Here is a 72,089-nt window from a genome sequence, read left to right on the forward strand (position 1 = left end):
TATCCCGACCTCAAGTCTATCTTGGAGAACCAAGACGCCCCCTGCAACTGATCGAATAGATCGTCGATCCTCGGTAACGGATAACGGTTCTTGACCGTCAACTTGTTCAACTCCCGGTAATCAATGCACATCCGGTGTGAACCATCCTTTTTCTTTACAAAAAGGATTGGCACTCCCCAGGGAGAGCTACTGGGACGGATGAACCCTTTCCCCAACAGCTCTTGCAGCTGTGAGGATAACTCCTGCATCTCTGGCGGTGCTATCCGGTATGGCGCCTTAACGATAGGCGCAACCCCGGGAATCAAATCGATATGAAACTCCACCTGCCTCTCGGGAGGCACACCCGGGAACTCCTCGGGGAACACGTCCGGAAACTCACGCACTATCGGCACCTCATCCATGGAACTTGGCCCCCCAACAGCTTCTCGTACATTCGTCACATAGGCTACGAACCCCTTGCAGCCCTGCTGCAAACTCCGCCTTGCTCATGCAGCCGAACAGAATACCGAACCACCACGAGCCCCCTCGCCATAAACTGACAGCGCTCCCCCACTAGGATCTCGGATCGTCACCAATTGACGCTCGCAATCTATGACAGCCCCGAAACGGCTCAACTAATCCATGCCTACTATAACACAAACATCCCTCATAGCAATCGGAATCAAATCAATCGGAAACTCCACCCCGAAGATCTCCAGCACGCACCCACGTATCACCTCGGTAGCACAGACCTCACGCTCATCTACTATGGAAACCCGCAGAGGTCGACTCAACGCCTCTCTCGGAATACTAATGTGTCGACTAAAAGTCATAGATATGAAAGACCGACTCGCACCCGAGTCGAACAACACTAATGCAGGTACAGAACTCACAAGAAAAGTACCTACGCATAACATATAGCTATTACAATAGCATAAACTCAATATAAAATAGATAAAGATTACATACCCGCCATGACGTCAGGCGCTGCGCGGACCTCCTCCGCAGTCAACTGGAAGGCTCTCCCCCTAGCCTTCGGTGCTTCGGCCTTCACTGGCCGGGTCTCAGTAGCTCGGACCGCAGGTGTAGATCCCTGCGCTGACCTCTGTAGCTGGGGGCACTCGGCCTTCCGATGGCCGGTCTGGTTGCAATGAAAGCAAACCGAGAACCCCTTAGGACAATTCCTCGCGAAATGTCCTTCCTTCCCACACTTGTAGCATACCACAATCTTGCGCGACCCATCATGGCTCTTGCCGCACTTCCCACAAGTGTGGCCCCTCGAACTACCCGTCCTTGAATCAGCGGGCTTTGCCTGCTTGGCGGCCGGCTGCGACTGCGCCGGTCGCCGATCACCCCTATGAGACTCGGTCTCCTCCCTCGCCTGTGTCTCAAACTCAATCTCCCTCTTCCGGGCATTTTCCTGGAGCTCGGCAAACGTCTGGTAAGTCGAGTTCGCCACAAACTCACGGATGTCCCTCCTCAGTATACTCAGATAACGGCTCATGCGAGCCTACTCAGTGGACACCAGTTCCGGGCAAAACAACGCCCGCTCATGAAACATCCTCGTAATCCTCGTAATCACTGTCACCGACTCAGTCCCCTTCTTGAGGGTCAGAAACTCCTGAGCTAAACGTTCCCTCTCCACCTGGGGAACATACTCATCACGAAACATCGTAGTAAACCTCTCCCAGTTCACTGCAGTCAGCTCAGCTGTCGAATAGCTCGCGGTTACAAACTTCCACCAGTCCTTCGCCCCCAAGCGAAGCTGGTTGACGGCGAACCGCACCCTCAAGTGCTCCGGACACGAGCACGTATAAAAACACCCCTCTATGTCTGAGATCCACGTCATAGCGGCGATCGGATCCTGTGTACCATCAAACTTTGGTGGTTTCGTGTTGCTGAACTCTCGGTACAACAACGAATCACCACCCTGGGGTCTCGTAGCAGCAACAGCTGCTGTAGCTGCAGCAACAGCAGCATCAGTCAAGGCAGCGTAACGCTCGTCAAACGTCTCGATCAGTGTGGTCTTAATAGACCCAAACATCTCCGGAATCTCGGCTCTGATGGCAGCAGCCACCTCCTCATGGATGATCCGACGGATCTCCTCATCACTCACCCCACTGCTCTCGGCGGTATGGCGTGTCCCGACCATGATCAACCTCTGAAATACAACATAAGAAATATCAGGGACACTCTCGAGTATACTCACACTCGATAACTCAATCATCCTCACTTCTGGTACCCCAAGGATTCTTAATTGGACTGCGCACCAATCCGGTGTTTTCAATAGTACGGGCCCAATACTATTGTCCACATCGAATCAATATACAACCCAAGTCCTCCACCTAGGATCCCAATTCGTAAATACTCTACTCTCGCTATACGCTGGCTACCCTCAGTAGACCTCTCACGAGCTCCTCACTGCTACCTACTCACTCTCAAAGTATCTCATAGCAGCATTAATCTCCTAAGCTAAGGCATCACAAATCAGGCCACTCTAGTCCTCATAGGAGTACCTAGCCTCTCTAACATGCATAACATAATATCTTATAACTCATAACATATAATGTAAGGGTATTTTAGGGATTCACCGTTCGGGCGCTGGCTGACCGTACACACCATCCACTCTGCTTGTTTCCAAAACTTCTTTTTCTTTTTAGAAAATTTGCAGTTTTGGTTGTAAAATTTCTCAAATCCTCGGTTTGAGTTCAAATACACCCGAAGGTGCATCCGAATCCCTCAAACCAAGGCTCTGATACCAACTTGTAACAACGTAAAATTTCCAATTAAATTTTAATTTTTAAACCACAAAATGTATATCATATCATAATCCCAAATCCAAAACAACAGTGTTTTCAAAACAAATCCCAAGATCTCTCTAATGTGAACTCCATCGATGTGGGTGTGTACGAGTCAAGCCGTCGCCTTCCCACGGTCCTCGCTGGTACTTGAGACATCAAACACAACAACTGTAAGCATAAATGCTTAGTGAGTTCCCCAAAATACCTCATACCACAAATACGCCACTCGAGGCTAAACCCGACCCTCCGGTCAAGATGTCTCAACGGGACCCTCCAGTCCCGCAGCTCGTCGGACCCTCCGGTCCAGTCATAGCTCATTGGGCCCTTTGGCCCGGTCTGAATCGTTGGACCCTCCGGTCCGGTCTATATAGTCATACAGCATACAAATAACACATAGCATGTAATCTCTAATATAACACATATTCTCATACATAGCACATAAGACCCTCTGGTCAACTTAGAATACCACTCAAGGTAACATATAGTGAGAAGACTCACCTCGCGTAACTCGGTAACTCGGAAAACCTCGAACTCGGTGAATAGGACCTAGCCTCCGCCTAATCATATGAAATATACACTCGTCATCAACATAATTTCCCAAGGCTAGACTAAACTCTCTAAACACTCTTAGGAAGGGTAAAAGACCATTTTACCCCCTGCTAGGCTCAAATACGCTAGAGTTGACCAAACCCTAAAATTCAACAAAAGTCAACCCTCTCCGGGTTACGTTGCGCGTACCAATATGTACGTTGGGCGTACCCGGAGCTTCCACAGAATCGGGCTACGCGACACTTTACACCGCGCGTACTGGGATTACGCCCAGCATAACACCCAGTTCCCTTATCCCACTCATTCAGACCTTAATCTGTTAAGACTTTCGTCCAAACTCCAGATCTGACTCCTTTTATACGGCTTAACCCATAAAGTCGAGACCTTTATGCCTTTGCATGGCTGTAGAGGTCACTTTGTGCTCAAAACACCATTTCTCTTTCCATAATGGGACTATAACTCATGCATGAAACTAGATCCACAACCAAGACTGGATTTTTATGAACCCTTAACATCAAACACACTAGAAGAGGCCAGATTCATGCTCATGGAGACTCTTTGCACACAAAGTCTCAAACTTTGGACCCAAAAACCCTAAAATGGTCCCAAAAAGCAAAACTTAAGAAGAACAAGGAAAGCTCTGAGCTTTTTACCTCAAAAGAGATCTCCAAATACTATAGAGCACGGATCTACACTTGTTCTTCCACTTCTAGCACCAACAATGGCTCTTGCTTCCCTTCTTCACCTTGAAAAGTTAGCTCCAAGCTCAAAACACACACACATAGGCTAAGGCACGGATCTCAGCTCTCAAGGGACTCACTCAAGGAATATGGTGGCTAGGGCAAAGGGCCACATGTTCCTTTTATAGTGCACAAGCCAGAATTAGGGTTTGCATCTGCGCTCACTACGCCTGAGTACGCCCAGCGTACTCGGTCAAGTCCGCGTCCAAATTAAGCGCGTGAGTACGCGCGGCGTACACCCCAGTACGCCCAGCGTACTCGCCAATTCAACATACAACTCAAAGGACTAAACTTGCCAACTTTCAAAATAGAAGGACCATAAAGCTTACCTGGATTTTGGGCTGTTACAAGAGAGTACCATGCAAGGATGACAAAGGTCAACCCAATTTCAAAATGGACTGGGTTCCAAAGACCAACTGATCCCACTCTGTGTCAGAGCAGCTATGGAGGCATATCATCAAACTTTGGTTTGTTGATAGTGGCTGGTCTAGGCACTTGATAGGAGGCATCTCTCAAATGTAGAAAATTTAGAACTTTGTTTGAGAGCATGTGTCCTTTGTGGGAAAGGAAGAAAGGAAGGGATCACACATGGGGTTAGTGCTTAATGACATGAAGAATTTTCGGATCTGTTATGAGATTATGCATGTTGTTCTCAAACCTTCTGGATGCAAATTCTATCGGTGAATTACGGTTTGCGTTTTCTTCTCTATAATCCTGAGTTTATCTTAAACTGATTCTTTTCAGAGACAATTTTCCATGTTCTTATAGTTGATCGTTAGTAGGTAATGTGTTGGGAAGTGATATTATCAAGTGATAATGGGTAATCTGAATCTGCGTAACATACCAGAATTGAATTGTCTATACTCTATGCTCGATGTGTCGGTAGGCACGGAAGATTCTAAATGGACTTGACTAAGAAGACTTGAACTTAAGGAATTCAAGGACTTGACAAATATTGAACTAGTTAGATCCATTTAGCCTGACAATACGACACTCGGATAGGTTGAGCAGAGAGATATACATGGGAATCTACTGGTCACACTAAAGAACCTGTATCTAGAACTGTGGATTAACTTTTCCTCGATGTGCGGATTCTGTCCTTAATTCCGGTTTTGATAGGGTGACTGGGGAATTCCAATAAACTAGGTCTATAGAAGGTTATTTTCTTGCTTTCCATCTGTTAGTCATATGTTGCCTCGTCTGCGTGATCAAGAGATCCGACCTAGACTGTAACATATGCAATTCTATATCTCTACATCTTCTCTCTATGCAATTATTTCTATCTGTTAGCCACATGCTGTCTCCTCTGCGTGACTCATAATCCGACCTAGTACACAGTATATGCATCATTCTCTTCTCAATCCCTCTAAAAACTTCAGTTAGTCATATGTTTCATCCTTTGCGTGATTGGAAGAGATTCGACCTGGATGTACAACATATGCATTCTAAATCTATCTTCTCTCTTAATAATTGTCTGCTCACCCGGTGTAAGGAGTATTTTGGAAGTCCTTGATGGCTGGAGCATATCAGGAAGCAATGATGAGAATTGTAATCGAGATTTAGAAAGCAATCATGGTTTAAATGAATGAGTAATGAAGATATGAACACCAAATGTAAATATTAATCAGCAAGTTTGTATTGAACAGAGAATTCGAATACAATACTGATTACAAAATAAGCAGAAAAACCTGTGTCCCTACTTATATCCTCAGCCCCTATTTATAGGAAACATGAGTATACAAAAAATACTAAGTCTAGACATTAAGCTTCGACATAAAATGACTTAGTAAATAAAATATGTGAAACAGAATAGACAACGCTTCGACTTTTACAACAAAATGACTCAACATTCTCCCCCTTTGTAAATAGTCGAAGTCACTCAATTACTGAGAACTTGAGCAACTAAGTGCATTGTCCTTCGAATTTTAGAGTACCAAGTGATTTTCTTCTTCAGCTCCTTCTTGTCTCCATCACTATTCTTGGTGCAGTTATTCATACGATCAATAAAGTTCGTATATTGCGAAGTTGTATATCTTTCAATATCAGCGACTTGAAACAAGAATCTCTTTGCCTTTCCCTTTGTGTCTTTCCCTGCGAACACCATGCCAAATGGTTTAAGACAAATTTCACCATCAACATATTTCATCAACTCCTGTTGTGTCTTCGTAGGTTCTATAGAAACATTAACCTTTCTTCCAACACATGAAGCAAGCTCTTCATCAGTTAAGGCCAAGCAATCATAGTAATTATCTATGAATATCTTGAGATGCCCTAAACCAAGTCTGAACACATCTAAATCAGTTTCCTTCCGTTGGTTTTCTTCCATATCTTTCAAAATTAAAGCCACTTGAATGAGATCATTGAGATTCATCAACGGAAAGTCAGCAATTGAGAAATAAAATGGTTTGTTGTCCGCTCGAACTACAAAGTAACGAAAGTTCTGAAGCAAATTCTCGAATATGACATCTTTCTTGATAGCCGTCACTCTTTTTATCTTTACCAAGGCCCAAACTTCATCTTGATTTTTCCCAAGCACATCATGAAATCTAATTTTCAAGTATGTGTACTCATCAGGATCTTTGAATCTTTCACTGACCTTGTATTGTGCTGTGATAAAAATCATTTCGTTAACTGGGAAGTCTAGTTGGCACATGTCTGAGTTCGAAGTGGCATAGCTTTTCCTTGGCTTTTTCTCAAATGCATACATGTGATTTCCTAATACTCTGGATTCAATTGATTCAAACGAGTATAACTTTGTAGGATCTCCTTTGTTCATTGTTGGTGGGTCATTTTCTCTTAGCCTCATTATGCTTTGAATATGTCTCTGTTTCTCTATCTCAACATCGATTTCAGCTTTCTTCTCCTCCTTCAACTTTTCATAAGCAATACCTTTTCCTTTCCCAATATTTGAAGTATCAGGCTTCGCACTTGAACTTCCTTTATCTATTGAAAATTTTAATTCCTTTAGGAATTACTTTTGTAATTGGTTTTGATGTTACTACTGTTGAAGGAATTGAGCTGGTATTCAAAGGTAATGTTGTTTTTAGTTGAGTCGAATACATTTTCCCAACAACTTTCGCATCCTCCCCTTTACTTCCTTTTACTTCTCCCCCTTGCACCCCTGTGAAAGCAGGTGGGGCATTCTTCAGCAAAAGCGAAGTAAAATTTGTTATGGGAGCCAAAGCCTTCTGAATTGCCTACTCCAACGAAGTCACTTTCAGCGTTAAAAATTCAAGAGTTAAAATTGTCTGAGAAGTAGGCTTCGACACAATGGCTTTTAGTTCAGCTAACAACTCGATGAGCTTAGCGAACTGCTCCTTGTCATCTTTTCTCTTGGCTTCGATAGTTGGCGTAGTAGATTGATAGTCTTTAACAATCTGTGTGAGTGCATCAGCCACAATATCACCACGTTGTTGTACTATCAAATTTTGCGAACTAATCTATTGAAGCTCTTTTGCAATCTCTTGCTTCAACTCTTCAACTTTCAAGTTCACGTCCTCCCTTACTTTCTTGACATCTTGGACAAAAAGAACATGACGTTCTTTTGTAACATTTTTCAGTTCTTGTAAGGCACCATCAAAGTTTTTCCCTTGAGCTTTAAGCCGAAGCTCATTGTTTTGATCATTACCGTCTATCTTCTCAAGCAGTCTTCTTTCAGCTGCTTTTATCATCGCATCAACCTCCATACCAGAAAGAGAATGCTTCGCACCAGAGTCAGCTTGTGACTCAAGAATGATATTTAACTTGCGATTTAGGATTTTGAATTGTTTACCCGACATAAGCATGTGGTCAGGTATCTCCTCCTCCTCTGAATCAAAGTGAAGTTCTTCAAATGTTCCTCCAAAACCACCTCCTTCAGTTTCATCATCGGAATGAGCTTGAGAAGTTATTGGTTGAGGATCCTTAGGAGATTGAGATGGGAATAGAGTCGTGAAAGGATGTTTCAAAACATGATCAAATATGGGTGAAGTTGTAACACATGGGTGTGGAATGGGAAATGGTGGTAACGAAGTATTTAGGCTTTCAGATGATATGGGTAACAAAGTGGATAAAATAATAGGTAATGATGTTTTGACACTCGTGATAGGTGACCCCGTATCAGATACGTTGACAACCATATCAGAAGTAGGTACCTCCTCATTAAATGATTCAGTAGAGACTACTTCGAGTGGAATTGTAGTTGTAGTAGAAACATGTGAAGTGATTGTTGAAGATATAAGGGAAGTGGTTACCATCGTTGAATTCGAAGCAATCGGAGTTTCAAGAACAACTTCATCTTCTGAAGAGCCATCGCGAACAACAAGCTTCCTTTTCTTATAGAATTTCCCAGTAATGTGCTTCGCAACATCATGGGCTCGCTTTTTCTTGGACATTGGAGAAGTAGGTGCAGGGATTTCTCTGATAACAATTCCCTTACTACTCACTTGAGTTTTGAGAATGGTTGGAGAATCATCAAAGGAAGTCCGCTTGTGAGACATTTTGCGGAGCTTCTTTAAAACTCCTGATTTTGAAAGTATAATCTCCTTCACAGGCTTGTCAGATCCAACCTCCTTCTGAATATCTTCACCTCCTGTAGACTTAGGTAACTCAGTCTTTGTTTGTTCCTCATTCTTTGACTTATTTGCTTCCTTGGAAGACTCACCTTCAACATTTAACAAAATTCCAGTTTGAACATCTGGATTGATAGTCTTCATATATCTGACGAGCACTTTATGAGAAGAATGTACTTTGTGAAGCATTGTATCAGGAATTCTCGCAATGTTCGTAAAGATATTTTCATCATCCTCCACTACCTTACGACATTGGTACTTAGTAAATTATGCAACCTCTGCACCTCCAAGAACTTGAATGCCTGCTTTTTCATAAACTTGTTGAAGAATCAAGCTCCAATAACAAGCACATGAAATCCCCTTTTCCACAGTTGTATTTTCAAGACTCTTAATAAATTCCTTCCATAATTAAGTCCCATAATCTACACTTAGATCATAGTATAACCCCATGACCATAGCATATACTTCCATCCTGCCTCTGTCAAGACCTACACTTCGACCTGTTAAACACCTGAGGAAAATTCCAAAGAGAAAATTCCACATACATGGAAAGCCTGACTTTCTGAAATCACTTATTTTGTCCAACAATGGTTGATGCCCCATTTCATTGAACATATGAACAATCTGTGCATTGTTAGGTTTGAAAAATGGTGTTGAGTTAGGAATCTCCAAGTAACTGATGAACATTGACTTTGTCAATCGAATCCTTTTATCATTCACCAAATTGAAAGTGATGATATATGTTGCTTTGTTTTATGAAGTTGTGGAAGCCGCCATTGATAACCAGGTAATCGGAATAGAAAAAGAGTTAAACATCACCGTGGCTAAAGGTGATCGTTTCAGAGCAACAATTAACATCTTCAACTCCTCTGGATACGTCGACATAGCAGCATCAACCTGATAATTTGTACTTTGGATTTTCATCAGAGGTTGTGAGACAATTTCTTCAGTGTTGGATTGATTTGCTGCCATTGTTGAAAATTTGGAATAACTTGAGAGAAGAATTCTAGGGTTTTTGTTCGTCTGAGAGTTATGAATCACGTAAAGATTGAAGTGAAAAATTCCCTTTTTATATATTGCTCCAAAGTTGAACCGTTGATGAATTATAGACTAGGTTACGTGTTCCTGAAAACTCGTAATCACTAGCCGTTGTAATGATCATGCCCTATTAAATGCCTTGAAACTAGGACCAACGGTTACTTTAAACCCTTCGCAATCTCATCTATCAAAAAAATGAACCCTACGTTTTTGAGGTTAGGCTCTTTCGTTTATGGGATGTTAAACGAAGTCATATGCCAGACTTGTGAAATCGTCAGCCTAAGTTGGTAATACTTAGAACCTCAAGGATTTCGTGAGTGCATGTGATTCAAACGAATTAGATAAGAATCAATTCTAAGAAAATTTTAGAATTCTGTGATGTCAAATTTCGTTGACGGAAACTAGTGAAACCCCGGGCAATGGTTACTTCGTTAATAACCAAGAGAGGTAAACAATTGCTTTCGTGTTTTCCCGTGATATATAATTGACTACTTGTAGAGAAGTATCAAAGGGCTTCTTTTATAGGCTTAATTTGGTGGTTATGCGAATTTCGTTACATAGCATCCTAAACATAAGGTGGGTAATTGTAACCAAAATTACTTGTTTGATCGTTTTGATCAGGGACAAGATTGCTTTGGATTAATTTGAAAAGTGACAATGGATTCAGATATATACTCACACGGAAATCATATTCATAAAAAAAATTAAGTGTTGGATCCTGTTGGGAAACAAACATCATGGGCTTCAAACATTTGATCAGGATCACTCATACAAATGAATATGATTTGGAGTATATGAAATACCAGGTACTGAAACAAATGTTTCGTATAATTCTGGAACATGGTTCCCCGTCAATTCCTTAATGTGTGAAGATTTTGGGTTTTGCTTACTTCACGGACTCATGAAATAAGATCATTAACATAGATTGATGACATGTCTAAATCACGATTGGTTTGATCAAGTGACCTCAAGGACATGTGTCTTCATGTGTGCGTTGTGTTAAGAAATCTTTTGATGAAAAAGATTGGTTGTAAGATCGAATGTACCTCTGTTATTTTTGGACCAAACAGTATACTCTTAACTCATGTGAGAAGAGTAAGGTAGCTCATTGGACTTATGCGAATTTAAGCCTAATTGGGAAGAAACTTTCGTAAAAAAATTTCATTAAGGCTTTCGTTTGATACACATAGAGTCATTTGAGGCTTGGGTCGACATGCAGCAGCATGCTTCTAGGGACACCCTAACTAGTATATAGTTCAAAGAAATGATACCTTCCCATAGAAACCTAAGCATGTCCTCTTCGAATTTTGCTCCAACTAGTACTGAAATACACCGATCTAAAAGAACAAAATTAAAAGAAAAAAAATCTTTTTGTATTTTTATATTTTTGAAAAGAAACAAAAATATTTTTGTGATTTTATATTTTTCAAAATAAAATTTAATAAAACAAATTTAAGAAAATCTTTTTGGAATTTTAAATTTTTAGAAAATGAAATACAAAGCAAAAGAAAATCTAACTACAAACAAATGAAAATATTTTTGGTTTTTCGTGTTTTCTCAATGCTTTACAGAAAAGAAGTAAAATGAATTCATGTTACCCAAAATGCGAATGCGAAACATAGTGAAGCCTCTTAACGCACAGTAACTTCTCAATGATTCCGACTCAGATCCGCTGACTGAACATTTCTTTACTTGACAAACTTCTTTCATCCTTGAGTGATATTATTTGGCACTGAATTCGCATCGAGCATTCCTAAACCGGCTAAAATTCTCACAAAAGATTTTTCATCAAGAGCTTTAGTAAAAATATCAGCAAGTTGTTCAGTGGTCTTAACAAAATGTACTTCAGTATTCCCTTCCTCTACATGATCTTTGATAAAGTGATATCGAAGAGCAATGTGTTTAGTCTTTGAGTGTTGTACAGGATTGTGAAAAATGTAAATTGCACTTTGAGAATCATAGTACAAGGGAATATTTTTCATATTTATAGCATAATCACGAAGTTGACTTCGGATCCAAATAATTTGAGAAGTACAGGAAGCAGCTAAAATATATTCTGCTTCAGCAGTGGAGATAGCAACATAGGTTTGCTTCTTCGATTGCCAACTCACCAGCTTCCCATCCAAAAGTTGACATCCACCACTTGTACTCTTTCGATCTAAAGTACATCCCCCTAGGTCAGCACCTGAAAAATCTTGAATGAAAAATCTCGAATTCGAAGGATACCAGAGTCCTAACGAAATTGTCCCCTTAAGATAGCGAAAAATGTTTTTCACTACAGTTAAGTGAGGTTCTCTGGGATTTGCTTGGTACCTGGCACAATTACACACTGAAAACATAATATCAGGCCTACTTGCAGTTAAGTACAATAAAGACCCTATCATGCTTCGATAAAGTGTTAGATCAACATCAGGAGTATCTAACGAAGGAGTTAGTCTTGTTCCCACTGCCATTGGCACTCTAAGCTTTATATTGTTCGTCATTCCAAACTTCTTAAGCAGACTCTTCGTGTATTTTTCTTGATTGATAAAAATTTCATCCTTATTCTGTCTTATATTCAAACCAAGAAAATTATTTATTTTTCCCATCATGCTCATTTCGAATTGACTTTTCATAAGATTTTCAAATTCAGTAGACAATTCAGGGTCAGTTGAACCAAAAATAATATCGTCAACATAGATTTGAACAAGCATTAGATGATTACCCACTTTCTTTCGAAATAGTGTGGGATCAACTGATCCTTGCTTAAATTTTTATTGTTTCAATAAATTGGTAAGAGTTGCATACCATGCTCTTGGTGCTTGTTTTAAGCCATAAAATGCTTTGTCTAGAATGTAGACATGATCAGGATGTTCCTCACTTACGAATCCGGGTGGTTGTTCGACATAGACTGTTTCTTCTAGCTCTCCATTCAAGAATGCGCACTTAACATCCATTTGATAAACATCAAAATTGTTATGAGCTGCATAGGCTAAAAATATGCGAACTTCCTCGAGTCTTGCGACAGGGGTGAAGGTTTCTTCATAGTCGATTCCTTCTTGTTGTGAATATCCTTTTACTACAAGCCTAGACTTGTTTCGAATAATATTGCCATCTTTATTGGTTTTATTTTTGAAAATCCATTTTAACCCGACAATTGAAACATCAGAAGGTTTAGGAATAAGTCTCCAAACCTTGTTTCGTTCGGATTCAGCCAGTTCGGATTGCATGGCAACAACCCAATCTGAGTGTTCCATTGCATTCTTTACTGTCTTTGGATCTATTTTCGAAATAAATACATTAAACATACACAATTCTTGATTCGCATTAAGTACCTCGTTTTTGGCATGAATCTGAGCTCTAGTTAGCACACCGTCTTGAGGATTCCCTATGACCTGTTCTTTGGGATGACTTTTTGTCCATTTTCCATTGGTGGATATACCGGATCGAAGTCTAATGGTGCTTCCTCATACACCTCTTCGTTTTCAGTTCCAACAACTGAAATGTTGTCTTCAAATTCATACTCCCCCTCAACTGAACCTTCATACCATCATTTTGAAACACTTTCTCTTCTTTTTCATGTGTAACCACCCATTTTGTGGTGGTTTTGGATGTTGAAAAACATAAGAATTTTGAGTTAAATTGTTTTCTACCGTGTTTTGATTTGCAAAGAAACCTTTGGTAGTTGTCCGTTTGTTATCATTTTCAACCATTCTGTTAAATTCAAGTTTGATTTTCTCAACATTTCCAGCAGTGACGACGACTTGGTTTGGAAAAACTGTTTTATCAGTGCATGTAAAATTTGGATAGACAACCGTGTTGGTTTCCAAGTAGTGTGCACCTTTGTCATTATGAACTTGGTTGAATTCCTTCGTGTCACCATACACTTGTTTAACAACAACGCATGTAGGTGATGTTTTAGTCCAAACATTCTTCTTTTTCTTACATTCACACGAAGTTTTCACTTTCTCTTCGTCATCATCAGTGTCATCTGTTTGGCTACTTCGAACTTCCACATCATCAAAGTCAAAAAGTTGCGAAGTTGATGGTTTGTCAGTGTCAACCTTCACTATCGAATCAACTAAAATTTCTTTACCTTTGACCTTAGACGTTATATAAATTACAGACAGTTTAGAACAATCAATCTCTTCTTCCTCTTCAATTTCACTAATTTCACTCACATTATTTGAATTATCATCGACATCAGCATAATTGAGTTGAGAATCAAGAGTCGAATTCTCAGTTTTCTTTAAAATCCTAATTTGTTCATTCTTCGTTAAACTATCATTTACAATATCTACCAATTCATCAGCATTCAGAAATTCATCAATTTTGACAATACCATATGCAAATCTATCATCATGTATTTTGTCAAACTGAGCAATAGTATCTTCACAATCATACGATATAACATCAACTTTTTCACGTTCATAAGCAAGAAAAGGTAGTAATTTTCTATGTTGTTCTTTGCTTATTTCGAATGAATGATGTAAAGCAGTTAATTTCGCATATAGTCTCTTAGTTGAATTACAGTAGATGTTTCGTTGAGCTAACAACAATCTAACATGTCTATCTAGACTATCTCTATCACAATTGACATTTTTTATCTGTAGTTCAAGATAATCTACCCTGCTTCGTTTTATGTCTAACTGTCTTCGTGTCTCAGCTAGTTGTGTTTTTAAATTTTGAGCCTCAGTATTAGCAGACACAATAACAACATCAAAATAAGCAACAGTATCATCGAAAGCAGTTATTTTAGCATCATAAGCAATTAAAGGAATATTAAAAGATTCAAGAATAGCACGTACCTTGGTGGTCATAGGAGACTTATCAGTGGATTTGGACACGAAGCAATGTCCAGAGATTTCTTCTTCTTCGCTGTTCTTCTCGAAACTAGCGAACATTCGCACTGTGTGTAGGGTGCCTCATTTCTTCATCATCTGAACCCGAAGACCAGATTTGGTAGGTTCCACTTTCATCTTCGTCTATCTTTCCCTTAGCAACCAAAGATAATCCTTTTGCTTTTGCACGAACTTCCTCAAGCTTTTTAGCATACTAAGCTTCGTCTTTGACTTTTGATTTCTTTTCATCCTTCTTCCTTAACATACAGTCAGCTGCGAAGTGGTTAGCTCCATTACAATAATGACAATTGACTCCTGAGTCACCTTTCAGATTTTTCTCTGCCTTTGACTCCTTCACATTTTCATCCACCTGTTAATACTTCTCATACTTCTTCTTCTCCTCACCTCCAGCCTTTACTCCAGCTTTCTCAAAACCACTCTTCGCATCTACTTGCATACCCTTTGGTTTGAATGGCTTCTTAAAAAATTTCTTTACTCTGTTGTTTGAGTAAAATGCAACTGCCTCATCATCAGAATTCATCAGGAACCCCTCATCATCCGAGCCTTCATTTTCAACAGACTCAACTTCATTCATTTTAGACACCAATGCCAGTGGTCCACCCAAACTTTGTTTCGATTCTTCTAACATTTCAGCCACTTCGTTTTCGTGTGTTTTCAACTGATTGTATAAGTCATTCAGACTCGAAGTATCAAAGCTCTGCTGATTCTTTATCATCATGCTCACACTTCGCCATTCTTTGTGAAGCCCCATGATAAATGTAAGATTGAATTCCATAGGAGACCTTGTGATTCCATATCTGTTGCATCGATAAATGAGTTCATTCAGATGATCATAGTAATTTTCAATCGTCTCAGCATCCTTTTGTCTGAACTCCTTAAACTCAACAAGACATTATCTAACAGAATTGATCTTTGTCTTTTCACTACCTTGGTATTTTTCTTTCAATGTGATCCAGATTTCTTTTGCTGTTTTACAACCACGAATGTAGTTGTAAACCACAGGTGGCAATGCACCTCTCAGCTCTCGCATACATCTCTTCTCATTCTTTTTCACATGACCACCTTGATTACTGACTTGATCTGAAGTTCCAGAGGCTCTTAATGTTTGAACATTCGCAGGAGGTAGAACTGGTCCATTGATATAGTTCCAAATCTCGTCATCAATCCCATTCAGATAATCTTCCATTCTGTCAGCCCATTGATCATAATATTCTGGAATCAACATCGGAATTTTAGTAGATGAACCAAGCAAATGAGAGTATGAGGTCATAGTGTTCATGTTAAAGTTCGCCATTGTTGAACACGAGGATTTTGATGAAGAACTTGAAAAACTTGATAAAATTTGTGAATTGATCAAATCAATTGATTACAAATTGCTAATCGATTACTCGACTAAACAATTCAGAAGCAGAATCGATTCAAATCTGAAGATCAGGAGATATTTTCAGAACCAAAAGCGCGGAACTATTTTGAATAAACTTGTAACTCAAAATGCAAATGATTCTAGAATGAAAATCATATCAATGCAGTTTGAATCCTGCTCTGATACCAATTGATGAGAATTGTAATCGAGATTTAGAAAGCAATCATGATTTAAATGAATGAGTAATGAAGATATGAACACCAAATGTAAATATTAATTAGCAAGTTTGTATTGAACAGAGAATTCGAATACAATACTGATTACAAAATAAGCAGAAAAACTCGTGTCCCTACTTCTATCCTCAGCCCCTATTTATAGGAAACATGAGTGTACAAAAAATACTAAGTCTAGACATTAAGCTTCGACATAAAATGACTTAGTAAATAAAATATGCGAAATAGAATAGACAACGCTTCAACTTTTACAACAAAATGACTTAACAAGCGGGAAACACGTTCTAGTACAATTAAAATTGAACACATATAGATTGTCTGTAGATCTCGCTGCTCAATTTAGGTGGAAAAAAATATCCCTGGTCGTCGTCAGCTAAATGGTCCCTAGGAAATATATCTAAGAATATAGGATCAAAATGTCTTGTCATTATTAGTCTGTTCAAAATTGTCACAAATTTTTCGTGTTTAAGTGGACCACAATACCGACGATCGATCAGACATAGACATGAAGATAAAGGTACCGACAAGTAGACTAAGGCTGTCCCACAACTTTGATCCCAAATATTTTTCTTTTTGTTAAATTTGTTCATAGTTTTCCTCTATGCACAAATTTAGGGGGAAAATTAAAAAAAATAAAAAAAATTCAAAAATCAAACAAAAAATAGAAAATTCAAAATCCAAAAATAATTTTATTTATGTTTTATTTCTTGTTCAGAAAAATCAAAAATCCAAAAATATTTTTGTTTCTGTTTTAATTTGTGTGCTAAGTTTTCTTTTAGTTTTGTTTTGTCTTGAAAAGTGAATTCAGGTGTAGATGAGACTCATGGAGTTTGTGTCGAAGATTTCTGAGCCAATGCTTCATCCGTGAGCATCGAAGAATTCTCATTCGAAGGAGCAAAAAATGAAGATTATTCTTTCAAATTCAATCTTTCAACCCCTGAAGCAAGGTGAAGCTGAAATTGAAGATTATGTGACGGATTACATTGAAGCCTCCACAATCAGTCTGCTGCTATCTTAGACCTGCTGAAACGATCCAGAAGATTTGTTCTCTCTGAAGATTCTCAAGCTGAAAGCACTATCTTTCAAGAATATCTACATCAAGCATCCTCACCCAATGTGCGTTCAATGTTGAATTCTGAAGAAAAGCCCAACTGCTCAAGATGAAGTCATTTATTGAAGATTCATCAAGTTTATCTTCAAGCTATGAATTCATCGAAGATAAACGCTGAAGCCAATCTCCAACTGAAGACTAGCAATAAAAGCCAGCTACTTTTTAGGGGGAGCTTGTTGGGTCAATTAAGAAAAGAAAGTTATAAACCAAGGGGGGGATTGTTGGGTCAAAAATATGGTTTATACTTTACTTTCCTAGAAAAATGTATTTTTGCGTCTTGGACCGTAAACAGCTTGGTGTTTATAGTCGTATACGTGTTTACGGTTGTGTTTACGGCCGTGAACAGGTTTACGGCCGTAAACCCATTCACGACCCATGTTCACCAAACCCATGTTTCTTATGTATAAATATAGGTGTAAGGAGTGAGGAGTAGGGATTGATAAACAAAAAAGGAGTGTACGACCTAGAGAGAGAGAAGAACAAGTGTGTTAGTGTGTGTGAATCTCTTGTATCCGGATCATCAATCTACTCATCAATACATTGAGATTCATATTATTCTTCTTCTCCTTCTCTTCTATTTGATCTGACATCATCCGTTTGATTGGGATTCCGCACCATCAAACGGATTTGATTGATACACAGGCAAATTAGGGACTTACAACCACCCCCATCAATGGACAATGTTGTTTTCCAGGCTTCCATAACAGCTGTTGTTACAGCAGCAATGGCACAAATGAGTAACAACGGGTCGGGAGGAGGAATAAATAGCTCTACTAATGGCCAACACCAAGGTCGTTCTGGGGAATGCACTTACAAGGACTTCACCAAAAGCAAACCCATATCCTTAAATGGGACTGGAGGAGTTATGGCTCTATCCCAATGGATAGAGAAAACGGAAGTAGTATTCGAGATCTGCTTATGCCAAGAAGGGAGCAAAGTAAAATTTCCTGTCTGTACCTTCTCCGAACGAGCCCTAACGTGGTGGAATGGCCACTTCAAGTCACTAACTCTGGTAGTGGCTAAATCCATGGGATGGGAAAACCTGAAACAAATGCTCATGCAAGAGTACTACCTAAGAGGCAAAGTGTAGAAGCTTGAACAAGAGTATTGAGGCCTTACCATGGTAGGCTCGGACATCACAACCTATACCAATAGGTTCGGTGACTTGGTAATACTTTGCCCGGGAATGCTTGCTCTAGAGAGCAAGAATATCGAGAGATATATCTGGGGGCTGTCCCCCCAGATTCAAGGAAGTGTACTAGCTTCCAATCCAGTTACTTTCGATAGTTCCAAACAGCTGGCACAGTCCCTTGTTGACCATGGTGTCTGCCAAGGATTCATGAATGCTATTCCGAAGCAACCCATAGAGAGCAACAACAACAACAACAATACCAACAACAACAAGAAGAAGTTTTGGAACAAAACGAAGGGTCAATCTTCGCAAGAACCTTCCAAGAAACAACAGATAGTGGCAGTCCATGCTGCTAGTACTCCCACCACTGTTCATGTCACCCCTACACCGGCAAAGCAATATGCTGGAAACCTACTGAAGTGCAACAAATGCAATTACCATCACAATGGAAATTGTCGGGTGATGCACTGTAATAACTGCAACAGGAAAGGGCATACTGCCCGTTTCTGTAAGGCACTGGCACAACCAATCACCCAAGTTCCTGGAGTCGAGGTAGGCCAGTCGTGTTATGGGTATGGCGAAGCTGGGAAATACAAGAGAGATTTCCCTAAGTCAAGGAATGTTGGCGGTGTAAGAAGAGTGATGGCAATAGGGCAGAACGAAGCAATAGCTGATCCCACGGTAGTTAAGGGTACATTTCTCCTCAATAGCGCTTATGCATGCATAGTCTTTAATTGTGGTGCGAAGAGGAGTTTCGTGAGCCATGAATTCAACACTTACATAAGCAAAACCCCCCAATCACTTAATAAGATATTTACAGTAGAAATGGAAAACGGTAAAACAAAAAGAACAAACGATATGTACATAGGCTGCACGCTAGATTTAAATGAACACTCGTTCCAAATCGATCTAATGTCGATCACTATAAGAAGCTTTGATGTCATCATCGGTATGGATTGGTTAAGCCTTCACCATGCCGATATACTTTGTCACGAAAGGGCCGTTCACCTTAATCTGCCAAATGGAGAAACTCTTATCATTTATGGGGATAAACCCGATACCAATTTACAAATCATCTCTTGCGTCAAAGCCAAAAAATACCTGCGCAAGGAATACCATGTTTTCCTAGCCCACGTGGTAGATAAGGAAAAAGAAACGAAATATATCAAAGACATTCCAGAAGTCTAGGATTTCCCCGACGTCTTCCCTGAAGATCTTCCAGGAGTTCCACCAGAACGTCGAGTCGTGTTCAAAATCGACTTAATTCCGGAAGCTACCCCAGTAGCAAAATTGTTGTACCGTCTAGCCCCGGCAGAGATGCAGGAACTATCCAGCCAACTAAACGAGCTAGTCAATAAAGGATTCATCAGGATGAGCTTCTAACCTTAGGGAGCACCAGTCCTATTCGTAAAGAAGAAGGATGGAACTTTTCGCATGTGCATCGACTACCAAGAACTAAACAATCTCACGATCAAGAACCGATATCCCCTACCGTGCATAGACGATCTGTTCGACCAACTACATAGAGCAAGCTACTTCTCAAAGGTCGATTTAAGATCCAGGTATCATCAATTGTGAGTCCAGGAAGGAGACGTTCCCAAGACGGCCTTCCGAACTCGTTATGGTCATTACGAGTTTGTAGTGATGCCCTTTGGATTAACAAATGCATCGGCGGTGTTCATGGACTTAATGAACTGAGTATGTCATTCTTTCCTAGATAAATTTGTGATCGTGTTCATAGATGATATACTCATCTATTCGAAGAGTGAAGAAGAACATAGTCAACACCTCCGGCAGGTCTTGGAAACATTAAGGGCAGAGAAGTTACACGCAAAATTCTTGAAGTGCGAATTTTAGATTCGGAAGGTAGATTTCCTTGGTCATGTGGTCAGCAAAGAAGGGATACACATGGACCCTTCCAAAATCAAGGCAATCGAGAACTGGTCAGCTCCAAGAACTCCAACGGAAATCCGACAATTCTTGGGCCTTGCTGGCTATTACCAAAGATTCATACAAAACTTCTCAAAGATTGCCAAACCACTTACCACCCTAACTCAAAATGGTGTAACCTACAACTGAGGAGAAAAGCAAGACGCTGCGTTCCAAACACTGAAACAAGCCCTATGTAGTGCACCTATTTTGTCTCTGCTAGAAGGAATAGAAGACTTTGTGGTCTACTGCGATGCATCAAACCAAGGTCTTGGATGTGTTCTAATGCAACAAGGAAAGGTCATCGCATACGCCTCGAGACAACTCAAGACGCACGAAGTCAACTACACTACCAACGACCTCGAACTGGGAGTAGTCGCTTTCGCCCTAAAGATCTAGAGGCACTACCTCTATGACACGAAATGCAGAATCTTCACCAATCATAAGAGCCTTCAACACATTCTCAACCAAAAAGAACTCAACATGAGACAGAGACAATGGGTTGAAATACTGAGCGATTATGAATGCGAGATTCGTTATCATCCGGGAAAAGCTAATGTAGTAGTTGATGCTCTCAGTCGAAAGGAATACTCGGGACGTCGAGTGAAGTCCTTAACCATAACGATCCATTCACAACTATCCACGCAAATCAAGGAAGCTCAAATGGAATCCTTGAAAACAGAAAATGTGGCTGGCGAAGCCTTAAGAGGAATGGATAAGAATCTTGAAGTCAAGGGTGACGAAATTTGTTACTTCATGAATCGAATCTGAGACCGAAGTTTGGTGGATTCAGAGACGTTGTCATGAATGTGGCTCATAAGACTCGATACACCGTGCAACCCGGTTCAGACAAGATGTATCTGGACCTCAAGAAATTGTATTGGTGGCCGAACATGAAAGCCGAAATTGCTGCCTATGTAGGCAAATTTCTGACTTGCACCAAAGTCAAAATAGAGTACCAAAAGCCCTTGGGATTGTTACAACAACTTGAAATACCCGAGTGGAAGTGGGAGCGAATAACCATGGATTTCATAACCAAGTTACCCAAAACAGCGGGCGGACTTGACACCATCTGGATGATCGCCGATAGATTAACCAAATCCGCGCACTTCCTACCAATAAAGGATACTGACAAGATGGAGAAAGTAGCTCGAACATAGATCAGAGAGATTGTGCAACTGCATGGTGTACCAATATCCATTATCTTCGACAGAGATAGTAGATTCACCTCACGGTTCTGGCATTCGCTACAAAAATCCCTAGGGATAAGACTAGACATGAGTACCGCTTACCATCCACAAACCGACGGTCAGAGTGAGAGGACCATTCAAACTTAGGAAGATATGCTAAGAAATTGTGTGATCGATTTTAGTAAAGCATGGGATACCCGTTTTCCACTAGTCGAGTTCTCGTACACCAATAGATATCACACTAGCATCAAGGTTGCTCCATTCGAAGCCCTCTATAGTCGCAAGTGCAGATCACCTCTGTGCTGGGCTGAAGTGGGTGACACACAACTAGCTAGAGGAAAATACTCGACAAGACTCTCACAGACCCAGAAATCGTAAGAGAAATGACCGAGGGGATTGTCCAAATCCGAGAACGACTAAAAGCTTCAAGAGACAGACAAAAGAGTTATGTGGACAAAAGACGGAAGCCCTTGGAATTTCAGGTTGGGGATTGGGTGCTATTGAAGGTCTCACCCTGGAAGGGATTAATACGTTTTGGAAAACGTGGGAAACTAAATCCAAGGTATATCAGACCATTTGAGATCCTTGCTAGGATCGTCCCGGTAGCTTACAAGCTTCGATTACTGTAGGAACTCAATAACTTACATCCTACCTTTCATGTGTCAAACTTAAAGAAGTGCTTGTCCGATGAGACCCTCGTCGCCCCTCTGGACGAAATCGAAATCAATAAGAGTCTCCACTTCATAGAAGAACCAGTGGAAATCATGGATAGGGAAATTAAAAGAACAAAAGAAAGTCGCATATGCATTGTAAAGGTCCGCTGGAATGCAAAGCGAGGACCTAATTACACCTGGGAGCGCGAAGATCAGATGAAACAAAAATACCCGCATTTTTTTAACAGACTTTTCCAGTCCCATCCTTTAAAAATATAATATTAAAAATAAAGTCAAAATTTGCTGATGGAGTCTAAACGAAAGTGGTAGAGCATAATCTCACAAACACGTGGATATAAAGAACATCAAAATCGGAGCTCGTATGCGAAAGATATGAATTTATGAAGTTCGGGACACGAACTTCCACATCTGTCAGGATTCACATCGTGAGTCAAAGGAGGTTCACGTCGTGAACCAGTGATAGACGTTTACCAATAGTTGGGCTATAAGATGTTGAGCCTACGAAATGATCATGACATGATTCACGACGTGAACAATTCCAAGTTCACAACGTGAACTTCAGTTTTTCACCCTATAAATAAGATACGAGGTTGTCGAGTTTATTTGCCAATTTACAACCTCTCTCCCCAAATTTCTCACTTTCTAGCCCCTCGAGACTACCCTGACTCCCCGGTTACGTATCCAAGCTCCAACGAAGGTCTGTTACTCCCGAGAAATTTTCCACTTTCCGGTCGAAGTGCTGCCCGAGAAAAGTCTCGTTTTCTCCAAATCATCACACTTACCAGGTGAGTTCATACCCCTATATTTCCACGTTTTTACTATATTTTAGGGGGGGAAATATAATTGAAACGCAAGAAAAACTTATGTTAAAATGCAAATCGTTACATACAGTTTCTAATGCTTTATCTACATTTTGTGTATAAATGTTAAATAAGTAAAATAACGTTATTACAAATGTTATACTTTACATGCAAAGTTAGTAATACACTAAGGTGTATCATTTAAATGAAACACACTTTTGAAAAACTATAATAGGTATAGTTTACGAGATATTCATGATGTTTTACACTCTATGAACATTATAGAAAAGTAATACTTACATTTACAAGAAAAATGGACTTTCATATATATATCTATTTGATACAACTTTTGTGAGACATTTAACTTCATGTACTTTCAAGTACGCATTTCAAGTCATGTGTTATAAACCATAATCTCTTGTAGGGAGAGCATGATACTTGTGTATAGATCTATACGGGATTGACAATCCCGCACCTAAACTATTAGTTACAGTTGGACCGGCAGGTCTGGGGTGACAAACGTCATATAATTCCAACACCTGAAGAACGTTGTGACAGGCAGTCTGGGTCAATCGTACGGTTATAAAACTCACACGAAGTATTAAAACATTTGATTTACGGGGCTATCAAACGCCTTAGTGGTTATATATACATATATAAATCTACTTACACTATTTTAGGTATGGAAAATACTTATGCATTCTAGTTTTTGAAACTTTTAAAACTACTATTTATTTATGGAAAATATTAGATTTTCTAGAAACAAACTCGGTTACCTTATACAATAAGGCATATTATTCTTATACAAAAACGCTTATGAACTCACTAACTTAATTGTTGACACTTTTTCAAAACTACTTGTATTTGTCAGGGATTCAGTAATACAAGTATAACAACAGCTTTTGGGGAAGGGACTCTAAGGCGTCAATTTCAAACTTATTATATCATCATAATGTAATTTCTGTTGAAAAATGTATTACAATCAACAATGTAACTTTTAAAATTATATTTATGACGGTTGTGTTTGCTTTCTTTACTATTTACTCAACTGTTATGATACTATATGAAGTCATCCACCCTCGAACGATTTCGCCGTTCTGGTTTAGGGGTGTGACATTGTTGTTGTGGCTACATAAGATATTAGTACATTTGAGGTTGTTGGTAAATGGTTTGTTTTTCTTGTTGATGTTGAGGGACTTGATGTTGTTGAACTTGATGAACATTGTTTTGTCAGTTGGGTTGATTATGTGATTGTTGATAATTAGGTTGATTTGGGTGAGGAAGGGGTTGATAATAAGGTGACAAATCCACGAGAGGTTCTTGGTATTGTTGTTGTTGTCTTGGTTATTGAGGTGGGGTATTGACATCTTGATTTTTTAGGTTTGGATTGTATTGTGAGGTGGAGTGTGATTCATGGTTATGTAGTTTTTAAACGGAACGTCTTCAAAGAAATTACCAATAACCGGAGAACTCGACTCGATGTCGATATCACTTGAAGTATGAAGTTGATCTTCTATTTTGACTTGTTGAGAAGAAGAAGAAGAAGAAGAAGAAGAAGCTTGAACGAGTTGTTGTTTCACCTGTTTTGCGAACCTTTTCAACCTTTTTTCTTCTTTTTCAATCTCAGGATTGTAGAGTAGTTCACCGGTTCTTGTAGACCTAGGCATAAACAATCAAATAAACAATAAACCAATTTCCCCAACAACGACGGCCGAACTTGGTGGGATGTTAAGTCCACCAAAAAAATTACACCATTTTGCTTGCAAATAAGATGTAATATAATAGTAAAAAGGGGATCGATCCTCGGGGAAATGGTTGTATTCAATCACCAATGCAATCCAATTGAACAAGTGAAATAAAACAAACTGACTATAATTAAACTAGGGGGTAGTGAATTGTTTGAAAACTAAAAGACTTGAAGAATTAAAATGATTGCAATTAAGCAAGATGGTGAGATGCTCAAATATTGAAGAAAGTTGGTCAACTAAGGCAATTCAACACAATGAACATTTTTGTGTTTATCATTAGGATTCAATATGTAAGCCTATCATTCAACCCAAACTGGTTATAGAATCATGAAGCATGATATACCAAAATTCCTCAAATGTAGTATGGAGGTTGGGGAAGCCCACAACACACCTTCTTAATCATAATCAAGAACCCAATTGAAGCACTTGAACTCAATAAAATTGCTTAACCTTAAGAATGAAGGAATCCCTAATTCCAAGAGGATGTCAATGCCTACACATCATAAAGGAGTCACGACCCATATACTAGAGATGATTTTTACCACCGTAAAGCCATTGTTCTAAGCAAATTCAATGATTCATTGCTAAATCAACGAAATAAACCAACAATTGCTCATTTAAGTACCAAGCTCATGATCAAAGTATTAAACAGGCATAAGAATTATGAACTAAGAGTCAATAGCATGAGATAAATGACAATTAAACATGAATCCTTCAAAACTCACAATATCCAAAGGGTTTTATCCCAATTCAACCAACATAAACTAACTAGCCACTCATGGTAACAAGACAATAATCATAAACGTGTTTTAACTTTAAGAAATTACCAATTACCAGAAGAATGAAAAGATGATAGATATAGCTCTCCAAAATCGCCTCCAAGATGCTCTAATGGTGGAAAATTTGAAGTGATGGCTGCCAAACCTAACCCCTAAGGTAAATGATGAGCCAAATGACCAAAATTCCCCCGGAAGGGTAATTACATGGGTGGTCGTGCAAACGTGCGCGGGTGAGCTCCTCAACTTCACAAATGATGTTGAAATACTATTGTCTCCTTTTTCCACTACTCCATCCCACTACCTTAGATTATCTTAGTCCCCTTCACACCTCACATGATTCTAAATGGACCAATTATCTTCAAACTTCAATATAGATAGTCCAAGCCCATTTTTATGAGTCCATATCCCATCTTCAACAGTCCATCTCATCCAAGTCTTCAACATGCCAAACCCAGTTCTTCCAAAATGGATCCACAAAGCACAAAAACTCCTAGAAAGCCCACTAAGCCCATCAACAAGCTAATTCGCAACCGCAACGAGACTCCAAAAACCTACTAAACACCTTATGCAAAATAGAGAGCACCTTATACGATCCAAGATAAAGAAAATATAAAATATACAATGCTAAAACATTAAAAAAAACTAAAATGCTAAAATAAACTATATAAAATAAGCAAATGAAACAAACTATTAGTCCAAATATTGAAAAATAGGAACACTTTACCTTCTTATAAGCTAGATATTAGCTTTTTAACCAATATGAACACTTTCCCTCTTCATAAGCTTAATATGTGCTTACTTGATAATAGGATCACTTTTTATCTTTATAAGTTAGGTGTAGTCTTCTAGTAAGATAGATATGGGCTTACTTGACAATGAAAATATTTCCTCTTGTGTTTTATGTAAGTTAGATATGGGCTTACTTGACAGTGGGAACACTTGCACTCTTTATAAGTTAGATGTGAGCTTATTGTATGCTAGATCTGAGATTATACGATAATGGGAACACTTTCCCTTTTACCAAGCTAGAGGTGAGCTTATTTGACCATAGTAAAAAATGATTTTGTTTTGAGATTAGAGAATTGGGTTGGGAATCTAGAAGCATTTACATTGTATTTTAATTGATTTTGAAATAATAATCCACACGCTTCCCATTCCTCGGTACAAATGGTTTTGATAATTTTGGGTTTACTTAATAGGCTCCCAAGCCTAACGTTATTATTTGATATGTAGTAACCGTATGAACTACATACATGACAATAATTATGTTAAAAAGTAGAAAAATAATATGAAAAAAAAAAAAAAAAAAAAAAAACTTTAGAGATGAAAATTTTAAATAATAATATACATAAAAAAGAAAATGTAAAAATACGAATTATGTGAAATTAATGAAATTTGTAATAATTAATTCTTAAAAACCCAGTTGTAAAAGAAGATTTAAAAGAAGTTGATTTTTTTTATCAAAACAAACCGCAGTTTTAGAAAACGTACAAAAAAAAATTAAAATCCTTTTATAAAGAAAGTTTGGATAAATTCGAGAAAAAAAGGGTCAAAAATCAAAAATCTGAAAGTTGAGTGGAAACTGCCATGAATCTAACTTTTTTTTTTTTTTTTTGTAATAAAAAAAGGCACTATTTTTGTAACCTTTTCTCGCACATGAACCATTATGTCTAATTAAAAATTACATGGACCAAAAAGATTGAAGTGTTGTAAATGATCGGCTATAAGGAACATTAATACCATTTTGTGAAATGTTAAAGTATAATAATCCTTTCAAACTAAAAGGACGAATTGGTTTGGGTGCTTAATTCTATTGGAAATGTTTCAATCTCTTTTAAGTTAGAAAAATATTGGTTCTTTAATATATTTATCGGTTCCAAATATATATATATATATATATATATATATATATATATATATATATTATCCGTTGTATTTGCTTCTCCTGATGGTTGGTCAAGTAACAAAAATGTTGTATTTTCAGGTACATCATTATGGATTGGATTAGTCTTTCTGGTGGGTATCCTTAATTCTCTCATCTCTTGAACCTATTGTTCTAGATCCAAAACCAAAATGACCCCCTGAATTATTCTTGGTTGTGAGACGCATTCAATATAAGTCCCCAAAATCCAAATAAATATAAGAAAAAAATAAAAAATTAGAAGGGGGTCAAACTTCTTGTTCTTGAATGAAAAAAAAGGAATATAAAATTCAAATTAATAAAAAATTTGGGCTCAATCTGAAGAGAGTCTCCGGCCCAGCACTGCACAAATATGCTCCAGACATATATATCATATATGTGTGGACATATTGTGTATTATGGACATATTGTGTATCAAGAACGAAACAAAAAGCGGATATAGTCGAATGGTAAAATTTCTCTTTGCCAAGGAGAAGACGCGGGTTCGATTCCCGCTATCCGCCCAAAATGAAGTCATTTATTTAATATCTAATAATATCTAATATCATAAAATGTAAAATGCGAAAGGTATAGTTAGCCTTCATAGTGTAGTGATAGTGTAGTGATTCTATCCTTCCCCTTTTTGCCTTCTACCCCAAAACAAAAAGTGTTAACTAATTACTAGTTACCAGAGTAAAACATACAATTTTTTTGACAAAAAGTATTGCGGAGACAGGATTTGAACCCGTGACCTCAAGGTTATGAGCCTTGCGAGCTACCAAACTGCTCTACCCCGCGCCGAAGAGAAGAACTGAAAACTAATAGACAAGCAAGGATTGAATGCGCCCCTCTACCATATCTGTACAAATAGAATAGCCTATTTATACAGAATGGTAAAGAGTATATAATGCCACTTTAATTATAAAAGACTTTGCAACTAGATGATATAATTAGGATTTTTTTTTATAGGATCTGAATTTATAAAATCTTAATTTTTATGAGGTCTGGATTTTTAAGATGTTGGAGACGTGAGTGAGAGGAAAAAGGGAAGGGTAGTATGAAACAGAAAGAGAAGAAAAAAAGTTTGCTAAAAGATTAAGGTATTTTCAAAACATGTATTTTTTTATTCAATACAACCTTTTCTCTTAAAAGTTAAGAGGTTGCGGAGCAATTAAGAGATACAAATTATGAGACTATCAAACACTTTGAAAAATTAAGAATCTATCTCTTAATTGAAAATTTAAAAAACTACCAAATACTCCCTTAGTTTTTGTTTTTATGAAAAAGTACTATGCATAAAATAAATTGGATAGTGAGGCTACATGCTAAAAGTCCATAATACTGTCATTTCTCTATGTAATGTTCTTTTTTTATCTAGCACATTGCTAGTAGTTATAAAATCTCGTCCGTTCAAAAAAATAATAATAAAATAACAACCTATAAATTATTGCCTGGACTTGACAGTGGCCGAATATTATACCCAAAAATGTTTTTAACATATGTTCTAACACATGTCACAAAATTCCAGAAAACATTAGGTTAAGAGTTTCATTATAGTTTGAAGATCTCATGATAATAACCAACATAAATACTACTAATGTCACATATCATATAGTATGACGTTAAATAAAATAATTTTTCTATAGGTAAAGTCAAAAGATACTTTTATTCAAAAAGTCAATTATCAATATGTATGGGTGTTACATAGGCAAACAAGATGTGACATCATGAATACATATATGTTGATAGTACCAATTTCCCATATGTAAAATTAAGATGAACATGTGTTCTCTTAATCCATTAATTGTGATTTTCACATGGGATATTAACCAGACACCATTTAGTATACTTTTTGTTTTTGTTGTATAAAGGGATGTTATGACATGTGAAACACCAAAAAGGTACATGGTGTTGTCATATGATTTAGACAATACCTCGAATAAGCACACACATAATTTCATCTTTGTTTTTAACATCGTACTTGAAATAACTACACGTATATAGAAGTTATTTCATAAAAATAAAAGCATTAGTTATTATCTCTAAAGAGACTTGTTATCACAGATTTCTCCATATTTAATGAAACGTTAAATTTATTGAAAGATGGATTTGAAAACACGTAGTAAAACATAGAAGCATAATAACGTGTTTGGTTTGTGGATCGTAGAGGAATCCGACAAAACTGGAATTCAAGTTTCTATTTTTATGATGTTTTTGATTCATGAAATCAAATAAATTTGATATAATTGGAATTCAAAGATTCTATTTCATGTGATGTTTGGATATCAACTATACGGAATTCAATTACCACATATTCCTTCAAATCCTATGCTTGATAGATTTCATTATTCCTAAATCCTAAGTAATGTTTTAAAACCAAGGTTGATGAGGCCGGTCGAATTGGTTGGAGCGTAAACCGGTTTTACCATAAAATCATTTGAACCGTTAATCTAGACCATTGCAAAACCTGTTTTTAAACCTAATAAACAAACAATATCATGACCTTACATATTTATATTTATATTGATCTTTTTTTATTGTCAAGTGTACATATACATAAGTTATATTTTAGAAAAAATGGTTGTGAAACAAAACATCAAACGATTTTGACTTAATATTTTTTTGACTTTTATTTTGATTAGGTATTTTATAAGCCTCATATTGAACCCAGCATGAAACATCAATTATTTGATGTGAAGTAAAAACTTTATTAAATTTTTTATATTTTATTTCAGTAAAGTAGAGATTTGATGAATTTAAAGTGTTCGATGGACTCGATCATATATATTTCAACTCGAAAGTATCTTGACATTTAATAAGCAAAGCCTTTTACTTTTTAAACTAATACTTTCACTTCTTTTTTTGTCTCATTGAAGAAGATCATAACTCAATTTTGAAAGACTTTCAATAGTAAGTGAAGGTCCATTATGAAATATATCTGTCGGGGTAAATGACATAAAAAACATTTTTATTGCACAGAAATTCAATTTCGACACCGTGTTTTTTTTATGTCAATTTTGACACTGTGTTTTATAATTTGTTACAATTCTGACCACTTGACCGGTTAACCAGGTTGCATGCTGACGTGACATGATGACGTGTCAGTTTTGATGATGTGGCAGCTGACATGATATGCTAACGTGTCAAAATTGAATTTTTTTCTCACAAAAAACACTAAATTTTCATTTTTTTTTCGATTTTGACACTAAGTTTAATTTTTTCTTTTAACCTTGACACTATGTTTTTTGTTCCAAATCGAACATCATTTTTTTCAAATTTTGTTCAATGTTGACAATTTTCTATTTGAAAGTGTATAAATATTTTTTTAATACATTTAAACCGTATAAATATGTTTTTTTTCATTTAAAAACTATAGTTTTGTATACATACATTTTTTTTTACGTTCAAACCATATTTTTATGTATAAGTATGTATTAGTTATATAAAAATTGCACTTTATATTAAATATGCAACTTTAAAATGTGTTTGGAGGTTTGGAGACGTGTAGTCGATCAAAACTCGGATATCAAGTTTGCAACTCATCAAATTTTTACATCTTATTAGAAGCTTATGGTTAGTTGGATTCTCATTATATAACTAATGCTTTGAATGTAAGAAAAAAACACTTTGTATTTAAATAAAAATGTGGTTTTTAAACGAAAAAAAATGTTTATACGGTTTAAAATACAATAAAAAAATATATTTATACGGTTTCAAATGGAAAATAGACAAAATTGAACAAAATTTGATAAATGATGTTCGATTGGAACAAAAAAACTTAGTGCCAAAATTGAAATAAAAAATTAAACTTAGTGTCAAAATCGAAAAAAAGTGAAAACTTAGTGTTTTTTGTGGGAAAAAAAATCAATTTTGACACGTCAGCATATCATGTTAGCATGCCACGTCATCAAAACTAACACGTCATCATGTCACGTCAGCATGCAACCTGGTTAACCGGTCAAGTGGTCAGAATTGTAACAAATTAGAAAACACAGTGTCAAAATTGACACAAAAAAAATACGGTATCAAAATTGAATTTCTATGTAAAAAAAATGTTTTTTGTGCCATTTACCTTATCTGTTGTAGCTATAAAATAATCACATATATTCCATTGAATTTCGTTTTCTTTTGCTTTTTGGATTTCAATTCTCTCCTGATTCTATTTATTTGATTGATTAATTCCTTCTAAAAACCTTACATTATATTAACTAAGTATAGGCATCTATCTAAACACACTCTTCACATTTTATTTTAAAATTAGATGAATCCTCACGGTCAGGAAGATATTTAGAAATATATAAGACATTCTTATTAACTATGACATAAAAAAATTGTAAATCAAAAAGCTGATGTAAAATATTGTTATTAGCTAGAACAATATGATAAAATAAACACATCGACTAAAGTTGAAGTTCAAAAATATAATTCTTATTATGGTCGAAGTGAATAATTTTTAGAGTAAATTACACTGTATGGTCCTTATGGTTTGGAGTAATTTGTGCGTTTGGTCTTTAACTTATTTTTTTAACTCGTAAGGTTCCTACTGTGTGTTTTTGTTATGCGTTTAGTCTCTGTCTTACCTAAAAGGACTATTAAGTCATTATTTAAATAAATTAAAATAGTCTTTTTAGGTAACATAATGATAGGTGGGGCTAGGGGTGTTTTTTTAAATTGTTTTTCAACCTCTTAAATTACTGTTTTTTATCAAACTATATATATAATTAAGATTTAAGAGACTTAGAGCTATTGCTCTTGTCCTAGCTCATGTTCCTTGTTTGATTGTGGGCTTAGGGTAGCCGACTGTTAGTTAAATCTTAATTATGCATGCCAAATATCTATATGAATATTAAACTTATTTCAAGAACATTGTTAATCCTTTTGTATATGCCAAGCAAAGCGGTATTTCCTTTAATCATTTTCAGTACAAACATAACACTTGTAAACTATAATAGGTATAGTTTTGAGATCCATTGACACTATTTTCTAGTTCAATGATACATTACATAAATCAATACATAAGTACAAATTACTTTTCATTGCAAGTACATTATTCATTTACAAGAACAAGAAAATATGTACACACTATACGTAAACGAGTTAATACTAGAATATGAGCCACTACTTTATGGTACCTACTAAGGTACATTCTAAAGTCCTATTTTATAACAAGAGTCTCATGGAGGAAGAGCGTGAATTTGTGTATAAATCTATAAGGGACTGACAATCCCGCACCTCGACTGTTAGTTACAGTTGGACCGGCAGGTCTAGGGGTGACAAATGTCATAACATTTTGACGCCTGAAGAACGTCATGTAGGCCACTAGTCAGCTCAGTATGGTTATAATCTCATTCACATTAAGCATTAACTAAACATTTTGGTTTACAAAACAAACATTACTTCAGTGGTTTTATTCTAAGTAATAGGACTACCTATCATTATTTTCCAGCACTAATACACTATAGAGTCCATACAAGTGCAGTACACTATTTTCTATCAAAGATACATTTATGGAAAACATACACTTACAATATTTCATAGTACAATAACATACAAACATTTTGGTCTTAGGGCCTAAGACTACTTTTCATTTAAATAGAGAAAATATTGGATTTTCTGGAGAAATGCACTAACATTTTCATGAAACAAAGACAGATTTCTAATACTAAATGCTTATGAACTCACCAACTTAAATGTTGATACTCTCTTTTCAAAATAACGTGTATTCTCAGGGAATCAGTAGGCAGGTACACTTACTCAAGTTTTTGAGAAGACGTAGCTTTATTCAAGACTCTTCTTTTATTTTGCTATACATTTTTGGTGTCATACAATCAATTCTAAGAACATACATGTATTAACTATATTTTAAATACAATGGATGTTGTTGCTTGTTTTACTATTATACAATTGTTATGATATTGCACATGACGTCCTCCACCCCCGAACGTTTCTGCGGTTCTGGTTTGGGGGTGTGACAGATTGGTATCAAAGCATTGTTTTATAGTGAACTAAGTATATCAAACCATAAAAATATATACAACTATAAATGTAATGGGGCTGAAGCGCTCTGACTAAATGTTGGGTCAAAATATGGTTTATACTTTGCTTTTATGGGCATTTGTATTTTTGTGTAATAATTGTGGAGTTTTTGGTCATGTTTGCGGCTGAGTTTACGGCCGTAAACACCTTACGGCCGTAAACTCATTTACGGCCCATATCCAACATGTATAAATAGAGGTCTTATGGTGAGGAGTAGAGATTGATGATTAATGAACACGAAGTAGTTTACGGCCAGAGAGAGAAATCGTGTGTGTGAATCTTTTGTATCCGGATTATAATTCTAATCAATTCATACATAGATTCATCATATTCTTCTTCTCCTTCTCTTCTTATTTTGATCTTACATCATCCGTTTGATTAGGATTCCACACCATCAAACGGATCTGACTGATACACAGGCAGATTAGGGACTTACAATTGGTATCAGAGCCAAGTTGTATCAGTCAAAAGGTTTTACAATTCGTTTGGAATCTGAATATTCTGTGTTTACGGTCCAAGCTTACGGCCGTAAACACCGAGTTCTTGGGTCGTAAACTCTATTTGGAGCATTATTTGATCTTATTTTCGTAATATTTTTGCGTTTTTGGATAGATCTCGCAAAAATAAGGGGGGTTTGTTCTTCGTGTTTTTCATAAAAAAAGGTTTTTGATTGAATTTTGGAGCTTCAAAGTCGAATTTTCACGTAATCTTAAACTGTTTTCGGCCGGAGCTTACTGCCGGAAAGAGTTCACGGCCGGAGTTTACGGCCGGCGGCGCGTTTGTGTTTACGGCTAGGGTTTCCGGAGATCTCGGCTCGGCAGGGGCTTGCGACTAGGCGGCTTGCGGATTGAAACGGTGGAGTGTGGCTTGAAGAGCGGCTCGGTGTTTACGGCTCCGTTTGCGGCTTGAAGGCTCGGCTCAGTGGTCGGCTAAGCAGCATGTCACGATCGAGATTCTAGACTCTTCCGGAGTACTCAAGAAAAGGGGAGAACTTACAAGTATCACATATTAGAGCCTGGAACGTCCTAGATTTCTCTAGGACATCAAAGAATGATTTAGAACATTTCATGAAGACTTGTAAATATATGTAACTTGGTAGAATATTCTAGATTTGTCAAGAATATAGGACTAATGTAGTAATATCTAGAAACTTCCCAAGAAGGGGAAGGACAAGTATAAATAGGGAGGAGCTCATTTGCTCCAAACCATTGGAAGTTCTCTTGTATTCTCTTGTGCTCTCTAATAGAAGTCTTCTTTCGTTTGTAGAAACTTCGAAGCCTTTATTCTCTTGCTTACTTAGTCGTTTATACATCCAAAGGAAGCGTCGTAGCCTGACTTAGTCGAAGTTACACTAAGTGGCACACGGTGATTGTGTTGTCCCGTGACACGTGGTATCAGAGCCTGGTTCGTACAAGCAAGAGATCATGACTACGGAAGCAGGAAGTAGCGAAGTAGCTAACCTACCCCCTGTTGTCGAAGAGAGAGGAAGAAAGTCCAAGAAGAGGGACCAATCGATAGATGCCTTGGCAAGCTTAGAAACCAAGCTTACAAGGACGGAGATCAACGTCGGGGAGATCCTTGAATGGAAGGATACCGTTGATCAGTTCGTTGCGGAGATAAGTGACACGAGCGATGGATTGAAGGAGACCATCGGTGTCATCAAGGAAGAAGTCCTCGAACTTGTCAACACCTTGCGGAATGAGTTTCGCGAAAAGATAAGCACTTTAGAAGATGAAGTGAAGCTATGCAAAGCAGCGATAGCCGGAGGATCTGTCACGAAAATGACGCCACACACAGAAGCACCTAAGCCCTCGAAATATGGAGGTAAGCGTGATCCTAAACTACTAGAAGAATTTTTCTGGTCCCTAGAATGTTATTTTAATGCTGTCGGAGTAAAGGACGACAAGTACAAAATAGACACGGCTGTTCTTTATTTGAATGAAAACGCGGCACTATGGTGGAGGCGGAAGCATGGTGACATTGAAAAGGGCTTGTATGTCATAGACACGTGGGACGAGTTTAAGAGACAACTCAAGAAACAATTTTGTCCCCATAATGCTGAAGACGTTGCCATGAAGAAACTCCGAGGATTGAAACATGTCGGGTCTATCAAAGATTACGTAGCAGAATTCACAGCCTTGATGTTGGAGTTACCCGACTTACAGGAGAAAGACAAGTTATTTTACTTCCAAGATGGACTACAATCTTGGGCTTACAACGAGCTCAAGAGGAGGAACGTCCAAGATGTTGATGAAGCTATAGCAGTAGCGGAAGACCTTATGGACTTCCGAAGAGATACCCCGATTAGGAAACCTAGTGGGGGAGAGAGACCGACAACTAGGCCGCAACAGAAGGATGATAAACCCGCTGGAAGACCATCAACTTTCAAGGGGAAGGCGATTGAAGGGGGACCTCGAAGGGAAGTCAAGTGCTACTTATGTGATGGCCCTCACTTAATCAAAGATTGTCCCAAGAAGATAAGCTTCAATACGATGGTCTTTGAAGAAGAAAAGGAAGAGAGAGACGAGGCACAACTAGGCTCAATGCAACGTCTCAATTCGGTGGCAAAAGAAGAGCCCCACTCGAAGAAGGAAAGAGGACTCATGTTTGTGGAAGTTAGTATAAATGAGAAAGTCACTAAAGCCTTAGTAGACACAGGTGCGTCCCATAATTTCGTTTCTAAAAATGAAGCTGAAAAGATGAACATTCAATACACCAAAGAAATAGGCTGGTTGAAAGCTGTCAACTCTCCTTCCGAGCCTATTCTTGGAGTCGCTTATGGGGTAGTTATCGAGATCGGAGGATGGAAGGGTCCTATCGATCTAACCGTAGTATCCATGGATGATTATTGCATGGTCTTGGGGATGGAGTTCTTCGACCAGGTACGCCCTTTCTCGTTAGAAGATCAAACCATGTGTATCACCAAGGGTTCAACGATACACATCGTACCCTTGGAAAGAAGCAAAACAGAGTCCCGAATCCTGTCAGCCATGCAGCTCAACAAGGGACTAAAGAAGGGAGAACTGACCTACTTAGCAGCGTTAAAAGAAAAAACCACCCCTTTAAATGAAGAGATGCCGGAGATAGTGAAAAAAGTACTAGAAGAATTCAAAGATGTGATGCCGCCAGAGTTACCAAAGAAGTTACCACCGAGAAGGGAAGTGGATCACAAGATAGAACTCGAGCCCGGAGCTAAGCCACCCGCGATGTGTCCTTATAGAATGGCTCCACCGGAGTTGGAAGAGCTAAGAAGACAATTGAAAGAGCTACTAGATTCCGGATTCATCCGCCCCTCAAAAGCCCCATTCGGTGCCCCAGTCTTGTTCCAGAAGAAACATGACGGAAGTCTAAGAATGTGCATAGACTACCGGGCCCTAAACAAAGTAACAATAAAGAACAAGTACCCTATCCCACTGGTAGCTGATCTATTTGACCGACTCGGGAGTGCACGATGGTTCACAAAGCTGGACTTAAGGTCGGGTTATTGGCAAGTACGCATAGCAGCAGGGGACGAACCAAAGACGACGTGTGTGACAAGGTATGGCTCCTACGAATTCTTAGTCATGCCTTTTGGATTAACGAATGCCCCTGCCACATTCTGCACTTTAATGAATAAGATATTCCACCTATTCTTGGACAAATTCGTAGTGGTGTACTTAGACGACATAGTAGTTTACTCTGAGTCATTAGGAGAGCACGTTGAACACTTGCGGTTAGTCTTCCAAACACTCAGGGAAAACCAATTATACATAAAGATAGAAAAGTGCTCCTTTGCCCAACCAGAAGTAACGTTCCTAGGGCATAGGATCGTTGATGGGAAGATCCATATGGATAGCAACAAGATACGAGCAATCCAAGAATGGGAGCCACCAAAGAACGTTTCTGAACTACGATCGTTCCTAGGCCTTATAAACTACTATCGAAGATTCATATCCGGATACTCAGCTAAAGCCACTCCCCTCACCGACCTTCTAAAAAAGAAAGTTTCGTGGGAATGGACTGAGAAGTGTCAAATGACATTTGATCTTCTAAAGAAAGCTGTCACGGAGGAACCAGTCTTAAAGCTACCAGACTACACGAAACCATTCCAGGTGCAAACGGATGCGTCAGACTTCGCAATTGGAGGAGTATTATTACAAGATGACCATCTAGTGGCCTACGAAAGCCGGAAACTAAATGATACAGAACGGAGATACCCGGTACATGACAAAGAAATGACAGCAATCGTACATTGCCTTCGAGTATGGAGACACTATTTGCTTGGGAGCCAGTTCGTTATCCAAACCGACAATGTGGCGACTAGTTACTTCCAAAATCAGAAGAAGATAAGTCCTAAGCAAGCTCGTTGGCAAGATTTCTTAGCAGAATTCGATTATGTCATGGAATATAAGCCGGGAAAAACCAATGTAATTGCGGATGCCCTGAGTCGAAAGGCCGAACTAGCAACCCTCTTTCGAGTAACATGCGATTTTGCTGACCGGATCAAGGAAGGGCTAAATCAAGATCCGTTAACGAAAAACTTAATGGAAATGGCAAGAGAAGGCAAGACTAGAAAATTTTGGGTTGAAGGCGGATTATTATTCACGGTCGGCAATCGAATGTATGTCCCAAGATGGAACAACTTGAGAAGAGAAATCCTAAAGGAATGTCATGATTCCAAATGGGCTGGACATCCAGGGACTCATCGTACGAAAGCCATTATAGAACGATCCTACTATTGGCCCAATATGCGAAGTGACATTGACGCCTATGTGAGGACTTGCCTTATTTGTCAACAAGATAAGGTCGAGCAGGCCAAACCGGCGGGATTATTGGAACCACTACCGATCCCCGAAAGACCATGGGAAAGCATATCGATGGATTTTATTTCAGCATTACCGACGTCTGAAGGGTGCGGATCAATAATGGTGATTGTAGATCGATTCTCCAAATATGGAACGTTTATTCCAGCCCCTCGGGATTGCACAGCTGTAGAAGTAGGGAGACTATTCTTCAAGCATGTCGTGAAGTATTGGGGACTTCCTCGAAGCATTATAAGTGATAGAGATCCCCGCTTTACAGGGAAGTTTTGGAGGGAGCTATTTAAGCTAATGGGATCAGAACTCCACTTCTTGACTAGTTTCCACCCTCAAACCGATGGGCAAACTGAAAGGGTGAATCACTTGCTCGAGATTTATTTGAGGCACTTTGTCAGTGCAAACCAACGGGATTGGGCCAAGCTAATTGATGTGGCCCAATTTTCATATAACTTACAACAGAGTGAGGCTACGGGGAAGAGTCCTTTCGAGATTGTAACAGGCCAACAACCATTGACGCCCCAAGAGCTAATAAACGGTTACAAAGGATCAAGCCCACCTGCGTACAAGTTTGTCAAAGCATGGGAGGAGGAACTCGACATAGCAAAGTCTTACTTACACAAGGCAGCCAAGCGAATGAAGAAATGGGCGGACGAAAAGAGGCAGCCAAGAGAGTTCATAGTAGGGGACGAGGTGATGGTAAAACTCCCACAAAGGATGTTCAAATCCACCCGAAAGGTACACAAAGGCTTAACACGAAGATACGAGGGGCCATACAAAGTTCTCGAAAAGGTTGGGACCCGATCATACAAGCTTGAATTACCATCCTACTTAAAGATCCATCCCGTATTCCATGTAAGTCTTCTCAAAACTTACAACCGTGATGAAGAAGATCCATCGAGGAGCAAATCACATCGAGCCCCAGTAGCAAACGTGGTCTCATATGACAAAGAGGTGGATGAAATCCTAGCAGATAGAACAGTTCATAAACGAGGCTTACCCAATTGGACAGAATATTATGTTCGATGGAAGGGGCTACCCGATAGCGAGTCCAGTTGGGAACGAGAACAAGATCTGTGGCAGTTCGGAAGCAAGATCGAGGAGTACATATCTAAGACTTGACGAGGTCGTCAAGAACTTAAGTGGGGGAGGGTGTCACGATCGAGATTCTAGACTCTTCCGGAGTACTCAAGAAAAGGGGAGAACTTACAAGTATCACATATTAGAGCCTGGAACGTCCTAGATTTCTCTAGGACATCAAAGAATGATTTAGAACATTTCATGAAGACTTGTAAATATATGTAACTTGGTAGAATATTCTAGATTTGTCAAGAATATAGGACTAATGTAGTAATATCTAGAAACTTCCCAAGAAGGGGAAGGACAAGTATAAATAGGGAGGAGCTCATTTGCTCCAAACCATTGGAAGTTCTCTTGTATTCTCTTGTGCTCTCTAATAGAAGTCTTCTTTCGTTTGTAGAAACTTCGAAGCCTTTATTCTCTTGCTTACTTAGTCGTTTATACATCCAAAGGAAGCGTCGTAGCCTGACTTAGTCGAAGTTACACTAAGTGGCACACGGTGATTGTGTTGTCCCGTGACAAGCAGCTCGCATTGCAGCTTCAATTAAAAAGAAGGAGCGATTTTGCAACGGACAAGGATCGAACCAGCGACCTCCAACTCCCAAACACAGCGCCTTACTAACTCTTCTAGCTGACTCCTTTTGATTTCCCTCCGAAATATTAAAGTTAAACACTTCCTGTCGCAGCAAATTTCGCCAATTTGTCATTTTTAGCCCAAAAATTAAATTTCTTTTATTTTAAATTTCTTTTTCATCCAAAATAATAATAAATAATAATAATAATAATAATAATAATAATAATAAATTGTTTTTATTTTTTATTTTTGACTTTTTATTTCAAATTTTGATTTTGAATTTCAGGTTTGACCTTTGATTTTAAACTTTGACTTTTTCGTTTAACTTTTAAAATTTCAAATTTAGCTTTTCGGTTTGACTTTTCAAGTTCGACTTTTGAGTTTAATTTAAATAAAAAAAAGGGGGGCATTTTAAGTTTGACTTTTAAATTTTATTTTAGCTTCTACCTTTTTTTTAATTAATTTTAAGGTCTACGGGGGAATTTGAAAACATGAAAGAGAATCGTCGGGAGATGTTAAAACAAAACTTCAACATGTTCAATTATATTCCTGGAGAAACCCTGGAGGCTCAGCTGCAGCGATTTACCACACTCAATACTGAGATGAATATAGCTAGGACCTTCTTGACTAAGTCCGAGATAAACAAAAAGCTGCTAAATTCACTTGCAAAATCGTGGAATATGAATGTAGCTGTCATCAAGAAGACAAAAGATCTCAATCGTCTTAGTCTGGCTGATATAATTGAAGAATTTAACGCTTTGAATTGTCGATAAACAATGAGTTCAGCAAACCTTCCGGTCAATGAAGTGTCATGTTCTCATTCATGTGAAGCTTCATCTTCTCAATCATGTGAAGATACGATTAAATTTCTTCGGGATCAAATTGATTTATTTAAGAGAGAAGTTGAGGACCTGAGATATGAAGGATATCAACTCAGGAAAGGACAGAAACCCCTGAAGGCTGAATTAGAAGCTAAAACCAAGGACTTTAGGAAACTTCAGGAAGAGTACAGCAACAAGTGTGAAAATTATGATTATGTTAAGAGTCAACTTGCTTCTGTAACTGAAGAACTTGACGCTTTAAAAATCAAGTGTGGAAAAACTGATGTCAGTTTCAAAAATTATACTGCGTCAAGTCAGACAGTCGAGTCCTTATATGAGACCCAGTTAAAATTCAAAGAAAATCAAAGCAAGGGTCTAGGGTATGATAGTGTACCTCCTCCTTACAATCATAACTACACATCCATCCCTATGAAACAAGAAGAAATTGACAGGGAGGCACATCTTAAATACGGCAAACGAGTTGGATTTGTGTCAGGAGGAGTTATTAATGTTGAAAATACTGATGCTTCTGTTACATGTGCAGGTAAAGTAGCAGAGGATGAGAACAAGGAGAGTTCTTCTGAACAAACAAACGACCCCTTGAACTTTAAATCTGTTGCTTCTAATCAACCTTCCGTTGGTAAATACAGGCCACCAATTCCAACGCAACAGAGTTCTTGTGGCAAGTGTGCATGTGGGAACAACAAGAAACGGGGCAAGGATACGCCACCAGGGGCAGGAAGAGATAACTTCACAGTAAAGAAAATGACATGTTTTCACTGTGGAACACCTGGACATATTGCCAGAAATTGTTCTAATCGTGCGTATGTTCCCTACTATGCATAAGGGTGGCAGAACGTGCCAAGAGGGAGATACTCTAAAGGAAACCCCTCAAGGTCACGTTCAGACAATGTCGATTGGAACGCGCAGAAGGCCAAGAATCAATCTCCCAAGGCCAAGAATCCGAATCCCAAGGGCAAGAAGGGAATGTCGGCCAAAAAGTCAAATCCAAGAGATGCTCCCGTGAAGCCAAAATCAAAGTCATCTCAACAGCCGACATCAAGTTCAAAAGCAAGTACTGAGCCACCCATCAGATCGAAAAAGGAATGGGTTAAACCCAACTACAAATGGGTTCTGAAGGCTCAATCTCCCAAATCAACTAACGATTCTAATATTTCTATGTCTTCTGTTTGTGATAAGCAGGACATGTCATGGGAGAGAGTACCGTGCAAGGATGACAAAGGTCGACCCAGTTTCAAAATGGATTGGGTTCCAAAGACCAACTAATTCCGATCTGTGTCGGAGCAGCTATGGAGGCATATCATTAGACTTCGGTTTGTTGGTAGTGGCTGTTCCTGGCACTTGATAGGAGACATTTCTCAAATGTACAACACTCAGAACATTATTTGGGAGAATGTGTCCTTTGCGGGAAGGGAAGAAAAGAAGTGATCACTCACGGGGTTAGTGCTTAATGACATGAAGAATTTTCGGATCTATCCTGAGTTTACGCGTGCTGTTCTCAGGCCTTCTGGATGCAAATTCAATCGGTGACTTACGGTTTGAGTTTTCTTGTCTATACTCCTGAGTTTTTCTTAAGTTGATTCGCTTTAAAGACAAATTTTTGTTTTAGGATAGTTTAAATTTGCGCATTTACTTTCGTTTCTCTCCCATGCACAAATTTAGGGGGAGAAATAAAAACAAAACAAAAATTAGAAAATTAAAAAATATATATATGTTGGTTATGATATGTGCTTGAGGGAGATGTTTTGGGAAGTGATATGATCATGTGATAACAGGCAACCTAAGTCTGCGTAACGTACCCAAAGTTGAAGGGTCTATGCTTTGGTTTGATGCGTCGGTAGGCACGAAAAAATTTTAAATGGACTTGACTAGGGAGATTTGAACTTAGGAAATTTATAGACTTGACAAATCTTGACCTAGTTAGATCCATTCAGCCTGACAATACGACGCTCGGATACGTTGAGCAGGGAGATATATATGGGAATCTACTCGTCACATTAATTGAACCCGTACTTGGAACCGTGGCTAAACTTTTCCTTGATGTGCGGATTTTGTCCTTAATTCCGGTTGGATGGGTCGACTGGTAAATTCCGATAAGTTAGGTCTGTAGAAAATCGTTTTCTTTCTTTCTGTCTGTTAGTCATATGTTGTCTCCTTTGCGTGACCTCCAATCCGACCTGGTACACAACATATGCAACTCTATTTCTCCGCAGGATATATATATATATATATATATATATATATATATATATATATATGTGTGTGTGTGTGTGTGTGTGTGTGTGAAATATATGTGTGAAATACCTCTCATCTGTTAGCCATATGCTGTCTCCTTTGCGCGACTTCTAATCCGACCTGGTACACAGCATATGCAACCTTCTTTTTCTCAACCCCTCTGAAGTAGTTAGCAATAGAATTCTGAATCTCTTCTCTCTCTGAATGGTTGTCTGCTCACCCGGTGTAAGGAGTACTCTGGAAGTTCTTGATGGCTGGGGCATATCAGGAAGCGGGAAACACGTTCCAGTACACTTAAAATTGAACACTCAAAGATTGTCTATAGATCTCGCTGCTCGATTTAGGTGGACAACAATATCCCTGGTCGTCGTCAGATGAATGGTCCTTAAGATATAGTATCTAAGGAATTAGGATCAGATATAATTTTTTTTTTGGAACTTAAGTTCACCTTGTCTTGTAACAAATAGTATGTCCTAAATCAATCACAACTTTTCGTGTTTAAGTGGACAACAATACCGACGATCGACTACACAAAGATGTGAATATGGAAGGTACTGACAAGTGGATAAAGGTTGTCTAAAAACTTTGATCCCAAATCACTCTTAAAGTTAGATATCATTTTTATTTTTGTTAAATTTGTCATAGTTTCTTCTAATTTAAATATTAGGGGATAATTAAAAATATATATAAAAAATAAAATTTAAAAATTAATAATCCAAAAATAGTGTTATTTCTATTTTATTTCTTGTTCAGAAAAATCAAAAAAATCCAAAAAATATTTTTGTTTCTATTTTAATTTGTGTGCTAAGTTTTCTTTTAGTTTTGTTTTTGTTTTGAAAAGTGATTTCAGGTATAGATAAGACTCATGGAGTTTGTGTTGAAGATTTCTGAGCCAAAGCCTCATCCGTGAGCATCGAAGAATTCTCATTCGAAGGAGCAAGAAATGAAGATCATTCTTTCAACATTCTATCTTTCAACCCCAGAAGCAAGGTGAAGCAGAAATTGAAGATTATGTGACAGATTGCATTGAAGCCTCCTCAATCAGTCTGCTGCTATCTTTGTACCTGCTGAAGTGATCCAGAAGATTTGTTCTCTCTGATGTTCTCTCTGAAGATTCTCAAGCTGAAAGTGTTATCTTTCAAGAATCAGTACGTCAAGCCTCCTCACCCAACGTGCGTTCAATGCCAAATTCTAAAGAAAAGCCCAACTGCTCAAGATGAAGTCATTCATTGAAGATTCATCAAGTTCATCTTGAAGTCGTGAAGAATTTGAAGATTATTGCTGAAGCCAAGTTCCCAATGAAGATTATCAAGAAAGCCAGCTACTTTTTAGGGGGAGCTTGTTGGGTCAATTAAGAAAAGAAAGCTATAAACCAAGGGGGAGATTGTTGGGTCAAAATATGGTTTATACTTTGCTTTTATGGGCATTTGTATTTTTGTGTAATAATTGTGGAGTTTTTGGTCATGTTTACGGTTGAGTTTACGGCCGTAAACACCTTACGGCCGTAAACTCATTTATGGTCCATTTGTTTCCGGCCCATATCCAACATGTATAAATAGAGGTCTTAGGGTGAGGAGTAGAGATTGATGATTAATGAACACGAAGTAGTTTACGGCCAGAGAGAGAAATCGTGTGTGTGAATCTTTTGTATCCGGATTATAATTCTAATCAATTCATACATAGATTCATCATATTCTTCTTCTCCTTCTCTTCTTATTTTGATCTTACATCATCCGTTTGATTGGCATTCCGCACCATCAAATGGATCTGACTGATACACAGGCAGATTAGGGACTTACACTAAAAGTATACTTTTAAAATATAAGTATTTTTATAAAAAAGTATAATAATATATACATACATACGTGCTAGATCAGTATTATAGCAGGAACAAAACAAAAGTATTATGATTATTGAACAACATGAGTAGACCTTGGGATATATATAATCAGGTCTAGGATTGATATAGCATGATCAACTATATATATTCGAGAGGTGATTAGCATATGCTTAGGAATGATCGTGGTGTTGTAACAAGTCTAATAACTTACCAAACCCTACTACCAAGGAGCACTAGAACATATCATATACTTAAATACTATATGAGTATTTATAACATGATGTCACACTATTCTAGATCTATTAAACATCTCTTATACCTCTATTCTCACGTAGATATCATTGTTGGATTTCATCTATTGGGAGACCCGTACTTTCTCAATCAAGGGAACGGAGGATGGCTCGAAGAGGAACTAGAAGACGACCCTATGGCTCCAATAGAAGAAGAATTCGAGGAAGAGGATGAAGAGGAGATTCAGGAAGACTTTGACTCGGAACCAGAAGTCTATGATCCACCTCAAGTTGCCCAAAATCCCAATCCCCGACAGAACTTCCAAGGTCCGACGCCTCAGTGGGTAATAAACTTAGAGGGGTGGAGTCATGAGCAGGGTCAGCACCTTGCCTATAATGGGGACCGAAGCTTCTACAACCTTGATGAGGGAGGCTCAATAGACAGAGCCCTCCCTGTGTTAGTACATCAAGTTGTTCATAACAATGAGCAAGAAAGAGTAGCCATCCACCGAGTCGTGGAGGTTGGTGCTACCACGGTAGTCAACACGGTTTGCCTTCGCCACCTGAACGAAGACCAAGAGTTAACCAGGAATCACATCGAGGCCTTGCAGATGGAACTAACTCCCTACCAAGCCGAGGTTAGAGAACTTCAGGAGTGCCAAGCAACATTAGAAAGGTGTATGTTTGAAACAGAACACCAGTTGGCTAAATCCAGGGCTGAAACTAGTACGAAGCAGAACAACACTCCTCGTGAGTAGGACATACCTTACTCACTCTTTTGGATATAAATTAAGACTAGGTATATGCACTAGTTTTATTGTTCATGTTTATAGTTTGACCTCGAAATTTCATTTTTCGATACGCCGGTATGTTGTCAAAGTTTTCCCGTTAAGTTGGTATGTTATAGACCTACTTCAAGGTCAAATTTTCCGAACTCTATGCATCTAATATACCAATGGAATTGGCATGCATCTTATTTTCTTTAAAAAATTGCTATTTAAATTTATATTACTACTTTACAAGTTATTACTTGTGGTAGACTTCTATTATAAACTCCTTAAAGATTACATGATGAATTAGTGTATATTAGTTCAAAGACAGCCAATTTATAATCTCTAATGAAGTCTTACCATCATTTTCATCTTTAAAAACTTTATAGCTAAAAGATGCCGCCACGGAAATCAATTAGGCGTGTCAAAAACAATCCTCCAATAATTCCAACTCTACCGCCGCCACCGCAATTCGATCCTGTAGTTTTCCAAGTTGTAGTATCCGCGGCTGTGACAACAACCCTGACCCAAATCAATGCTAGTGGTACCAGTGGGGGAGAATTGTAACGCCCCATTTCTGGTACACAATTATTTAAATTATTCAAGTATTTAGTTTGAGCTACTCGACGAGTTGGTAGCCCTGACTCGTCGAGTAGATGCCAGATTTGAACCGAGGTTTAAAGAGTCTACTTGGTGAGTCCAAGCATGGACTCGGCGAGTAGGTCTGTCAGAGGGAAACCCTATTTTCGGGGTCTTGCACCCTATTTAAACTGATGGGTTTTAGGCAAAACAAACAAACTAGAAAACAATTCCTAAGTTCACATGCAACCTACTTTGGATCTATGTTTTAACTATTGAACATACAACTTTGAATTGCAAAACAAGAACCCTAGAGGAGGTCACTATTTTCAAAAATAATAAACTAGGGTTAGGAATTACATACATTTCAATTGTTATAGCAAACAATTGACAATTCCCTTGATCTTGATCTTGATCTTCTTGGAAGCTTAGCACCACAAGTGTAATGCCTCTAATGGAATCACACCTAAACTAGCAAGAAGGAAAGTAGAAGAGAGAGGGGAGAGGGAGTATGCAAAATCTCGACCTTAGGGTTTCTTCAAAAGAAAGAGTGATCAAAATATGAACCAGGAGGCTCCTTATATAGCTGAGGGATCTAGGGTTTAAGGGAAACCCTAGTTATCCTTTGCTTAGGGCCTAAGAAAACCCAAGGGCCTTATCCAAGCTCCTATGAACGAAATCATTAGGGTTTCCCCTATAGATTTCTTCCACCCTCTTTCAAGGGGGTTCTAGAGCCTTCCACTCAACTAATAGATAATTGCAAACTAGTCCCTGCACCTTACAATTAATACTTTTAACCCCAAAATTAATTCTGATTAATTTTTGGCTAACTATTAATTAAACATAATGATTTCTAATTAATATATTAATCTTTTAACATATTAATAAATTCATTTATATTAATTTATTAATCTTATAATAAATTAATATCTCTCCTTTCATAATTTCCTTGTCTGGTTGCTAGGTTTGAGGGCAACCCAAAAGGACTGTGCTGCTATTAATTCAAGTACATACCAATTATAGTTATGGGCTTAGACACCTAATCCAACATAAACATCTTAAACCCTCTTTGGGCCTCCCTTATCAGCCTCCCTGTCCTCTAGAAAACCCCAGTTCGTTAGAGAGCCTCTTCCTTGAGTTTTTGAGTGTGTTTTGTGCCATTGAAGGTAGTTGCAAGAGCTTGGAGCTATCAAGCTTGGGGAAAGAGAGCAAGATCCAGGAAGACACTCATCTTTGGCAGCTTTCTGAGGTAAAAACCTCTTAGCTTGGTGAACTATAGCTTAGATCTCCTTATATGTTGATTTTTGGGTCTCCTAACCCTTTTGAGAAAGGTGAGTTAGTTTCTTTGAGTTGTATGCAAAGAAACCCTTTTTCCTATAGTATTTAGCCTCTAGGGTCATAAAAAGAGTCTTGAATCCGTTTTCATCCAAGACATGGTCATATTTATGGAAGTAGATTGCTATAACTTGAGTTTGGGTCCATTTGAGGTGTGCAAAGCCATCAAGTCTCCAACTTTATAGAAATAGACCCTGGAAACGACATAGATCTGTAATTTGGATTTGTAGAAGTGTGAAACCAAATATCTAGGTTAGATCTGCAAGGGACTCAACGAGTTCATAAGGGAACAAGGCGAGTCCGATGAAGAAATCATGATGATGTTCATAGGACTCGACGAGTTGATTAGGAACTCAGCGAGTAGTATGATTTTGTCCCTTTTTCTCATTATGATAGGACTCGGCGAGTCTGAGGTCTACTCGATGAGTCGGTTCATTTAGTCGCGACGATGGTTCGTTTGGGAAATCGGCGAGTCGAGTTGCGATTTCAGAGTTTTGAGTTCTAGGACTCGGCGAGTTATAAATCTTACTCGGCGAGTTTGGTCAACCTGGAGGGTTGACTTTGACCAGGATGTTGGCTTTGACCAAGGGTAAAATGGTCATTTACCCTAAGAATAGTTATCAGTTTTTTACTAAGTGTCCTTACGAAATTTATAGTCGGAGAGTCGTCGGAGCAGCAGACAGGGATCCCTCACTCAGTTTCTCAGCAGTCAGTCATACAAGGTGAGTTTTCCTTCAGTGGGAACGGGTCTAAGGCACCAATGTCGTCCCGTTTAAGTAGATATAGTATGTCGGGGTTAGCCCGATGCAATTTATAAGTTTCCAGACTTTGGTTCGATGTCGGGGTGGTCCCGAGAAATAGTTATGTATGCTTGATGTCTTCGTGATTCATGCATGTTACTTGTTATGTGTTATGTGTTCTGGGCTTCGGTCTGATGCCGGGGAAAGCCCAGTGTGTGCCAGTTTATATGTTGTATATTATATGTTCTGGGCTTTGGCTCGATGTCGGGCAAGCCTGATGCAGTATATGTGATTATGTTATGTTGTGTATGTGTTGGGGTGAGCCCGATGCCCGATGCGGTCAGATGCCGGCATAACCCAATGTCGAACAGGAGTCTGATGCCAAGATTCATTCCGATGTAGTTAGGAGAAATCCCAGATTTATGTGATTTGTTGTATGTATTTGTATGGCATGTGGTAGCATGGGGGAGCTCACTAAGCTTCATGCTTACAGTTTCAGTTTTGGTTTCAGGTACTTCTGGTAGCAAGGGGAAGAGCTCAGGATGATCGCATGGCACGCACCACAGTCTTCAGCCTAGGAGTTCACTCTGATGTTTGTTATGAGATTTTGATTTGAGACAGATATTATGATGTTTTAGGATACATGATTTATGATTTTAGTTATGACTTTGGATGGTTTATGATTTTAATAATTATTTGAAAACAAATTTTTTTTGGGTCATATTCATGGATGTTTCAAAGACCTTTACTGGGAATGGAGGAATCATTGCTCTAACGCAATGGTTTGAGAAAACAGAATCAATCTTCGAGATCCACTCCTGCACAGAAGGGAGCAAAGTGAGATTTGATGGCTGCACTTTCTCTGATATGGCCCTCAAATGGTGGAATAGCCATGTCAAGTCACTTACACTCATAGTGGCTAACTCAATGTATTGGGAGAAATTAAAAGAACTAATGATGGGGGAGTATTTCCCGAGAGGCAAGGTACAGAAACTGGAGCAGGAACTTTGGAGCCTTGCCATGACAGGCTCTGACATAGTAGCCTCCACTAATAGATTTAGTGACCTGGCTATTCTGTGTCCAGGGATGGTTCCCACAGAGAGCAAGAAAATAAAGAGGTATATTTAGGGATTGCCTCCTCCACTTTAGGGGAATGTTTTGTCTTTAAACCCTATTACATTTGACAACGCCAAAACGCTTGGCTCAAAGACTCATTGACCATGGAGTCCGTCCACACGTAGCAACCCTTGTCCCCGAACAAGCCAAAGTGAATGACAACAAAAGAAAATTTTGGGACATAAAGAAGAACCAATAGGCACCAAACCCTGCCAAGAAACAGCAGATTCTGGTTGTTCGTGCTGCAACAACCCATGCTACCCCTGCACCAGCAGAGCAATATGTTGGAAACCTGCCGAAGTGCAACAAGTGCAATTTCCATCATCACGGACCCTGTCGGGAGATACATAGTGTTAACTGCAACAGGAAGGGGCACACTCCCCATTTCTGTAAGGCCCCCGCAAAGCTAATCACCCAGGTCCCTGGTATTGGAGTAAGTCAAGCATGCTACGGGTGCAGTGAAATTGGGTGCTTCAAGAGGAACTGTCTAAAGGCAAGAAATGTTGGTGGAGTGGGGAGAATTTTAGCAATAGCTCATGAAGAAGCTGTGGCAGATCCCGCAGTGGGCACGGGTATGTTTCTCCTTAATAACTCTTATGCATGCATACTCTTTGATAGTGGAGCGGAGAGGAGTTTCGTGAGCCACAAATTTAAACACTTGCTCAAACGACAACCACAAACACTAATGGAAAGATTTATCGTAGAAATGGCTAACGGAAAGACCGAGAGCACTAACGATATATATATATATATATATATATATATATATATATATATATATAGCATGCACCCTCACTCTAGATAGCTATTCTTTCCAAATCGACCTTATGTTGGTCTCAATAAAAAGTTTCAACATTATCATCGGCATGGATTGGTTGAGTCCATCATGCAGACATCCTATGTTATGAGAAAGTCGTTTGCCTTAGCTTACCGAGTGGTGAAACCTTATTCGTCTATGGCGAAAAACCAGGCACTAACCTTTGAATCATCTCGTGCATCTAAGCCCAGAAGTACTTACGAAAGGAATACCATGCGTTCTTAGCTCACGTGGTTGATAGGACTTAGGAAGTGAAAGACATAAAGAGCATTCCTGAGGTGCATGATTTTCCCGGCATCTTTCCCGAAGATATTCCTGGAGTACCACCAGAACGCCAAGTCGAGTTCAGAATCGACTTGATCCCTGGAGCTACCCTTGTAGCCAAATGACCTTATCGTATAGCACCAACAGAGATGCAAGAACTATCCGGTCAACTAAACGAACTGCTCAGCATGGGATTCATCAGACCGAGATTCTCACCCTGGGAGCACCAATTTTGTTCGTGAAGAAGAAAGATGGATCGTTCTGAATGTGCATCGATTACCCCGAGCTAAACAAACTAACCATTAAGAACCGATACCCTCTACCGTGTATAGACGACTTGTTCGACCAACTTCAAGGAGCAAGCTACTTTTCAAAGATTGATTTAAGACCCAGGTATCACCATTTACAAGTTTTAGAGGAAGTTGTTCCCAAAACAGCCTTCCAAACTCGTTATGGTCACTACGAGTTTGTAGTGATGCCTTTCAGATTAACCAATGCACTCGCCATGTTTATTGAATTAATGAACATGGTGTGCCATCCTTACTTAGATAAATTCATGATAGTATTCATAGATACATACTTATATATTCACGTAGTAAGGAGGAACATAGTCAGCACTTACGACAGGTCTTGGAAACATTACAAACAAAAAAACTTTATGCGAAGTTCTCAAAGTGTGAATTTTTTATTCGGAGAGTAGAATTTATCGGTTGTGTGGTCAGCGAAGAGGGAATTCATGTGGACCCTTCCAAAATTAAAGCAACTGAGAACTGGTCAGTGCCAAAAACGCATATGGAGATTCGTCAATTCTTAGGCCTTGTTGGCTACTATCGCAGGTTCATACATAACTTTTCAAAGATCGCAAGACACTCACCACCTTGACCCAGAAGGGTGTAACCTTTAGTTGGGAAGAAAAACAAGAAAATGTGTTCCAAACGCTAAAACAAGCCCTATACAACGCACCAATATTGTCCCTTCCAGAAGGGATAGAAGATTTCATAGTATATTGCGATGCATCCAATCAAGGGCTAGGTTGCGTTCTTATGCAACGAGGAAAGGTCATCGCCTATGCCTCAAGAAAACTTAAGACACACGAAATCAACTACACTACTCACGATCTTGAGCTTGGAGCGGTAGTTTTTTCTCTAAAGATCTGGAGACACTACCTCTATGGTACAAAGAACACCATTTTCACAGACCACAAAAGCCTTCAACACATATTCGACCAGAAGGAGCTGAACATGAGACAACGACGATGGGTAGAGCTACTAAACGACTACAAATGTGAAATTGGTTATCATCCCGACAAAGCCAATGAAGTAGCTGATGCCCTTAGTCGAAAGGAGTACTTAGGTCGTAGAGTCAAAGCACTGACCATGATCATCCATTCACATCTGTCTACACAAATTAAAGAGGCTCAGCAAGAAGCCTTGAAACCCGAGAATGTGGCAGGTGAAGCCATAAGAGGAATGGACATGAACTTAGAAGTTAAGGGTGGCAGAGTTCGTTATCTCATGAACCTAATCTGGACACCGAAGTTTGGTGAATTTAGAGACGTCATCATGGATGAAGCATACAAGTCACGCTACTTCGTTCATCCAGGTTCAGACAAGATGTATCTGGACCTCAAGAAGTTATATTAGTGGCCATACATGAAAGCAGAGATTTCTACCTTTGTGGGTAAGTGTCTGACTTGTGCCAAGGTTAAGGTAGAATACCAAAAGCCCTCAGGTTTGCTGCAACAACAAGAAATACATGAGTAGAAGTAGGAGCGGATTACAATGGATTTCATAACCATGTTACCCAAGAAAACGGGTGTTCTCGATACCATTTGGGTGGTCGTCGACAGGTTAACCAAATCCTCACACTTCCTGCCAATTAAAGAGACTGACAAAATGGAGAAACTGACCAAAACATACATTAGAGAGATTGTACAACTACATGATGTGCCCATATCTATTATCTCTGATAGAGATAGTAGATTCACCTCAAGGTTATGGCAGTCACTACAAAAATCCCTAGGAACTAGGTTGGATATGAGTACATCCTACCATCCACAAACCGATGGGCAAAGTGAGAGAACGATCCACACATTAGAAGACATGTTGAGAGCTTGTGAGCTCGACTTTGGTAAAGCATGGGATACCCATTTTCCATTGGTCAAATTCTCATATAACAACATCTACCATACCGGCATGAAAGTTGCCCCATTCGAAGCCCTTTATGGCCGGAAGTGCAGATCACTTCTGTACTGGGCTGAAGTGAGTGATACGCAACTAGCTAAAGGACAAGTTCCTGACAGCACTCTCACTGGCCTGGAAATCATCAGAGAGACGACTGAAAAGATTGTTCAAATCTATGAACGAATGAAAGCCTCTAAGGACAGACAGAAGAGTTACGCAGACGAAAGACAAAAACCCTTGGAATTCCAGGTTGGTGGTCGCGTTCTATTGAAGCTCTTACCCTGGAAGGGCATTATACGCTTCGGAAAGCATGGCAAACGGAATCCAAGGTACGTTGGGACTTTCGAGATTATCGCTAGAATCGTCCAAGTAGCTTACAAACTCAAACTACCCCAAGAACATAGCAACGTACACCCTACCTTCCACGTGTCTAACCTAAAGAAGTGTCTATGCAACGAGACTCTTGTGATCCTAGTCGACTAAATCGAGATAAATAAGAGCCTCAACTTCGTGGAGGAACCAGTAGAAATCCTAGATAGGGATGTCAAGAGAACCAAACAAATTCATATACCCATAGTGAAGGTTCGCTGGAATGCCAAGCGGAGACCTGAATTCACTTGGGAGTGGGAAGATCAAATGAAACAAAAGTACCTACATCTTTTTCCCTAGTCCATGTGTATCACTTTAGACTTAATTTCGGGATGAAATTCCCTATAATGCGGGGATGATGTGACAACCTGCTATTTTTAAGTCTGTAAAAGTCAACAAGGGTTAAAACTTGTTAAATAAAAGTCAAGCTAGTTGATTTATTTATTTATTAGAAGCTTCTACAAAGTTTCAATATAACTAAACATTTTAATTAATAAGTGTTGCAAAATGATGATGCAAATGCGAGGACCGAAAACCCTCACATAAGTTAAAACCCTCGGAATGAAAACGAGTTCTCATTCGTAATCACCCTTCGGACCGCAAACCTTCGCATGATGCCTTGTTCTCGGCCGAAAATTGTTTTCTCAGATCGAGTTCCTGACCGAAATCAACCCAAATTCTATCCATTTCACATAATTCAAGGCGTTTTTCTGTGTCCCAATGAAGGTGTCCCATCATAATTTCGGTCATATACACATGTGGACCGAAATCAATACTTCATTCTTACACTTGTTGGGCGAAATCACCCTTTTTCCCTCTCAAGAGCACAACCGAAAAATCATCCTTTTCTTTCAACTATCATCCGAAAACACCTTCCAATGTTCATATATTGGAACGAAAACACCACTATCTCCTTTTTTTCACCAAGAACACTTCACATCTTCATGTGACCGAAAATGCCTAGGCTAACCGAAAACGCCTATCAGCCCTCACGGTTCACTTCTAAGTCTCTTTCTTTGTAAGTAATTCTTACATAAATCGTCGTTCTTTAGCGTAATTACTATTATTTCTGCTAATTATACCTGTATTATGCGTTAAAACTATTAGGATACAGATTTGTTATGGGTTCTATCTTGTGGAAATAACATTACTACTCCGTACCCCTCGCAAACCTTCACATAAGGTGAGTTCATACCCCTATGTTTTACCATTTTTTAAAATGCTTTTAGGGGGAGAATACTAGCAAAACACAAGGTAGCTGTGTAACACTTACATACGATTACAAATCTTGTTAAGATATTAAATGCTTTTATAAACTTATCAAACCATTTTAAATTGTTTTTCAACCTCTTAAATTATTGTTTTTATCAAACTATATTCATATATATATATATATATATATATATATATATATATATATATATATATATATATATATGTGTGTGTGTGTGTGTAATTAGGATTTAATAGACTTAGAGCTATTGCTCTTGTCCTAGCTCATGTTCCTTGTTTTGTTGTGGGCTTAGGGTAGCCGACTGTTAGTTAAACCTTAATTATACATGTCAAATATCTATATGAATATTCAACTTATTTCAAGAACATTGTTAATCCTTTTGTATATGTCGATCAAAAGGGTATTTCCTTTAATCATTTTTAGTACAAACATAACACTTGTAAACTATAACAGGTATAATTTTGAGATCCATTCACACTATGTTCTAGTTCAATGATACATTACATAAATCAATACATAAGTACAAATTACTTTTCATTGCAAGTACATTATTCATTTACAAGAACAAGAAAACATATACACATTATACGTAAACAAGTTAATGCTAGAATGTGAGCCACTACTTCATGGTACCTACTAAGGTACATGCTAAAGTCCTATTTTATAACCAGAGTCTCATGAAGGGAGAGTGTGAATTTGTGTATAAATCTATACGGGACTAACAATCCCGCACCTCGACTGTTAGCTATAGTTGGACCGGCATACTATATCTACTTAAACGAGACCGACATACTACTTCATGGTACCTACTAAGGTACATGCTAAAGTCCTATTTTATAACCAGAGTCTCATGAAGGGAAAGTGTAAATTTGTGTATAAATCTATACGGGACTAACAATCCCGCACCTCGACTGTTAGCTATAGTTGGACCGGCATACTATATCTACTTAAATGAGACGGCATTGGTGCTTTAGACCCGTTTCTACTGAAGGAAAACTCACCTCGTATGACTGACTGTTGAGGAACTGGGTGAGGGATCCATGTCTGCTGCTCCGACGACTCTCCGGCTATATATTTCATAAGGACACTTAGTCAAAAACTGATAACTATTCTTAGGGTAAAATGACCATTTTACCCTTAGTCGGGGTGCGGGATTCTCAGTCCCGTATAGATTTATACACAACCTATATACACATGTCATTTTACTACAAATTTCAAGGCACATCCACATAATTCCCATCTCCTATTTATTTCATTGATTCTAGTCAAATAAACTCGATACTGATTCACACTCCCATCAATAATGTCGACATCATCATCAAGCATGCAACATGTCTCTTGTCTCGCAACTTGTAATATGTTTTAGCTTCTTTATCTGCATCCTTCTAATTCAACATAAATAAAGAGACCCCTTCAAATTACAAAATTTTGTGTTATCAATTAATCTTTTCCTCCATCTTATGTTTCAAACTCTAACAACCAAATATACCTATGCGAACTATATACATCTCTATATCAATTCAGTGTTATAAGTACCAATTAAATATCATAAGTTAAAAAACTTTTGAATTGTAATGGTTGATTATATAAAAATTGAAAAGTTTTAGCATTAAATTAAATCAATGATATAGTTAATTAATAGGAATTTTGAGAGTTGAGAGTTTCAACTAAATATGGTTCATAACTTATCTTGAATCATATTGATTTTTAAAGAACTTTATAAGATTTATAAATGTAAAGATTTTTGTATATAAGAGGCCATATAATCTAATCAAATATTCAAAATCTCAAACTATGAGCATGATATGACATAAGCCATAGGAATTAAGCCATTAACTTTGTAGTTTCCTCTTTTTATAGTATACGACCTATTCCAAGATCCAAGCCTAACACTAGATTTAAGAAGAATGGGCACACCGGATTTTCATCGGGCTTGAAAAAAATGGATAATGACTTAAAAGAGTAATATATTTTTTGATTTGTATACATTTAGTCACTGACTTTTTTTCGTCTACATTTACCCCTTCAACTTGTTAAACTGTACACATTCAGTCCTTATGACCGGTTATTCCAGGTTAGCCGGGAAATTGACTTAATAGGGTAATTTATTTCTCATTTTGTATACATTTAGTCCTTAATATTTTTGTGCACATTTAGTCCTTAATATATTTTTTTTTCAAAATAAGTCATTTTTGTTTTTGTACTCATTCAGTACTTATGAATGATTTCTCTAGGTTTTTCTCACGACATCTTACGTGGGACAATCATTGATAAAGTGTGTGCGACTGTATGTTTATGTGTAACGTCTCATTTTCACAACCAAAATTTTTTATTTTTAAATAAGGCAAAAATCCCTAATTATAAATCCATTATTAAGAAAAAAAATGTTTATTCCAAAATTTATCGAAAATCAGAGTAATATAAGAAACGCGGAATCCTCAATACTGTTGATGAGTGTGTATAGTCATGTCTTCGCCTTCCCACGATCAACGATAGAACCTGAAAACATAAACAATTGGGTAAGTGCAAAGTTTAGTGAGTTTCCCCCAAAATACCCGATACAACAAACGTATTATCATGCATAACGACCACACACTCATCAGATTGGAATACTTTGGTCCAATCAGTCATTCGACTGGAATGTTAACACACAACAAGTCCAATCAGTCATCGGACTAGAATACCCATGGTTTGTCGGCATGCCGCCTTAACCCAACCGATCTTTTCGAGCCTCCGTGCCTACGACTTACAGCCGGTCCGCACCAGGTATCTTGGCCTACAACATATAGTAGGACCACCTCAACCTATCCCGCCACCATATGGCTATCTCACATAAGATGTTGTGAGAAAAACCTAAAGAAATCATTTATAAGTACTGAATGAGTACAAAAACAAAAATGACTTATTTTACAACAAAAATAAATATTAAGGACTAAATGTGTACAAAAATATTAAGGACTACATATATACAATGTGAGAAATATATTACCTTATTAAGTCATTTTTACCGGCTAACCTAGAATAGCCGGTCATAAGGACTAAATATGTACAGTTTAACAAGTTGAAGGGTAAATGTGGACGAAAAAAAATTAGTGACTAAATGTATACAAATCAAAATATATGTTGCATTTTTAGTCATTATCTCTTACCCATGGTTTAATCCATTTTTTTTAGTTATTGCTAGAAAAAAAAAAGTAAATTTTTATAGCCAACAATTATATAGTCTGTTTATAGCTTTATTTCACCATAGAATGATTATATTTTACCGTTCTAGATTTTTAGACAACACTTTTTTTGGATATATTGGTTTCATCAAAGTTGAAAAGATTTTCAGATCAATATTCTTCTAATCTTCTTTGTTTTTGAATTCTTGTTCTTTTAATTGTTCATTTTCTTTCTTCAATTACTGATTAAAAAAACAAACCTAAGCCAAAATGTTTTTCACATGCCTACAAAACTTGGCATAAAGTGCATGATAAGCTTCATAACATATCAAAACAACTTGCATACATAAACCTTAATCTAATTACACAATAACACAATTCATTTTCTTTCTTGTGTCATACAATCCCCATAGTAGTTAATATTTATATATAATTATATATACAAATAGTCAAACATTTAGAAGGTAACAAAGCCCAAAAACTTGTACTTTTACCAAAGTCACAATCTTTAAACATCTAAGCCTTCTTTCATCATAATAACATGATAGATAATTAGATAATCGATATACCCCTTCTTTACACCAATCCAAACCCAAATCTGCACAACATATTAATATAGCATTATATTATTTTGAACAATTTTAAATGAAAACAAATGTATGAAGATTATAGCAAATTTAATCATACCTTCAAAAGGATATTATGTAGCTTTATCTTGCAGGAGTTAATGCTATAAAAAAAGTTTCTTCCTCATTATCATCATCATCACTGATCCATCCATAACAGGGCTTACGCCTATGAACAGGGAGATTTACAGGGGCATGAGTTGCATCAGATGAAGGTCCTGAATGAGGGGCATTTTCGGAACATTGGATGTTAAATTCATGTGCAGAGTGATCATCATGGAGTGTGCTTGAGTGGGCAGTTTTGTCCATGTCCATTGAGGTATCCTCAAGGCATTCTTCATTCTCTGCAATTGGCAAAATATTGATGTAGATGTTTTTTATTTTTTTGAAAATTAAGGATTTATAGAGTTAACTTAAAAATGAGAATTTGACCTGTGTGAATGGTCAACGCTGCATTGTTATTTCCCTCAAAAGATTCATCTTTTGCAGATTCTTCCTTCACCTCTGTCATGATTAATTCAGTTCCAGGTTTCTCTTGTGATGATGCCTCATTCTGAATACAATAACAATAATAAAAAAGATTTTATTACTAAAAAGCCATGAAAACAAATGTTAAGTTATGGCTTTAATGAATATACCTTTAATAAGTTCTGTTTTTGTTCAGACTCTTGTTCATCGAGAATGAAATCAATAACGACTTTATAGCCATCTTCTTCAATTAATTTCCACCCATCATCACCATACACCTGGAAATTAGAACGAATGACAGAAAGATGATCATATTTAGATGTAAATTATAATCTTTCGATGCCAAATTGATGTTAACACTTGTGCAATTTCACACACTACTTCTTTGTTTTCTCTTTGTTTCTTCGTTCTCAACCCTATTGTTCTTGGTTTATAATTAGGGTTGATTTTTTTAGAAGCGTGTCGTTGAAGTTGCGCAGAAAATTTATCAAGGAGAAATGAAAAAACAAAACTCAAAGAAACCGCAGTCAAAAAGGTCGCTTTTAAGTCAAAAGTAAAGCGACTGTTTTTTCTCTTTTTTGTTTTGAAGATCATAGAGTTGATATGTTTGGGTCTCAACGTCAAAACCCATTGCTAATTATCAAAAGCTTGGGGGTTTTAATCGAGTGTTCGTCATCTAAAATTGGGACAAAACGAACGAAAATAAACCCTACCCAGTCAGAAGGAAGAAAAACCAAAAATCAGTTTACACGGAACCAAATATAAATCCAAAATTCTCTTATGATCGGGTTTAACAAAGAAAAAACTGAATGCAAAGTAAAATTTTTTTGTAATGGCGAAGAAATAATCTGACCTTGAGAAGATTTTTAACAGTTCGCCTAATGAGTTGCCTTGAGAACCCAAAACAGCTCACTTGATCGAGAGCCGCATCCATTCGGGTTAAACCCGTCTACAAATTCAGCGAGACGATCAACGCAATGTAGAGGAAGAAGAACAGTAGCTAGGAAGTAATGAGAATTTATACCTGTCTCCTTCTCTTCGGTGCCATTGAACTCGAAATCGTGGAGACAAAAAGAGAAAATAGGGAGGCCGGATGTGTGTGTTTGAAATTGGAAAATGGGGTGAAGTGTTATCTGCATGAAACTGGATGGACGGCATGAGTACATATCTTGTCGTGTTTCGGTATTGGGAAAATACATTGCCGAAAATTCTACATACTTTTAACTAAAGTTAAACAACTATATCCACCTAAAGATGATTAGCAGTAAAAAGAGACTATTTTGGTGAAATAAATTTTTGGATATTGATTAAAAGTAAAAAGAGACTACTTTGGTGAAATATATTCAGGGGTATTGATTAAACTCGCCAAATATTGAAATATATCTAATGAAAATCACTCATTATATGGTAATTTGAAAAAAATAATCAACTGGTTTGGACCGAGTCATTTCGAATTTGAATCCCGACCGGTTCGGTTCGAAATGGTTTCCAGTGGACTCCTACTTAAGGAAATTGTAGAATGCACATCGAGATATCAAACATCCTGACTTATTTGGCGAAGTAAAAAATGGCATGAGGCCGTGATGATTATGGGCTTTTACGGGTTAGTTCTTACTTTTTTTTATGTGTTTATGTGTTTTTGTGGATTATTAACCAAAAAATGTAGTTTGAAATGCAAGAAGATGCCTATAATGTAGTGCTAATTTGTATCCAAAGCCTTAGAAATCTAGTTATTTGTGATTAGCGACCATTGTTACTTAGAAAACTAGAATATGGTATTGTTCCTTGTCTTCAACTGTCATTTTAAATACTCCACATTAAGTACTTCATATTGAAATATTGTATTTCGGAATGCGAAGAACAATCTTGAATATGAAGTACAATTCGAAATGTGGAAACTTCTCGGTCTGGAATTCCTACAACAATCTAGAATGATGTTTCAGCCAATATTTATTTTTGAAATTAACTAACTTGCTCGATATTCAACATGGCGGTCCGTTCGATGATTCTCTTATTTTTTAGTACAATCCTGGCATTGGTGTCGATATCTTTGGTAAGATATAGTATGAATGTCATGCAAGGCTCTTTTCCGATAGTCGTTCTTTGGTAGGTGGCTTGATATGCATGTGGGTGTCGAAGGGAATCATTTGCTTGTGCGTTATACTTTTTTCAAAAAATGAAAAATAAAATACAAACTGACAAAACAAAGTCTTTGAATTTTTTTTTTGAGATCGGGGACTAGAAATTGACATTTGGAACGAATGATTTTTATCTAGTTATTGTAACGCCTATGTTTCCGGGCTTGCCATTTTTAACAATGTAATAGTCTAGGTTGACCTTTGTAACCCGTTTTGAAATAATATGATTGTGTTATTTGAGTATTATGTGTTTTGTGCTTAATTGCTTAATTATGTGGTTTGATTAATTAAGAATAAAAATAAGCGTCAAAATTTAAGTGTAAAATAAACTTAATATCTTTGAATAATATTGTAGTAGTTGAAACGAGATTTCCGAATATATATAGAACGCCCAAATCTGACTTCGTATGAAGAAGTTATGATTTATTGAAGTTTCGGCTTAGCGGTGTGCAGCCCGAAATACTCGATTTGAGATCGAGCGGTTTTTAGCCGAAGCAATCTAAACGAGGATCGAATGTCTCGTTGTTGGTATCGAAGCGATAAAAAGTTAGGCGAGAACGAACGTCAAACGAAGAAGTTATGAATTTATAACGAAGTTTTTTTGTCGCGGCCTATTAAAAATAAATAATAAAAATAAAGTCAAAATTAGCCGACGGAGTCTAAACGAAAGTTGTAGAGCGTAGTCTCACCTTCGCGTGGATATAAAGAACGTCGAAAACGGAGTTCGTATGAGGAAGATATGAATTTCCGAAGTTTATTAAATATTTTGTAATTAAATTTAATCTTTAATTCGGAAGCATTATCCGAAGGAGTCACCGGTCTGATCCGAGGTACGCCCCGCGTACTCCGAAGGTGTCGACACTCGCAGCAAGTGGCTCGGATGACGCATGCAATGACGATTTCGGAAGCAGTACGCGCCGCGTACTGCAGTACGCCCCGCGTACTCCGAGGCTCCAGCCTCCTATAAATAGGATCCGAAGGCAGCCGAGTCTTTTGTTCATTTTCTCTCTTCTCTCTCCCGTTTTGCATCGTTTTGCGTGCCAGAAATACCCCGAAGCCCCGGTATCATACTCGAGCCCCGAGGCAAGTCCCGAGATCCCGAAGATCCCGAGAAGTGCGGTTCCCGAGCCGAAGCTCTGCCGGCGAGAAGTTCGATTTTTGTGAAGATCTTTCAGATCTGCTGAGGATTACTACTTATGCAAGTCGTAGTGCTGTCCGATCATCTTCTGATCAAGTGAGTGTATACTACCTTTCATAAACACGATAATAATACAAGTTTGGTTCGAGTGTATTAAGTATATTGTTGTTTATAGGTGTGAGTGTGTAGTTACCTTCTTCCAACACATAAATATTAAGTATTTTCTATAAAATACGTGCTATGTGTTTGGTATATTGTTGTTTATATGTGTGAATGTGTATTCACTTTCTTCTATCTCATAGATATGATTTATTCTCTATGAGATATGTGTTATGTGTGTGTGTGTACCTCATCTGTTATGTGGATTATGTGTTGATTAAAGCATGATATACAGGTTTTCAAAACTATGTATAAAAATGTATATTTTATCTACTAATATGTTGGGTAGAACATGGGTAGATAGTTGGTGTGTAATAAATAGATGAGAGGCCTCGTTGTTGTTTGATTTAGTCATCTAGCGGAGTTTAGATGACGACCACGGGCTATTCTAGACAGTCTTGTGGAAACATTAGCAGGTTCGCCACCTGTAGGTGTTAATGAACTCGGGTGTTCATTCGCTGTACTCCACCCCCCTCATGGTTGCCTTATTTGACTTATATTGCTGAGGTACCCCCGAAGCATGTGTTGTCGCCCTGATGAAATATTCTTAGACTAGGTCCCTTATGTTAGTTGTTTTAGGGACATAAAGTGAGAATAACGGGAATGAGTAATTGGGTTATTGTTGGTTGGTGGAAATTAAATATGATTATTTATTGTGGGTTGAAAACCCTATATGCTCATCAGGCTCCCAAGCCTGACCCACTCAGTTTTATTTGTATTACAGGAAGTGGCGCGAGGGCATGAGATGGATGAACCATCAGTTGTTTTGTTTACAAGTCTGTATATGTTTATATTTGTTGAATGACTTGTAATGTTATCGTTTATGCTTATTGATCTGTATCGGAACATGACACCCCGAGTTTTGATTATAATGAAAATACATTTCTTTTATGAAATGCTTTGGTAAACATTGTTTTATCGTGTTTTGTTTTTGGGAACAAATTCCGCAACTCTTTCAAATCAAAAGGATTTACTCTGAAAATATTTTAAAAAACATAAATGAAAATCGGTCTTTTCTGGCCGAGATTTTGGGGATGTCACAGTTATCGAGTTCCAGTTTGGTCATTATTTCTTGGTTTTGAATTCCAATTATATGTGTATTCTTGTGGTTGTTCTTAGCGACATGGTAAGGTTGGAATATGTAAGGAATGTATTTGATAAATCTTTTGATGAGTTATTAGATAAGGATATGGTTCGAGTGTGTCTGCTCTACTCGTTGGAAAAAGGGTTTAATGGTCAGTTCGTCGACCCTTGAATGATGAGTTTTAAAGGCCAATATCCAACTTTGAGGACTTCAACAATCATCATGTCGTTTACCATTACATAATTTTTTAAATGTCATGTGTAATTGTTTTGATGTAATTAATGGGTTTTTTTTATGACACATATATCCTTGGGGTAGGATAATTCGAAAACAATTATGTTAGGTTATAGGGTGTTCTAATTCACGATCATGGCAACAAAGGACTTAACAAAATCCTGTGTTCATGCAACCTATGAAGATATACGTTTCATTATATTATTGCAGCTACAAGAGTAATAGTAAAACATAAATACCTTTTTTGCAGCTAATTAAAGACCTTCTTGCTTGAAATCTTGTTCTTGCCACCTTCTTGAATGAGAGGATACAAACTAGAATCTCTCTAATGGTTCACACCCGAAAACACCAAAGAGCAAAATGATAAAACCATAGGAGAGGGGAGGCAAAAATAAAAAATCCCATAAACCTTAGAAATGTTCGGATGTTTCGGCTTTGAGAGAAATGCTAGGGAGGGCCAAAGTTTCTGAAGGTTAGGAGCAATAGTGTTTGATCCCTACTACTTTATTTATAAGCTTCAGTTGCTTAATCCCAAAACAACTCCAAAACCCTAATAGGATTATCCATAAATTTCATCGACCCTTATCCCCTAAGGAGTTTAGAATGTTGATTGGAGTCGTCCGATCATGGGAGGTACTGTGGTTGGTCAGTTGCAACAAATGCTTGACTTACTTATTGATTTTCCTTTCTTGGACTCTACAGGTCATTGGTCTTGCACTTTAGGTGGCTATGTCATTTTACAATTGCAGAATTTAGAAGATGTAGATGATTTCACTTTACCGAATGGTATTTTTTCTACCAGGTGGACTAAACATCTTCCTCGTAAAGTATTTTTTATTGGCGCATACGGTTAAATAGGATTCTAACTCGGGTTAATCTAGATGATAAAGGCTTTGACTTACCTTCAATTGTTTGCGACATTTGTAACTTGGACTTAGAAAACCTTTCACATATTCTAATTTCCTGTCAGGTGGTTGCAGGATTTTGTTTTTTGGGTAGATGGTGTGATTTGATCATTCCTACATTTGTGGGGGTCGAAGGTGTTGTGAATTGGATCAACAATGTTTGTTTTTCTTCAGTCAAACGTGCGGTTTTGGAGTCTATAATTGTTACTATGTGGTGGATTATTTGGAACTTACGTAACGATGTTCTTTTTATTGGTCTTAATATTAGAAGAAAATTGTTGATTGATAGATTGATCGACTATTCTTATAATTGTGCATAGGAATAGGAAATTAGTGCTAGGCGGTTGTCTTGGAGGTTAAACCCGATCATGTTTATTCCTTTGTTATTTTTTGTTAGTCTTGCGCTAATCTATCTTTTTAATTTATGGTAAATGGCACAAAAAACACGATTTTTACATAGAAATTCGATTTTGACACAGTGTTTTTTTTTTGTATCAATTTTGACACTGTGTTTTCTAGTTTGTTACAATTCTGATCACTTGACCAGTTAACCAGGTTGCATGCTGACGTGGCATGATGATGTGTCAGTTTTGATGACGTGACATGCTGACATGATATGCTGACGTGTCAAAATTAAATTTTTTTTCTCACAAAAAACACTAAGTTTTCATTTTTTTCGATTTTGACACTAAGTTTAATTTTTTTCTTTCAACTTTGACACTATGTTTTTTTGTTCCAAATCGAACATTATTTTTTCCAATTTTGTTCAATGTTGACAATTTTCTATTTGAAACCGTATAAATATTTTTTTAATACATTTAAACCGTATAAATATGTTTTTTTTTTCATTTAAAAACCATAGTTTTGTATAAATACATTTTTTTACACTCAAACCATATTTTTATGTATAAATATGTATTGGTTATATAAAAATTATATTTTATATTAAATATGCAACTTTAAAATGTTTTTGGAGGTTTGGAGGCATGTAGTCGATTAAAACTCGGATATCAAGTTTGCAACCAATCAAATTTTTACATCTTATTAGAAGCTTATAGTTAGTTTGATTCTCATGATATAACTAATGCTTTGAATATAAGAAAAAAACACATTGTATTTAAATAAAAATGTGGTTTTTAAACAAAAAAATATATTTATACGGTTTAAAATGTAATAAAAAAAATATATTTATACGGTTTCAAATGGAAAATAGACAAAATTGAACAAAATTTGATAAATGATGTTCGATTGGAACAAAAAAAACATAGTGTCAAAATTGAAATAAAAAATTAAATTTAGTGTCAAAATCGAAAAAAGTGAAAACTTAGTATTTTTTATGGAAAAAAAAATCAATTTTGACACATCAGCATATCATGTCAGCATGCCACGTCAGCATGTAACCTGGTTAACCGGTCAAGTGGTCAGAATTGTAACAAATTGGAAAATACAGTGTCAAAATTGACACAACAAAACACGGTGTCAAAATCGAATTTCTGTGTAAAAAGAGTGTTTTTTGTGCCATTTACCCTTTAATTTATTAATTTTAAAACAGTTTTTAATTAATTTATCAAAACATGACAAAGTAATAAATTAATTAATTTTAAAATAGTTTCTAATTATATTCAGCTGGTCGAAAAAAAATAATTAACTTTTAATTAATTAATTTTAAAATAGTTTCTAATTAATTTATCAAAACATGACAAAGTAATAAACTGATTTCTCTATTTTTTTTTGGTCTTTTAACCGCTAAAATGGGTCTCGAGGGCAACCCAAAATGACCCTACTATTATTAAAAATATTACCACTAGTTAATGACATTTAACATTCTTTTCCAACAAATTGTACAATAACTTTAAGATAGTATATACAAATATTTACGAACTTATTCATCCATTCAAAGTAAAGAAAAAAACCTCATAAATTGACGTACACAGTAAGTGAGTTCATATACGCTTTCATGGTAATATTTTTTTAGAGCTTATTTTTTTAAAATTTTTTTTGTCTATTCATATGGTGATACATAATTTGATAGATCTGGATTTGGAGACTTTCCAATTAGCCATGTATTTGGTACCCAACAACCACATATGATCCTTTTAGCCATTTCATGGTGAAAGCTTAAACGATTATAAAAGACTAAATTCGAGGTGGTCGTTGATATTGATCGGACATGATTATATATTTAAAATGCCACTTTTACTACATATATGTTGTTAACAATTTGTTTGAAATTGTAATAGGATGATAATGGGCATATAGAGGGATTAGAGTTGATATCAGATAACCGACGTGCCGAGCGGTAGTTTTATAACTCCGTCTGGATTAATCACGATGATTTACCTTCGTCATCAGATTACAATGCATCATCTTTCACACCATCACCTTGGCTTTTCCCTTTATATATCACACAAGATTCTGTCGTCACATAAGCAGACACTATGAGATGCCGAGACAATGCCTATCACCATCACAACCACCACCAACACCACAAACTAGATAATCACATACTATATTGCAGGCGACCAAGAAAGCAGATATGAATAAAATCATATTGGAGTTGCAGAAGAAACTTTAAAAATGTCAAAGACAACTGTTATTTACTCGTCATATTGCAGAAGTTCAACATATATGCATCCTTGTATACCTATGAGGGTTCGTCAATTGGGTTAGAGATACATCTTTTTTCATATGGTATATCCGTAATTACTTTGTTGATTAGTTAACAATATATGACCATTAACTTTATTTAATCGGATATAAATAGTATTTTAAACTTATATTTACAAGAGATGTATAATGTTTATAAATATTAAAGTAAAAATTTATACAAATATGATATTTTAAAATTTTATAAAATATTAATATAATATTTAAAAATTAAAGCAGACAAAAATTATATATTAATTAGATTTTTCGGAGTTTTATCACCAATATTGGTCTAAAGTGGGCTTTGAGTAACATTTATTTAGTTAGAAAATGAACCCTAAATCCAAAGAAAGTAGCCCACTACCACCACACTCTTCTCCTCGGCCCTGGTTGGTAGTTACCAGTTAGTCCGGCTAATATCACCGACCTCATTCACCTCCGCCGTAGCGATAACATGTTGCGTAATTTCCGGCAGCTTTGAGTATGCTTTCTATGTTCTATCAGTCTCCATGCCCCTCTGATTTTCTTCATTTCTTTTAAAACCTCATATAAGTTATTTATTGCTATCGAAACCCTAACATAACTCGTCATCAAGTCTATACTCTCTTTTAGTGTTCTTTAAACTTGCTGCAAGGTAGTGATTATTACAATTATAGCGATAGCGCGACACCTATACCTTGGCGTTTGAAAACCTGATGTAAGGTAATGATTGCAATAATTTTCTTATTTTATTTGATTATGCGTTATCTGTGTGTGATTGCTCATACTTGTTGAATGTTGAATGCTTACCACTGAGTTACGTCAATTGTTGAAATTGATCCTAGATTTCATTTTATGTCGTTTATCATCATGTACGCGTCTGTTCTATGTGCCTATTCTTCTAAGCTATAATAATTTCTGTTGCATTGTTTCTGTATTTAGTTTAGACTTAAGAGTTCCAAATTTCATGACTTCTCCAAATCGGAATGGGAGCTCTGAAGAACAGGCTATGTAGAAGCAACTGAGTGCAAGGATGAAGACACTTCTTACAGGCCGAGGTATAAATTACCAACAAATTTCTCTTTTTTTAACCACATTATCCTGAGCAAACTCTGTCAAGCATCTCATATCAATCATCAATTCATCATGATCTTATCATTTTCTTTTCTATCACTATGAAGCTAGGGTTTATTTGCTAATCACTATTTATGCCTGCTGCAGGGAAATTATTAACCTCTAGTTCAAAATCCCCTGATGTTTTTATTCTATGTGAGAGGTTTCTATCTTCATATATAGGGCTTTCTCATCTGCAACAAAGAGCTCTTTCTTCTACAAGTGGCATTAATGAAGAACACATTGAAAAATTCAATGGAAAAAGACAAGAAGTGGATAATATATGCCAAATCTTGGAAAGTGCTCCATGGGGAACATCTTTAGAGAAAGCTTTATCCACATACAATGGAAGCACACAAAGTGATTTGGTCATTTCTGTTTTAAGGAAACTAAAAGATGTCAATCTTGCACTAAACTATTTTCAATGGGCAGAAAAGAAAAGCAATCAACCCCATTGTCCTGAAGCATACAATTCCCTTCTCATGGTTATGGCAAAAAGCAACAACTTTGATCAAATCGAACAAGTATTTCAAGAAATGAATCTTTCAGGTTTTGGCCCTTCTAATACCACATCTCTTGAACTAATCCTAACCTGTGTCAAGAGTCATAAACTAAAACAAGCTTATGACTTAATCCAACTCATGAGAAGATTCAAATTTCGCCCTGCTTTTTCAGCATACACAACTCTTATAGGAGCTCTTTCAACCATTCATGAACCTGATCTCATTCTCACTCTCTTTCACCAAATGCAAGAGCTAGGTTATGAAGTACACGTGCATCTATTCACAACTGTGATACGTGTATTTGCAAGAGAAAGTAGACTTGATGCTGCTCTTTCTCTTTTAGATGAAATGAGAAGCAAATATGTTGATGGAGATATTGTTCTGTATAATGTTTGTATAGACTCTTTTGGTAAAGCTGGGAAAGTAGACATGGCTTGGAAGTTTTTTCATGAAATGAAAGTTCATGGCATCATGCCTGATGACGTGTCATACACTAGCATGATAGGTGTGCTATGTAAAGCTAATAAGCTCAATGAAGCTATTGAGTTATTCGATGAATTGGAGCATAAAAAAAGAGTCCCATGTGCATATGCTTATAACACCATGATCATGGGTTATGGAATGGCTGGAATGTTTGATGAAGCATTTAAGTTACTCGAGAAGCAAAGACTCAAAGGCTCAATCCCAAGTGTTGTTGCATACAATTGTATCCTCACATGTCTTGGAAAAAAAGGGAAAGTAAATGAGGCTTTGAAGCTCTTTGATGAAATGAAAAAAGATGCATCACCTAATCTGTCAACATACAATATCCTCATAGACACCCTTTGTAGATCTCAGAATCTTGAAAAGGCTTTGGAAATTCAAGAATCCATGAAAGAATCCGGATTGTATCCGAATATATTAACTCTCAACATAATGATCGATCGACTCTGTAAGTCTCAAAAACTAGATGAAGCGTGTTTAATCTTTGAAAAAATGGATCATAAAGTTTGTCCTCCAAATGGTTACACTTATTGCTCTCTTATAGAAGGATTAGGGAAAATGAATAGAGTCGATGATGCTTACAAACTATATGAACAAATGTTGGATGCTAATGTGACTCCAAATGCAGTAGTCTACACTTCTCTAATAAGAAACTTTTTTAAAGTAGGAAGAAAGGAAGATGGTCATAAGATTTACAAAGAAATGATTCGAAAAGGTATAATTCCGGATTTAACCCTGTTGAACACTTACATGGATTGCACTTTTAAAGCCGGTGAAACACAAAAAGGTCGAGCTTTATTTGAAGAAATTAAGGTTCACAACATGTCACCAGATGCTCGAAGCTATTCCATATTACTTCACGGATTAATAAAATCCGGATTTTCAAAAGAAACAAATTCAATACTCCATAACATGAAGAAACAAGGATGTGTTCTAGATACACCTACTTACAACACATTTATCAATGGATTTTGTAAATCGGGTCAAGTCAACAAAGCGTATAACCTTCTAGAAGAAATGAAGTCCAAAGGTCATCCACCAAATGTAGTTACATACGGATCCGTGATCGATGGGCTTTCAAAAATAAACAAATTAGACGAAGCTTATATGTTATTCGAAGAAGCTAAATCAAAAGGAGTTGAATTAAACGTGATAATTTATAGTTCTCTTGTTGATGGATTTGGAAAAGTAGGTAGAATCGATGAAGCGTATTTAATCATGGAAGAATTAATGCAAAAAGGTTTGACACCAAATATCTACACATGGAATTGTTTGCTTGATGCGTTAGTGAAAGCAGAAGAAATCGATGAAGCACTTGTGTGCTTCAACTCAATGAAGGATTTAAAATGCACACCAAATGGAATCACTTATGGAATAATCATAAACGGATTATGTAAAATCAGAAAATTCAATAAAGCATTTGTGTTTTGGCAAGAGATGCAAAAACAAGGGGTGCAACCGAATGTTGTGACTTATACTACAATGATTAGTGGGCTTGCGAGAAGTGGGAATGTGATTGAGGCAAATCGGTTGTTTGAGAGGTTTAAGAAAGGTGGTGGAATCCCGGATTCGGGTTGTTATAATACTATGATTGAAGGGTTGAGTGTATCGAATAAAGCTATGGATGCTTATTTGTTGTTTGAGGATTGTAGAATGAAAGGGTGTAATGTGTATTTGAATACGTGTGTTGTGCTTATGGATTCGTTGCATAAGGCTGAATGTCTTGAACAGGCTGCCATTGTTGGTGCTGTGTTGAAGGAAACAGCAAAGGCTTGTCATGCTTCTAAGTCTATGTAGCAAACGGTTAAAATAATTTTTTCGGTTTGATGTTTGAGTTTTGAGTATTTATAAATTTCAGTTATTTAAAGTTTCTTGTTTTATATCATAGGAAAAAGAAATTTAACCAATTTATATCGTTGATATGTTGTTTATAAACAATTAGCAACAAACCTTTTCGATTGATAAAGATATGAAAATTAGGGTTACCTATCAACCGGAATTTTGTTTGGTTGTCGTTTAATGAGATTTGGTTGATGGTTTCTTGTTTGAATGAAAATATGGAAATTTAGCATCGCTTCAAGTGATGAAGTTAATATTTGGTTTGTAATCTTCATTAATGATCTAATATTGTTGTGGGTTCAATGTAATATGTTGAGAGTTGTTTACATTGCCAATCTAATTTATAGACATCTGCCAATCTCGCTTTTTCATCTCCATTACCATCTACTTTAATAAATGATTTTTTTTTTTTTTTTTTTTTTTTTTTTTTTTTTTTTTTTTTGCAATTTGTCACACTTTTATTCAGGTTTACTTTAATTCAATTTGTAAAATGTAATTTTATAGTTATTTTGAATTAATTTTTATTTCACGTATTATTTTATGGTTTTTCTATTTTATTAAGTCCACATAGTATTTAAATGTATATTAATTTCCTTAATAAACTTTCTTTTTAATTTCAAAATTATTATATTAAAGCTTTATTAATTTCATTTATTTATTTATATAAATTATGTGCTTAAATTTAGAGTAAAAAATACTTCAATTTTTATAATTTAAAATTTTCTCATTGTTCTTATAAATTCAAACTTCTCAAATGTTTGGAATTTTATATTTTGTTTTTTCTTTTAAATAAACTCATGTAATACATGAGTCACATAACTAGTCTACTTTAATAAATGAAAGTTTTTTTTTTTGCCACTTGTCACACTCTCATTCAATTTGCCAAATGTCATTGTGTGGTTATTTTAAATTAATTTTTATTCTAAATGTCATTTTATGAGTTTTCTATTTTATTAATTCCACATAGTATTTAAATGCAATAATAAATGCATATTAATTTCCTTAATGAATTTTCCTTTTAATTTCAAAATTATTAAATTAAAGCTTTATTAATTTCTTTTATTTGTTTAAATTTAAAGAAAAAAACACTTTAATTTTTATAATTCAACTTTTTTCTCATTTTTCTTATAAATTCAAATTTCTCAAATATTTAGAATTTTATATTTAGTTTTTTCTTTTAAATAAACTCATGTAATACATGGGTCTCATACCT

The 72,089-nt window shown here is 37.2% G+C and overlaps 2 protein-coding genes and 2 non-coding genes across 6 annotated transcripts; 2 read left to right on the forward strand and 2 right to left on the reverse strand.

The window, feature by feature from the left end:
* Positions 1–27,810: 27,810 nt before the first annotated feature.
* Positions 27,811–27,881, forward strand: TRNAG-GCC (transfer RNA glycine (anticodon GCC)). The gene has a single exon. It is a non-coding gene; the product is annotated as a tRNA-Gly (tRNA).
* A 200-nt stretch (positions 27,882–28,081) lies between these two features.
* TRNAM-CAU (transfer RNA methionine (anticodon CAU)) lies at positions 28,082–28,155 on the reverse strand. Its single transcript has one exon. It is a non-coding gene; the product is annotated as a tRNA-Met (tRNA).
* A 29,732-nt stretch (positions 28,156–57,887) lies between these two features.
* LOC111892742 (probable inactive histone-lysine N-methyltransferase SUVR1) lies at positions 57,888–59,799 on the reverse strand. The gene is made up of 6 exons (XM_023888796.2): positions 59,680–59,799; positions 59,509–59,604; positions 58,826–58,933; positions 58,620–58,740; positions 58,249–58,531; positions 57,888–58,159 (listed from the first exon to the last, which is right to left on the reverse strand). The coding sequence occupies exons 1-5, from the start codon at positions 59,701–59,703 to the stop codon at positions 58,272–58,274; spliced, it is 609 nt and encodes a 202-aa protein (XP_023744564.1). The 5' UTR covers positions 59,704–59,799; the 3' UTR covers positions 57,888–58,159; positions 58,249–58,271.
* A 7,510-nt stretch (positions 59,800–67,309) lies between these two features.
* On the forward strand, positions 67,310–71,030 carry LOC111892741 (pentatricopeptide repeat-containing protein At3g06920). Of its 3 annotated transcripts, none has more exons than XM_023888793.3 (3): positions 67,310–67,661; positions 67,881–67,996; positions 68,160–71,030. In XM_023888793.3, the coding sequence occupies exons 2-3, from the start codon at positions 67,972–67,974 to the stop codon at positions 70,832–70,834; spliced, it is 2,700 nt and encodes an 899-aa protein (XP_023744561.1). In that variant the 5' UTR covers positions 67,310–67,661; positions 67,881–67,971; the 3' UTR covers positions 70,835–71,030. The 3 variants fall into 3 exon arrangements, with proteins under 3 accessions (XP_023744561.1, XP_023744562.1, XP_023744563.1); XM_023888794.3 differs by having other exon boundaries at positions 67,886–67,996; XM_023888795.3 differs by having other exon boundaries at positions 67,310–67,656.
* Positions 71,031–72,089: the final 1,059 nt, after the last annotated feature.

The sequence above is a fragment of the Lactuca sativa genome, chromosome 8, assembly GCF_002870075.4.
Source record: "Lactuca sativa cultivar Salinas chromosome 8, Lsat_Salinas_v11, whole genome shotgun sequence".
NCBI classification, from domain to species: domain Eukaryota; kingdom Viridiplantae; phylum Streptophyta; class Magnoliopsida; order Asterales; family Asteraceae; genus Lactuca; species Lactuca sativa.

What these genes read in the sequence shown, in the direction of transcription:
- LOC111892741 (XM_023888793.3), top strand. Translation starts at nt 67,972, where the DNA reads ATGAAGACACTTCTTACAGGCCGAG. An exon ending in GACACTTCTTACAGGCCGAG is followed by an intron (nt 67,997 to 68,159) that starts GTATAAATTACC and finishes TGCCTGCTGCAG; the next exon opens with GGAAATTATTAACCTCTAGT.
- LOC111892742 (XM_023888796.2), bottom strand. Translation starts at nt 59,703, where the DNA reads ATGGCACCGAAGAGAAGGAGACAG. An exon ending in CACCGAAGAGAAGGAGACAG is followed by an intron (nt 59,605 to 59,679) that starts GTATAAATTCTC and finishes CTGAATTTGTAG; the next exon opens with ACGGGTTTAACCCGAATGGA. An exon ending in AGCGTTGACCATTCACACAG is followed by an intron (nt 58,532 to 58,619) that starts GTCAAATTCTCA and finishes TGCCAATTGCAG; the next exon opens with AGAATGAAGAATGCCTTGAG.